At 39.6% G+C, this 72,089-nt stretch overlaps 1 protein-coding gene across 6 annotated transcripts; it reads right to left on the reverse strand.

Moving 5' to 3' along the window:
- Positions 1-2,429: 2,429 nt before the first annotated feature.
- On the reverse strand, positions 2,430-28,548 carry LOC110618227 (protein ENHANCED DISEASE RESISTANCE 2-like). Of its 6 annotated transcripts, none has more exons than XM_021761352.2 (22): positions 28,102-28,548; positions 27,025-27,096; positions 26,760-26,813; positions 26,189-26,254; positions 25,889-25,947; positions 24,788-24,864; positions 22,923-23,048; positions 21,633-21,667; positions 20,187-20,287; positions 18,471-18,566; positions 17,418-17,482; positions 16,571-16,642; positions 15,859-16,029; positions 12,870-13,069; positions 12,573-12,642; positions 11,682-11,857; positions 10,847-10,948; positions 8,860-8,907; positions 4,498-4,641; positions 4,073-4,168; positions 3,433-3,534; positions 2,430-2,814 (listed from the first exon to the last, which is right to left on the reverse strand). In XM_021761352.2, the coding sequence occupies exons 1-22, from the start codon at positions 28,372-28,374 to the stop codon at positions 2,722-2,724; spliced, it is 2,298 nt and encodes a 765-aa protein (XP_021617044.1). In that variant the 5' UTR covers positions 28,375-28,548; the 3' UTR covers positions 2,430-2,721. The 6 variants fall into 6 exon arrangements, with proteins under 6 accessions (XP_021617044.1, XP_021617045.1, XP_021617043.1 ...); XM_021761353.2 differs by having other exon boundaries at positions 12,573-12,639; positions 27,025-27,099; XM_021761351.2 differs by having other exon boundaries at positions 27,025-27,099.
- Between the last annotated feature and the right edge of the window lie 43,541 nt (positions 28,549-72,089).

Below are 72,089 nucleotides of genomic sequence, written 5' to 3' on the forward strand. Positions count from 1 at the left end.
ATTAAATTAAAATTTTAAATTAATTCAATTTCATTAATTTTTTCTTAAACTGAATTCGATTTTAACAGGCCACTCTCTCCGTTATACTCAAATTGCTACAAAAAAGTGCAGGTTGCTTAATGGGTTACTGGAGTTAATGCTATGAATTAAAAATTTTAGGGTGGTAAAATCGATTTGATTTAATTATTAAATATATTTAATTATTTACAGAGAATAGCAATTATTAATAACTGACGATATTTATATTAAGTGTTTAATAAAATTTTATATAATTACAGCCATGTAAAAAAATAATAAATTTATAATTTATTTTATTATTAAAGTAAAAATAAATAAAAATTAATGATTAATGCTTTTACCGAATAAGTTTAAAACAAAGAAAATTATATAATACATGGATAATACCATGTGTTACATATTTTCTATTAATTAAATTTGACATATAAATAAAAATAATTTAATGAGTTAGTAATTATCTTTATTTATTTAATATATTTTAATAATTAAAATAATAAATATTTTAATTTTATTAAATAAAAATATGACGTGATTTTTTAAAAATACTGAATAACTACTTTTGAAATAACTAACTATTAGTATAAAAAATTAATTGGCTAGCGTAAACCTCTAATCCAAAGTTCTACTAAATCGCTGCATTACTAGTTGATGCTTTTCTCTAGGATCTAACGGATAGTAGGGATCAGATTTCAGATTTGAATTGGAAAGTGTTCCATTTCATCTTTTATATATTGTAAACTCCGATACTCTGCATGCTTATTTTCGAGATTAATGAAGTACATTGTTCTTTTTTGCTAAAAAAAAATTGATTATGTTACAATAAAACGTGAAAATAAAATATTTATTTGATAAAAATTATAAAAAATAAAATAAATTTATTTATTTATAGCGTAAATTCATATTCACAGACGAGAAAAAAAAATCAATTAATAATAAAAAATATATAAAATAAAAGAGAACAATCACTCCAACCTTTACTTTAAATATATGCAATGTGCTTGTAAGACTCACTGTATATTACCCCATCACAAAATGCTTATTTATATGATACATGAAAGAGAAAGAAAAGAATTTTTTTTCAAAAACTTCAATGTAATTATTTTTTTGAAATGGGAATGGGAAACTTCAATGTAATTAAACAGTAAAAATTTATCAAACAAGTTAATTAAAATTTAACGGATAAATTGCATTTAATGAAACTTTAAATCTATCAAGCAACTTATATTTAATAAAGTTTAATGAAAAAGTTTTATATAGAATTATTTCATATGAATGTATTATAAAAATTCAAGTCACAACAATAAATTCTTTTAAGATTTTTTTTTGAAGAATAAAATTCTTTTAAGAATAAAATTTTATTTTAATAAATATAAAATTCTAGTATAAAAAATATAATAACTTATTTAAATAAATATAAACTGTAAGTTATTTGACATTTGTTGCAATTAAATGGGCTACTTTCCTTTTTTTTTTTTTTCATACATAATTGTCATTCTTGGCTTTGATAGTCTGTTACTATTTATACGAAAACTTATTAATTAATTTTTTTATTTTAAAAAGTATATTAAAGTATTTTAAATATTTTAAAAAGTTTATTAATTAGCCTATTAATTAATTTTAATTATTAAATATTATAAAAAAAATTAAAAATACTTTTTATAAAAAAATTAATTAATAAATTTTTATAAAATTAAAAAATTAACTAATTAAAATTTTTAAATTATAATGTCTATTTTAAATAGTAAAATATTTAATGTTTAAAATTAATAAAAAAATTCAATAAAATTTTAAAATATTAGAAATATTTTTATATATTTTTTTAAAATAAAAAACCAACCACTAAATTTTTGAATAAAATAAAAATAATATAATAATTTTTTCTTAGTTGTGAACTAGTCCATATAGAGATAACCCAACTAACGGAACAGGGAGAAAGTCCACCCCACCGTATCACAACCACCTCAGATAAAACAAATATGACAATTTCCACCCAAATAGTCACCCATTGATTATAAAACAAGCATAATGGAGCTGGAAACAACTTCAAAAATTAATTTATATTAATTTTTGACAGTTGATTTTCTTTTTTTTTTTCAAAAAAAGGTAAACTTACATAATCGTGCAAAGTGTCGCTTTAGGATAACAATAAAATTACTTTCATTTGTGATGTGAAGTCATGAATTCGAGCTAACTAACTTTTACATATAATAACGTTGTTTACAAAAATAGGAGAAAATTAATTAATTCTTCTATTTGGAAAGACAAACAACCAATACTCTGTCTGGCCTGGCATAGTCCAGTGTCTCGCAGAGCTAGATTTGTGTCCTCTGTTCTCATATTCCTTACCAAAAACGAAAAAAAGAAGAAAAAAAAAAGAACAATGCTCTAATCCAAGCATAGAATAAGAAAAGTAGACAACAAATGTAAACTTTTTAAGTTTATTCCTAATTTCACAAGTGAACCAATCATCCAACCCGCAGTAAGGGAGGCTGTTTATACATCTTTTTATTGGGGGGTGGTAGATACAATAATACTTTTCTGTACATATATCACTATTGTGAAAGCCAAAAATCCTTGTAGTTACATCTAATAATCCATGACTAAATTGGTTAAATGTGAAAAGATATGATATGCCTCCATTAAACAACAACATTAATAAAGGAGAATTAATATGATGAATAAGAATATTGACAAACGATAATCCTAAGCCTCCAAGTGTTCTGCAGTCTCAACTCTCACACGATTTAGTCGAACAGTACCAAGTATATATTCAGGCAACTCTGCTTCTTCTTTTGCCTGCAATGCAAACACAGCAGCACATAATGTTTATTATTATTGTTATTATTATTTTGACAAGCAATATCTAATTTTCTATGCATGCATTCATGTAATGTGGATCCACAATTGCCAATATGGAAGTGGGACATATGAACAGAATTCATGCAAGATTTCAACTTTTTCTAAAGTGAAAATTATTTAAGTTAAAAAGAATTGAATTTTTTCATTCCAAATAAGAAAATTGTTAGAAAATAAATTAATTGAACTAAATTTTTAAAAAGTTCCTAATTCCAAACAGAGGGTTCAAGATTCGAAGCATTTGAAACAAGCCATTTTAGTGGTAAATATAATTTAACTTGCAGCCTATGCTATTATGCACATTAGAAAGAATAAGCTATTCAAAAAATCTAAAATAAGCTTTATTACATCCTCAAAAAACCACCATCAATTTCAAGAGCATACCAGTGAAAAAAAAACACATGTATCACTTCATTTGTTTATGGAACATATTTTATGGATGGGGAAAACTTGCATGATAAGTCATGGTTCATATGCATTTGCAGTATAAAAGTTCACACAAGTAAATATAGAAGGAAACTTCTTTAAGACAATAATAAATGCCACAAAAGGACAAACCTCTATCAAAATTGCAAGATCAACAACTAAACTTGTGACATATCCAAGAACAAGCCCTATTACACTCCTTGCTACTGCGGATGATCCAATATCTACATCAATCTGCATCATACAGGTTTTGCCATTAATCATGTAAATTAGAAAAGGACAACTAGCAATGCATATGTTGGAATTCCTGCCTGCTGGCAAAAATAATAAAAAGAATCTAAAATTCTGAACCACTGAAACTAATATGAATGGTATAGGTGAATACTGAGTGCTTGCAGTCGTGGTATAGCACATTTTTCCCATTCATTTTTCTACAATTGTTCTCTATAAAAAACACGAAGTAGAGGAACAATTTTAATCCTCCTTATCCATTGGTTTTCCCACTTAGGTTTCTACATATAAATAGAAGGTAGATTCCCACCAAGAGCACTCTCTTGAATCTATAGACGAGGTGATCAATTGGACCTTTAATTAATTAACATCTTGTTTATTTGACCTCCTCCTTTCTTTAATCTGCAGGAGGTCAAATTCAGATTTCTCTTCCATTTTTTCCTTATAAATTTTGACCTATCAAAACAAGAACATTGTGTTTTGGAGACCCATATTGAAACTAAAAAATTATGCAAGCCTATGAACAATGGAAAAATACTACCTCAAGAAAATTATCTTGTCTGTGATACTTGCAGGTTACAGCTTTCCCCAAGAGGCAAGCTTTGGTCCCAACAGCACGCTTGACCATCCAATACCCCTGCCAATATTCAAGATAAATGAGCCGTACCACATCATCAAAAGCACAATAGGAAAAAAGCCAGTAAAGATTTCTATAATCTAATACTACTTCTGTCCCATAATTTTTGTCCATCTTTCCTCTTTTTTATTATCTCAATATTATTGCCCACTTTCCTTTCTCATTATGTTTAACATACAAATTGATTATTATAACCCTATTTAATTTTATATTATTTTTAAAACAACCTCTCATTAATTGTCATTTTTCTAAATGAGTATTCGAAATATCCCTTAGTATTTAATAAAATTTAATGTTTTTAAAATAGGTATAATTGGAAAGTTTGATACCTCAATGATACTTGGAATTAGCTTAAATCTTGAATCGCGGAACATGTCTGTCCCATCAATGAATTTACCCAACAAAGAACTTTCATTTACTGGCCTATCTGCAGCATAGTAGAGCACCATACTGTAGTTTGGTTTTGCTGGAATCTGAAAAAGAAATATGGCAAACATATTCTTCATTATAAGACAGATGAAACTATTAAGTCCAAATAATATCTTAGGATATCAAATTAAAGATGTCCATCAATGCCATTCACTAACAATTAACAACCTAATCAAATCATAGCATAATCATTCACTACAACTATGATGCAAGACCTACTAGGGTTTTAGGTCAATCCATTTTAGGAAGTTTGAGTTAATTTAATATTCCTAATTAACATTGTTTAGCGTTTATTATTTTGGGGTTCCTAAATCCTAATTCTAGTACAAGCAATACTTGTTATTATACTATAAATATCAGTCATCTAGGTATGTTAGAACTTGTTAGAATTCATACAGGCAATTAAGAATTGATAGAAATTTGAGACTTCTATTCCTCCTATTGGTTCTACATCAATTCCATGACATTATGCATGAAGAGTTACCCGGTGAATTACCACCAATGAGAGATATTGACATTCTACCGACTTAGTTCTAGGATTACAGTTGCTAATGTTCCTCATTATAGGATGAATTTCAAGGAGCAAATTGAGTTAAATAGAAGAACTTTTAGTGAACGGATTTTTGAGATATAGCCTTAGTCCATGTGTTGCACTTGCAATCTTGACACCCAAGAAAGATGATTCTTTAATGATGAGTATAGATAGTAGAGCCATTAACAAGATCGATATAAAGTACAGGTTGACTTGAGCACATGTTAGACTTATTGGCAGGTTCTTGTTGGTTCTCTGTTTTGAAACGCTTGCTTTGAGTCATCCTAATTTTTAGGTCTTTGAAATTGCTTGTGATGCATTATGTGTTAACATATGAGTTGTCTTCAATCAGAAAGATCATCACCTTATAGCATCCTTTAGTAAAAATTTCGATGAGGCTAAATGGAAACATTCTACTTGTGATATGGAATTTTATGCTATAGTCCAGTCCCCTTGTCACTTGCCATTATTATCTATTGCCACAAGATATTGTTGTATCTTTTTGATGATCAAACATTGAGATATTTGATTCTCAAAAGAAATTAAATTCTACACATGCTGGTTAGGTTGAGTTTCTCAATAAACACTCTTTTATTCTTAAATATTATTCTAGTCTTGAAAATAAAGCACTTGGCATACTTAGTTGTATATCTACTATTCTTCATGTGACGAGTGTAAGATTTTTGGTTTGATAGAACAAGTAGCACATATTCTACTTGTCCTAATTTTGGTCTAATCTAGAAGTATAAGTAATCATGGTAACTTTCTTGACTTGTGATGATCATTTGTTTAGAGCAACTAAATTGTGCATTCCTTGTATTCACTTTAAGAGTTTCTAGTATGGGAATTGCATATAAGTGGGTTAGTCGAATATTTTGAAGAAGATAATACCATTGCTCTTATTAAGGACATGTTCTATTAACCTTCATTGAAAAGAGATGCTGCTAAATTGTATCACATTATCACTTTGTCATTTAGCTAAGGTTAAGAAATAAACATTGGTTTGCAGTTGCACACTACTCTTCCTATTCCATATGCCCTTGGAGAGATATGAATATGGATTTTGTTCTTGCTCTGCTGAAAACAACTTGATAATATGACCCCATTTTAGTAACAATGGATAGGTTTTCTAAGAGACGCATTTTATTCCATGTAATAAGATCATTGATCTTTTACATGTAGTTGCATTGTTCTTTTGGTAAGTTATCAAACATGGTTAACCTTCTTTTATTACGTCTTATAAGGATGTTAAGTTTGTTAGTTATTTTTGGAAGACGATATGGAAATTGTTTGGCACTATGTTGAAGACTACTTCAACTTTTCATCTACAAACAGATAGTCAAACTTGAAGTTATTAATCATAGTTAAGTGATTTGCTTCAGTGTGTTGTAGGGAGAAACAAAAGGTAATTAGGATTGGGTTTTATCTAAATAAGAGCTTGCCTATGATTATTTTGTCAATTGTTCAAAAAGTAGAAGTATATTTGGGATAGTTCATGGCTATTCTCCTTAGATCTCAACGACCTTTTTCCTCTTCCTCTTGATGTTCGCATTTACAACCTGATGAAACTTTTGCTCAATACTCATGATTTGCATGCTATTGATTAGGTGAAAGACTGCATTAAGTAATGAAAATAACTAACTTGTTGCTGATTTGCATGTAGGAATAAAGAGGTCAAGGTTGGTGATTGTGTCACGGTTTGTGTTCGCTCAGAAAGATAATACTAACAATTCCTTTAAGAATTTCAAACACAAGTTGCTGGCCTATTCTCCATTTTGAAAAAAACATTGATCCAGTGCATATTTATTTAACTTGCCTATATCCATATGAATATTAGCACTGTACAGTGCAGGATTTCTCACCTTATCAAGGAAATTTTAAACCTCCTACATTGCCTTCTAATGTTTTGTATGTAAAAATGTGCCAAATTAGCCATCTCTTCTGTGAGAAAAAGATGTCATTAGAGTCTTGTTAGACGACAAGTTTGTTACTTCCTCTCAAGGTGATTTTCACATGTTTCTTGTGAAGTGGCATGGTGGTTTTGATTCTGATGCTACATGGATTAATGGAGATGAATTTCAAACTTTGAGTCCTTCTCTACTGGACTCTTATTGGCAGTTCAACTCTCAGGAGTTGAGTTCTTCTCAATCAAAGGGGAAATGATACAAGACCTTTTAATAGGGGTTTTAGTCTTTTACATGTATCTATTGTTGCAAGTTATTTAGGAAATTTATTAAGTAGTATTATTTTGTTTGTTAGAAAGTTTGAATTGGTTTATTATTCTTAATTATTTTTGGTTAATATTTCTATTTTGATTTTCCTAATCTTAGCACTGGTAGGACTAGTTACTATACTATATATACCTAAGCCAATTGGGTATCTTTGTAGAGCTTAGCATTATCCACATTGATATCTAAAATAAACTTGAGAGTTTCCCTTGTATTCTTTGTTCTATTCGTTTTGCAACAACTAAAGGCAACTTTGTTTAGGGTATTCAGGGAGTAATTCAATATTTTTCTACATCTTAACATATGTAGAATCAGACAAAATGAAAGCAGCAGTTTGTTGTTGCTATCGTGTATTTCTGTCCTTGTCCTCTATAACAGAGAATAGAGATGATGGCATGATGTAGATGTGCTCCCCAAGTGTTTCAATAAAAAATGCTGTTCATAGGAACAAAAGAAAGTGATTCATGCAACTGAACAACTAAACTAGGGAATAAAGTAAAGTTCAGTTGAATGTAAATAGAGAATTATGTCAAAGTTACATGGGGCATCCTAGTCTTCCAATTATCAATAAGATATAATAGGCCTTCAATTTGTGTTTGCATGATGCCAAGATCTAAAATTCAAATAAAGTTCCCTTCTTTCCTCAAATAAATGTTGGTTTTAGTGGAAGTTCTTGTCACACTCCTTGTTATTCACCCAATTACCCCATACCGCAAGTAGCCAGAACTAATTCACTTTATCCCCAGTAATGATAAGTTTCATTATTTTTGGAATTCCACTTATATACCAATTATCATTTTCATCCATGGCTTGTTTAAACAAGTTCATCATATCTCTCAAATGAGATCATCCAATTGGAAATCAAATCTCTATTCCGTGGCTATTGAATGTTAAATGAAAATGAATCTCACGTAAAACAGATGGACCAATAAAAATTGGTGAACAGTAATTCATACTTAATGCTTGAAAGTTCATGTATGAAAAAGCAAACGACAGAAAACATTACTCACTTTATGTTAAACTTACCAATGGGGTCCATGAATTTCAGAAATTAAACAATTGCAGCTAATGCCCAAATTTTTTCACCAACACATATACCCTATTGAATTCTTGCCAATGTGGTTTAGTTTACTAGCTCTTAATGTTGATTAGAATGAGAACAAGATGATAGGGAAGTTCGTACTAAATTATTTTCTTCTGTGTACAAAAAAAAAAAAGTACTTTCTCTCATTTTCGAGCTAGATCTCATTCTATTCATCTAAAAAGATTATTGAAGTAAGCAATGTAAGGCAGGCACCACATCAACAGTGCACATACTGTAGCAAGAGAAACTAGAGGTTGCAATAATTGCTCCAAATTTTATGGACAATATTGATAATTCTACAAGAGGTGATCACAATTGGAAAAAAAAAATGCTTAAAGTTTTAGGTTTTCTTGATCATTTACCCTTTGATGAAAACATGTCAAATTGAGGGATATACACAAATGCATTAACTACATACCTGAAGATTAATGACAAGGATAAACGGGATCTTCTTCCCTGCCTCTGTCTGAAATTGAGAAGGTATAATTAATATAACTTCCCAAAATATGCAAAACTAGTAGTTTGATCAAATAGCACTAAATGTGACTTTTCAAAGGTAAAGCAGATGTCATGTGAATCTAATTCACTAAACAATTCAACAGAAAACAAAGGACACATATATATAAGGATTGCAGTAATTACAAGGGGGAGGAAGAGGATAAGTATGACTCCCCACTCTCCAGTATCTTTAAATGGGTGCAAGGGATGCCCTTAATTCCCCAAACAACAACCTATCATCGGTTAATATTCTCACACAAAAAAAAAAATCAATACAGGTAAACCTTATACCCAAGTCCACGCAAGCTTCTTCAGCCAAATATCTCAATGTTATAAGTGCTTTAGCAAACTGTAAACATCTCTTAGCATTGTTTTCCATACAATAATTGCTAAATTCATAGGCAACAAAACTCCCTAGGTGCTTGGAAATCCTAATGCCTATAAAGAAAACCAAACAAACAATCTCAAATCAAATAAGAAATAAGACAGCTTACTGGAGTTAAGACAGTGTACAGGAGCTAAACAGGTAATCCTAATCGCTCTCTTTAGCGCAATATAGGAGTGATGTTGTTAGTCCAATAACTTGCAACAAGTCATTGGTGTTTACCTTATGGAGGTCACATGCCACATAGAAACCTCTAGTTTGGAATGAAATCTTAGTCTTCAAAATGATACTTGCTAATAGAAACGGACAAATATCAGATTAGAAAACATGAACAAAGACTACCATGAAATATTTTAGAATCTTCTAGAGTTCAAAGTCTCTAACTTAATATGGAGCAAGAAAACAAATTCAAACTTATTGTGCACTAATATAATGTCTGTCATCTCCCTATCCAATAGATTTATTAAAGAATGAAAATGAAATTAGTCTCTGTTTATATTTAAATAAGCAAGAAAAAATATACTTGAACATGAACCTGCATGAGTAGGCATGGGTGATATTAACTACTGTTCCAGTATCCTACCATTTTAATAACAAGTATTGGTTAGCTTGGAGTAGCATAAATTATTTACTGATGCTTCTCTGAATCTTTTGAAATAAAAAATTAATGAAATCCATATTTGAACATGCATTATTTAATATAGATAAGCTAATACTCTGAAGTTTGAACATCCAAATAATTATGGTTCTACGGTATTAGTCCATCATTACTATTGTGAGACTATTACACAAAAAAAAAATAAAAAAATTCTGAACTAATATTGTAAAGCATAAGTTTCCATATGAATGGGTAGGTGAAATATAGTCTAAATAAGGACTTCAAAATAGGGTCGGATTTAAAAGCACTCTCTTATACAAGTTGGAGGGTTTCAAAATGATTTTTTTTAAATTTTCAATGACAGATCAATTACTGCTAGCGGCCATCAGTTACAATTTAACCTTTTTCTGCAATTTTATGATTCATTTATGTATATTAAAAGCAAATAGAAAAATATAGACCTCAGACCAGATTTTCTTGCGGTCTCCTACTCTCCTTGAAAGGAAATTAATTTGTCAACTGTCCTCTGAAGACCATAAATTAATCTCCCATATCAATGTGAAAACCACACAACATAAAATGCATCACCCGTGAAGTGTATAATACAGATTTTTTACAAACTAATCTTCGGTGAAACTGGTGAAGCCACATAGCACAACATAGAGGACTATGGTTCTATCTACTGTTACAATTTAGAAAAGTTCCATGCTCCAAATTGAAACACATATTATCAAGAATCAAGCTATTCCATGTATCACATATACCATGGTTTTTGGAATGATTTCTAGAATTGCTGAACGAGAGCTAATTTTGCATAGCTACAAATACATTGTGAAATAGAAAGGTCACTCACACACACACACACTTCGATTTTTTCCCACATTTTGAAATAGATTACAACTCAGACTTAAAACTCTGATTTACCTGTACTAGACACTTGGGATGCAATGCAACTTTATCCATAGCACTATCAACTTTGAACCAATCAACAGCTAAGAGCTTGAGAAGGGGCTCCCCACCCATTACCTGAAGGACGTCAATAATAAAGTACCCATCAATAAGGAAAAAGGGCAGCCTTATCATGCATCAAAAACTTAAAGACTACTGAGTTTCTATTTATTTAGTTCAATGAAAAAATTCTATCCATAAAAATTTTACTTGTAAACGAACACCGCTTATTCACATTTTAGAATCTTAAATAAATCAAAGCGTCATTTTGTGTTTGACCATATGTCACAATTGTAAACCTACCAAATAATAAAATATGAAGAATGGAGCTTGGAGGCAAATCATGCAATGCAATCAAGCAACCTATGAACTTTGAACTAATCTGCCACCCTCCTATGAAATGTATCCACAATTCATAAGACCACCATCTAAGAAGGATAATTAAATTTGAACTTTTTGATAATATGTAATATACAAAATGCGAAAGGAAATTATAATAAATCAGCATAGGAAAATATACAGAATATAAGGGGTAGAAATACAAGATACTATCTACCTATTTATTTCATCTCCTTGTGAAATTACAAAGTATTTGAGGAAAGAAAAATTAGTAAACTTGGAATAAAAGAGCAAAGGTTAATCAGTGCAATTGCAGTATATTTTTTGGTGGACCATAACAAAATAGGTGCAAGATATTTTTATTTGATATTGCCATAAGATATGCATTGTACCATAAACAAATGTTTTTGAGAGAAATATAACTTAGAGCTACGTGATACAGAAACAATCATATTTTAGGAAGTAAACAAACCTTAGAATTATCCTTTAGATAATTCTTTCCCCTGATCATAAATCCCATTCCACCTGGAGAAGTCCAACAATTTGAGTCCTTCTCATCCTTCCCTTCGGGTAAGGAGCCCTGGAATTGGCTTAGATCAATATCAATTGCAGCTTCACTAGGATCTAATTCCTTATTTGCATCCATAACTGCATCAACAATAATTTAGTGGAGAAACTAGAAAGTGGAAAAGGAAACAAAAATATTTTAGTGTTTAATAAGGGCTAACAAGCAATAAACATACAACTAAACATGTTCTCTCTCTAGGACACAGGGTTTCCAATCAATCTACTGCTAGAAAGTATTAATCTTTAGTTAATCTTATGCACAAAAGAGAAAATGACAAATCACTATAATAGGTTCAATTACTGAACTTCATGATCACTATTTATAATGTTTAAAGATATGTTGGACATAATTGAAAATATATCAGTAATTTTGGATGTTATCAGTCACTAGCCGTATTATAAAGGCCCATACAAATAAATTCTTTTGTTTCCTGAACTGCATTGATTCTTGAAGCATCTCAGCAAAGAAAAAGCAGAGCATCTGACCAAATACATATGTGCAATTTTATTCCTTAAAAAATGTGTCTTCTTTATATTTTACTAACACAAATCATCTACTGAAAAGGTGTCCTAGTGTGCAAGAGTTTCCACATCACAGGATAAGAAGAGGGTTCAACATATGCAGTCATCCCCTACCTGCAATGAGGTTGTTTCTGTTGCCTAAACACAGAATATCATTGGAAGTTGAAAGACGAGAAAACCAATGTACAATAAATAGTAGAATAAGATCATTAAGGATATTGACATGCCATTACATAAATAATGATTAAAGTACGTGTATAAGAAGAGAAAAGACCTGAAGTTCGCTTCAAAGCTAAGCTTGTGATTGCCCATGCAACATTCTTCAATTTCACCTTCTTGTCCTGCTACAAAATGCAACAATTTTCAATTGACATTCTTCTATATTTTAATTTCCATAAAATAAATGTGATGAAACAAATTCATTCAGAAACACAAACAAAGTATGATGGTTCAGACACCAATACTGTATACTTTTATACAAGACTATGAGGTGGATAGAGGTTTACCAATCTAATAGTACTCATTTTGAAATGCCAACAAGGCAAAAAAGATTTAGATAAAAACAAACAACCTCATTTGTTGGTTCATCTTCATCATCACTCTCTTCTGATGATAATGAATCGGCCGAAATTGCATCATAGAACTCATCATTTATTTCTGCATCCTCATATTCACTAATACGGATGGAATCATCACAAGCTTTTGAATGGACAACCGTAGTGGCGAATATAGATTTCACAGCTGGATTTGCCCCAATGTATTCCTTCAAACCTGATTGACAATGAACCAAGAATAAACAACTGCCTACCTGAACAACAGAACAGCTCAAAAAAGATAAGGATAAACAATGGGCATAAAAGCCATTACAGAACCTTCTTTCTTTTTTTTCCCCTTTAAATAATGGTGTCACAGTAATAAGAGGGCAAAAAACCTATAAATAATGGCTGTTATGTTATGTAACAACTATTATTTAAAACCATTGGTGCAAATGAAAATGTAAATTTCTTTAACTTGACAACTATTTTGTACAATATATAACCTAAACCAAGTGATAAATTGCAAACACGCTGCAAAGATCATATTAGATAGATGTTGTTGTCCCAAGGCCTAGAAAACTAATAAACTCATCAAAGAGTGTTCAAAACATGGATTTAAATAGGGCTGAGCAATATTTGGTTTTAAACCGTAATAACTGACTAAACCGATTTCATTCGGTAATTCGGTTCAGTTTATTTAGTAAAACGGTTCGATTTTATTTTTTGAAATTTTCGGATTAAAATCGGTTCAGTTCAGTTTTGAAAATTAAACTTTCCGTAAAACCAAATAGTATAACTATATTTGAAGCTGAGTAAAACATAACTTCCCCTCGTGTCTTATTGGTAAATTGATTTAAAATTGAAGGAGGTCAAGGCTTCGAATCTCCAGATCCACATTTTGTAACCTTAGCCTCTTTTTTTTCTCAACTCTAAATCTTAACCATCCATTTTTATTAAATTTGAGCCGGCAATTCCATGTATATAACCTTAGCCCTTTTTTTTTCTCTCAACTCCTAAATCTTAACCATCCATTTTTATTAAATTTGAGCTGGCAATTTCATGTATATATACATTATTTTAAGATGAGAAACCTTAGATAGATTCTCCTTATTTTGTCTGCCGCTTCCTCCTCCTCCAATTTCATCCTCTCTCTTCCCAATATTAGCAACCTGTTCTCCATTGTTGAAATCAAATACAAGGATTCAGCATGCAACACCATAGGCCTCCTAGCATCACAGTAGCACAACTCAACCTTTTTTTTTCTCTCAACTCTAAATCATAACTATCACTTTTATTAAATTTGAGCCAGCAATTTCATGTATATATGCATTAGCTATATTCTCTTTATTTTCTCTGCTGCTTCCTCCTCCTCCTCCAATTTCATCCTCTTTCTCTTCCCAATATTAGCAACCTGTTCTCCGTTGTTGAAATCAAATACAAGGATTCAGCATGCAACGCCATAGGTCTCCTAGCATCATAGTAGCACAACTCCAGGAGGCTTCTTGCGTCGCTGATGTCACAGCTACAGGCAGCTTCTTGCATTGCCGATGTCGCAGCTCCAAGCAACCTCCAACATGGCAGCATCATAACTCTAGGCAGCCTACAGCATTGCCAACTCCACATTGCAGCTTCAGCATCGGAGCATCACAGCTTCAATTTGTAGATACTTGTGTGGGTGCATGTTTTTTTGTTAAAGAGTTCCTTGTGCAGTGATATTTGTATTTCTTATATTGTGTTACTTTTTATCCTAGATGGGTTTATAAATATTCTGTTGATTTGTATTTCCTTATGTAAATTTCATTTATCTCCCTTTGGATTGGTATTTGGTGTGAAAATGCAAGAAAAATAAGGGAAAAAAAATAAGTCCATCTTGTTTGGCTAGAGAGAAACCAAAAGAAAACCAGTGAAGTTTCTGAAAAAACGATGGGTAATTTCAGAACTGAAAAAGTGAATCGATTTCGAATTGAAAAATCGATTCGGTTCAGTTCTGTTAATTATTTAAGTTCAATTCGGTTTTTATATTTATTGAAAATCAATTTTTGATTTTTTTGATTCAGTTTAATTTTGAACCAAATTGAGCGATTGCTCACCTCTAGATTTAAATAGGGGTTGGTCATGTTCTAGGCCAGTAATAGTCTATCGCAATTTGTTGAAAAATTGCAAAGTTCATGAAATAAAAAGATATTTAAAAATATAATTAAAACTAAGATATGCAACTAAATACTTAAATAATAAGCATTAATATACCAAATAAAGATATTAAAATCCATAATTCTTTGACATCATTAGCATTAATCAATTTAAAATTAAACAGCTAGGTAGATTTTAAAAACTAACCTTACTGCCACCAAAAAGACATCATCCAACTACTTATTTTACAATGAATTATTTCAACAATAGATAAAGATTAAAAAGAAAATATAATAACCTATATTTGAGCTAACTAGTACTTCATACTATAAAATTCATCTACAACCTAGCTTAAATCATAATTTTCTTCACCGAGTAAAAACACCAGCTACTATTACCCATAGATTTATTGCTCTCTTTCACTTCAAATAAACCTTCACCAATTGATGATTTTAACTCAATATATGAAGATATATAAAACATGGAATATTTAAAATGGAAATTTGACAGAAACAAAAGGGAAAGGGTAAAACCAGAAAGAAAATAAATAAAAAGAACTGTGTCCACATGGGTAATGGCTGTTACCTTTTGTTTACCACTATTACCATTATGTAACCAACGTCATGGCTGTTATCAATACCATTTTTTTTCCATTATTTAATATAGGTAATAGTAGCGCCCCTCAAAACCCATAGTTATTGGCCTTTACATTAACACCATGGTCAAAACTCTAAGAAACTTACAAAAAATTTCTAAAACAAATCGCCAACCTTATTTGGATAGGAAATGCACATTTGATGGTATCAAAGGCAACCAATACTTGAGCTTTCAGATTGTGGAAAAGTTTCACTAATGTGCAAACAAACAAATAAGGTGTAGAAATATTTAACCGACCTGCCACTTGGGACAACAATGCATAAGGAATAGTCTTTTCAAACTTTGAGCAATGATTTGTCTTCCATCTAAACCATCCTGCCTGATTTATCTCTAATGTTTGTGTCACAATACATTTCATGGTATTTGAACCCATGGGTGTGTTTAAATTTCGAATCTCCCAAGTAGAAGCTACATATCACAATGGAAATTAAAAAAAAAGGAAGTTAGTAAAGGCTCATGTATTTAGAGGAGAACCTTCAATATCAAACAGTTAATTGACCTTTAAAGTTTAATAAAACATGCAAAGCTGAAATCCAATATACTAAAATTACATGAGTCGATCTGACCTATCAAAATAAGATTATTTATATATATCCAAATAAATATGCATCAATACAAAATAAACAACCATGCAACAAAATCAAATTATCCACATCGAACATTTGAACAACGAACCCATAATTCCAAAAGAAAATTGAAGGAGAAAACTAGATAGATAGTCAAAATAAGTGATATACAAAAAGCTTTGCAAGTACCATTTTAATTAGGAATGTAGAACCAAATTAAACATTTAGATTCTATTTCCAGCCAGATATGTTATAAAGAATCTCATTATTTGTGTAATTCCTTTGATAACAATATATAAATTGTCCATTGGCAAGCAGTAGAGCATAGAAAGTGCTTCTGATATTCATGAAATTTTTCAAGAATAGAAAATGGATTTTCTTACGGTTAATTTTTGTACGTCGATATCCAGACCTAGGAGGCCGTTGCTTATGTATAGCTGGAAATTGTAAGATTGCTGCAGAAATAAATGATTATCTGTCAGCTAACCACACAAGTTGTAAATTGAATCCTTGAAATGGTACATAGAAAATATTAAAAAAATATAGGCAAAAAATACATAAATAGATGATATAACAGGCTCAAAGAGGATTAAAACACAGGTCACATTATTTTGAACAGTTTATCATTTTTCAAAGAAGCAAGCAAGAGGTACCATATCCAACCCAATGAGTCACAGATTTTGGTTGACCCATTGAGCTACAGCTCATTCCAAAGAGCCAATGGGTATCGAGTAAGAGGCACCATATCACTGTAACTCATTCCTACCTCAACATGATATCGCCCCATTGAACAATATCTGTTGAAACATCTGCTAGCAAATTAAAGTATGCTGATTTTTGGCACACATAAGCGGCCCCTCTCTGACTCTGGGTCTAGAGGGCTAGACCAAGGTTATAGTTCCACTTGTCCAAGATTTCAATACACTTCAATGAAGTATTATAGCAAATTATCTAAGTATATTGCGTCACTGCCATAATACCAGTAATGTCATAGCTGTCTTGCATAAAAAGAAAGTTTGGCACAAACAAGTGAATGTGGCATTTGACATTGACAATATCAGGTCTCATGTATAACAAGCACTCCGACCCCATCGCTAGAAACAAGGGAGAGGAGAGAAGCTTGTCCACCTAGTCTATAAAGGTCCACAATATATTGCATTGCATGTAACTTGATGACAAGAAGTAACCATAATTAAGCATAATATGAGCATAAAAATTATATCTGCTTACTATATGTCCCATCTTGACCCCTAAACCATTGCCTAGAGAAGAGAAAGTCCCTTTTGGATTGCCACCTGAGAACGACATTGTCCAACAAGTGAAAGAAAATCAATGACATAAGAAATGAGTAGTAAAATAAATTTCATTATACCATGGCCTCAATAACTGGTCTCATATGATTTCTAACAAATCTAAAGCACGATTTATATTTCCAAGCTTCAAATGATGATAAAAAACTATAATATGCAAAAGCTAGTAATAGTAGGGGCAACTAAAAGATTCATAATTACATATAGTGAAAAATCATAGGATAGTGATTGTTTTGAAGCAAACCACATACCCAAACAGGCTAGACCATTTGCTCGTTCATTTTGTGTTGGGAACAACAATATGACAATATGAAAAATTACTAGAAGATAACTACTTTGGAAATAAAAACACAAGGCTGAGAAACACTCTAGAAAGTAGGAGTTTCAAGGTTCAAACAAAACTAAGGTTAATTTTTTGCTCTTATCCTTTCACTTATTGACAAGTTACCCAGTTTGCGATCCCTAACCAAAATGAAATAATAAAGGTAAAAAAAATGAATGTGCACAATATTTGATGAAAACATAAAGGACATGTTCAAAGAAGATAAAGGGGAAATATTTTCTTTGTTTTTTTCCAAATATCAAAAGCCTCAATTATTTAGATTGTACATGTTAACTCCTGTTCTAATTTCAAAAATATTAAACTAAAAATACACTTGTTTATTGAAAATTAAAGAAGTTTCATAAGCTAAAAGCATATTTATAACTGCATCTTCTTGTTCATCATACAAACTCAATTAAAAAAGAGTGCATTATAATACATGATCCGGTAAAAACTTACTAGGAGCCATCAAAACAGATTGTGAAAATTAAATAACAAACATATCTACAATATCTAAAAGTAGATAAACTTTAAAGTCCGTCAAATCAGATATAAACTAATGCCAACTTAGACAGCATAGGACAAAACAACTAGAACTAAAAAGCATGCAATAAATGTAAAGAACTAGCCACTCTAGCCTAACAACATTACCGAGTAAGATATTGTGGATCATGTGTTCCATAGACAACATCATAGTGTCCACTATAAGAATCTACCAGCTCCAAGTCACCTGTCAAAGTATCCCATCTGTGGAGATTTTTTTTATTATTATTATTAAACATGTCAGATATAAAGAAACGTTTTCTACAACACATAAAGAGGAAATCTTTCAAAAGACAAAAAAAGTACACTACAATTAAATATTAAAACATTGAGAAAATATGAGTATTTCACATATCATACTACTAAATTAAAATTAATGCCTAATAAAAATTATCTACCACATTTCCATAAAATAATACCAAAAAATATTTTATAACAGATTATTACAAAAGTTTATTGTGAAGGCCTACTGAATAATGATACATGGAAAAAAAAAAGAACACCACGACCTTGCACGAACTACTGATTTTAGTCAATGCTTTTAATTGTATCAATTCTATTTCTACCCTCAAGCTTTAGGAATGCTTTCAATTTTAGCTACCAATTTCATATATTACTCCTTCCATACCTCCCATCTCTCTTTACAAATTTCACTGCTCAAAGAATTGAACTGGTTTTTGGTTTGTGGTGGCTTTCTAGGGTGCATTTTATCTTTTTCATCTTGAACATATGCAATAGAGACCCAAAAGCGGGTGAGAGAAAGTGAGAGGATGAAGGGTCTGAATTTCTAGGCTACATACGTTCTTCTATGTATCTCTATTAATTTCTTTTATTCTTTCCCCTCAAGGACAGTTTTCCATTGAAGAATGATAAGGTGATAGGTATTCTTTGTTCATTGAAATTTAGAAAGTCACAAGAATTAGTTCAATACCAAATTTATAATTTTTTTAGCCAAACAGCCAAAAACAATCACAACATTTAAGATTAGTTTCAGTTTTATCCATCTTGCTAGTAGGTTTCAAGAGGTGGGTGCTTGTTTCATGTGGCAAGGTTACACAGAAGAACTATTATTCTTTTAGAAGAAAGGCCTAATTATCTAAAAAAAAAATCCTTGCAACTTCTCAATTCTGAACAAACCTTTCAACTTTTGGCAACCTTCACAGATTTGGGAAATTGGTTGTCATTTTAACAAACTAGTCAAAATTGGATTAAATAAAATGGAAAAGAATACTAGTTAGACTGAGAAGGGAAAAAGGTTGAAAAGATTGCACTAAAGACAATTGATGCAATTTGATGTACACCTATGTAATTGATTCATTTTTTTTGTTTTCCTTTTCACTGTGAATTATGGAGGACAAACACAATCCCTGTGATGAGATACATACAGTAATAAGTTTTCAATAAGTAAATAAAATTGCCATAACTTAGCATGAATATTTATGGAAAGGGGTAATGTGCTCCTTATATGGGCAATAGGCACTCCTCACCCTTGAGCTAGCTTTTGGGGTGAGTTAGGTCTGACCCAAATTTAAAATGGTATCCGAGCCTCCCATCCGATGTTGGGCTTTCTATAAATATGTCACGCACCAGTAAAATTCTGGGCATGGGCAATGAGCAATGCACAGAAAAAGAAGCTAGTGTTGCTAAAATGTAAGCACAAAGGGTCATGTTGGGCTTTCTATAAATATATCACAGTAAGATTTACATGTTCTCAAGATTAAAAAATCACAAAGGGTCATGAGCAATGCACAGAAAAAGAAGCTAGTGTTGCTAAAATGTAAGCACCATATAAGAGAGCTCTAGAAGACTGATCAAGCAACTTACTCATATCTTTGATGCCGATCAACACTTAAAATTACTTCAAAAACAGTATCAGCAGTTGTATCAATAACGCCAACAGCCTTTACAAGAACACCTTTACCATTCTACATAGAGATGACAAATTTAGTAGAGTAGAACACTAGGCTCTTCATGAAATGCACAAGTCATCCACTTTTAGTTCAATAGAATACAATCATAAAATAGAAGCATCAAAGACTATAATGAAAAAAATAAATAAATTAAAAATTCGCAAACATATAAACACACATATGCAGGCTCATACAAATTTATCCAAAGAATACACCCTTTGTATCTTTCATCTTACAAGCCATTTACCCAACTACTTTAAATCTCACATTACCCAATTTTCAAGAAATTGCATTGAGTGAGTCCATGGCATTAAGTTGACATATTAATTTTCCTTTTACTAATCTAAATAGCATTAAAAATTGCAACAAAACCAACAGCTAAGGATGTAACACAATTTGGTGCAACAAACTTAAATGTTTGAAAATTTACGGATAAAATGGTAATTTTACAATACATAAAATAACTTTTCCCTCTTTATTTCTTCTCAATGTCCAAACATGAGAAGAAAAACTTGTTTTCCTCCCATCATTGTTTTGCACTTTGTTTTCCTCTCTATATTTTCCTTCTCCCAATTCAAACATAGTGTTTGGTCACTATATATGGTATACATTTTTTTAAAAAAAGATTGAATAAACAATAACCTTAAAAGCAGAGTCTTCAGACATGATTTCCCACAATAATAATTCAAGATTAGGCCATGCAATTGTGATATGTAAATGTCTTCAAAGCAATCTCTTTCCTAATATTTAAAATTATATTCCAATCAAAAAGATACTGATAAATTAAATTTAAATTTAGCAATTTAATAAACAAAAATCTCCTAAATATAAGAATTTGAAAAGCATGACTTTGAAATTTCAATGGATGTATGCCACAGAATTTTAACTTAAAATTTGTATAAGAGAGGACAAATATTTTAGCCAAGTGATGACAAGAAAACATTTCATGCAGGCTTCATTCTCACTAGTGCTGACTGCTGATTGGAAAGAAGAACCTACCTCTTCTAAAAATATGAAATTCACTGTTTTGCCCATCCCTTTGGGAGGGCGGCGGTACAACCACACAAGTGACATCTGGTCAGTAGGGAAATTTTTATGCACGTCTACACAAACAGAGGGTCCTCTAATCAAGTTTGCTTTTCTTTTTTTCCTTCTGGGTTTTTTTGAACGATTGAATCATTTCTAAAATAAAGTTATAGAAGAAAAAAACTACAGCCACCATTCTACCAAGGAATATAAGGATATTGATGATGCAAAATATGATTCATTTGAGCCCCTCAATGAGATATCATCCAAAAAAGCGGTTCAACAAACAACTAAAATAAGCTATCTCTTAAACATATATTTGTCGGACTCAAACCTTGAAATCAGACACATCCTCAAAGAATCGAACACCTGAAACCAAAAAGGAAGAGAAATTTAAAAGTGAAATTCTTTTCTTTCCCTTAACCCTAATATTGATATTATGAAAGGGATGAGGGATCATAGCAACTTGTCTCATCATGTTATCATGCTATATAGCAACATTGGCAGTAAAGTATATAGGTAACAAGTAACACACGTATATTTCATGCTCTAGCAGGCCCAATAACCATCAACAAGAAAGAGAATGCCAGTTGTGAGCAAAGGATCAAGAACTGTTACGCTACCGCCCAAAGCATAAAGTAGTTTAATCCTCTTTCCCAATTCATTGCCCTACCATCTAAGTAGCATTATCATTAAACTTGTGATACACGCATACATTTTTGTGAGTTCTAGCTGATGAAATGCCAAAATCCTAGCCCCAGCCTGATCTTTTATGACTCAAATGCTATCTTTTCATATAAACTTTATCTAGAAACAAAATTAGACACAGTTAGTTTTTCTTCCAAACTCAATAAAAAAATGAATTAAATAATACATACTTTATGGTAAAAGAACAGATAATCACTAAAAGTGATTTAAATTTTTCCCAATGTGCAATCATATTGTGTACTTTAGTTATGAGGAAAGTTTACAGCCAAGATAATGAATCTATATTCATGCATAATTTGAAAGCAATTTTTGCTTCTGATATAGCCATTGTAGAAAAAAGCACACGTCAAAAAGCTATCAATAGTCAGCCACTAAATCTATAATTATATTTTCCTCATTTTTTCCATTTGCATGTTAATTTTAAACGTAAAAGTCCTCGCCATAACACAATAGTTAAAAATATAGGCTAAAATTGTGCATACCCAACTTATGGGATGTGATGCTAATTAAAAAAGAAGAAAAAGAAAAAGAAAAGATAAGGATCTTTTGGACGAATAACCCCCAAAACGTCATTCTTCTTGAAAGTAAGCAAAGTTTTTTGGACACCACATGATAATAGCATATGAGAACCAAAGGACATTCAATTGTTAAACTAGATATTTGTCAAAACCAAGATCAGCAACAATAGAAACTCAGTTCTTTTGAGCTTTAGCCCTAAACTAGTTAGGTTCAATTATAGTGATCTATCTCCTCCATTTCAGCACTCAATTTAGGCATCTTCAAAAGCAACAATTTAAACTGTGGTGCTTAAGTAAAGCATAAGTGAAAGTGAAAGAAAGAGCTTTGAATAGCACAATTATGAGAAATGAAAAATATTAGGCTACAATAAGATCTAAATCAGCTATCAAAAAAGTACCATTTATTGTACGAACACATTTCCATTCATGTGCTTCAACTGCATCTCCAATCTCCCCCTCAAAATATCTGTCCGACCTCATAGCAGCTTGCAAATCTGATGATTGACGCAACAACATCTCCGGACCTATAATAGATACAAAAGTAGGAAGTTAGCAACATAAACATATAAATGAGTTGAAAAAATATTCAAATCAAGAGCATTGAACAATCAAGACATACAACATTACATGCTAATAAATAACAATCCACATCATCTACACTATATATAAGTACAGTGAAGGGGGAGGGGGTTAACATTTGAATGGAGAAAAATGCACAACATAATATTATAATATGGAATATGAACACAATAGTCTATATTCTTATATATATTCTCTAACCAAGGAGGCTAGGTGAAATTTTTAATCTATATATATCTCGACATCCACAATCTTGTATTTATATAGAAGTACCATGAGGAGGAAAGTTTTTTGAATTGACAAAAAATTACACTAAAATATTAACAAAAAAAAACTCATTATTATATTACTGGGTCAGCCTTATGAAATTATTTACACTTTACAAATACATAATTTAATAGTTTAAAAAAATTGGCATCACATATGCAACCCTAGCTGTAAGAAAGGGGGGTTGAGCCTACTATTAATAACAAAGGTAAGAACAATGAAGTATACAATTTAATTAGCCTTCAGTGAGGGGGTTTAACACATTAAGTATGAACAGAGTTGTTGTTGGATTTGATCCTTTTTATAGTTTTTTAAAGTGAATATTCCATGTAAGTGCTAGCTACACAAAAAACTTGATTTATCATTTCATCCATTACTTGATTACCTTTATGGAAAATATGATTGAATATATACTTGCCTTCCTATACTAGTTGCAATTAACTCGTTGAATACTTAAACTAAAATTGTAACCTATTAAACAGTTGAACTTATAAAAATCATAACAATTAAATATATATTAGTCATGTTATTGATGATTTGTTGGAAAAAAATAAAATTTGATCACATATATTGCTAATTGCAATCAAAATTTTGCTGATGTTGCACAAATTTTTATAAATTAATAAAGTTAAACAAGAGTAATTTTACAATTTTGTGAAAATATAAAACACAATTAGTAAAATTTAGAGTACAATTAACAAGTAAAAAAAGGAAATTACTTTTTTTGATAAGTCATTAATAGCATGGTTAATTTGTGCTTGTTATGATTTTTGTAAGTTCAGATATTTAATAGTTACAATTTTAGTTTAGATATTTAATAGATTAATCTCAAATAGTATAAAGGTGTAAATATGTAATTGGCAAAAATATATTTGATCATGTATGAACACACAAACATACACATGCAAACTCTTTGGTTGATCACCAATATTATTATGATTTTGATACTGTAAGAAAATTATTCGAGTACAAAAATAACTTTTACAATATTAAAAATATTTATATTACTTTATAACACAAAATTACTCATTAAAAAACCATTAAATACCACAGTAAATGCAAATATAAATGCTTAGTATATAAATATAGCTCAATGTTCAACTTTTTTCAAGCATAGAATCCATAAAAATAAAATCTTTAAAATACACCTAATACTTATAGATTAAGACATTTTAATTAACAAATCGTAAATACTATATCATTTCATATATATACACCAAAGTGTTTATAAAAGCTTTCACTTCTCACAGAACACTATACTTTTATGGCTTCTTAATTTCTAAATTTTTTATTCTATAATATATTAGTTTGATATCCATTTCTAATGCAAATATACCAAATAGTATAGAACAAGTTCGGTAAGCTTTTATTATCATACAAGCATACCAAAAAAATAGACATGAGCATACCACCTCACCTTGCCCTATTTTTATAAGCTTTTTTAATTCATGTGCATAACGCCTCATTCTAGGCCGATGTCCTTCCAAATTGATCCTTTCAAGATATAATGAGATAGGAAACAATTATTAGTCCATCACAATTTCACACGTCAAACCACAAATTAAAAAGAAATAAACTACATATTAGACAAATAATAATGCACTCCACTCCCTAACAATATGTGATTTTCACAATTTAGAGTAAAGCTAATTAATGCACGATTAATCATAAGCAACTATTGATTGTCCATAAATTATACAATACACTTGCCTGCACCTAATTTATAATTTTTAAAACTTAGGTAGGAGAAAATAGAAGAAGGGTTTACAAGGTTCAACTATTGAGATCCTACACCCATGGACACAAACCACTATAGGTTCACTTGTTCACTTGTGCATAAGCATAAGAGAGTCCACAATTATAATGGAAGGTAAAAGATATATAAGGCATCCCATAAGTCACTCCTTAATACAAGGATGTTGGGTTCACTTAGTCGCTTGTATATAAGCATAATAAATATGTAATTTTGCTAATAAATCATATGACTTTCTCATAATAATACCCTCTGAATTAAGGGATCATCATTTCCAACAGTTACCTCTTCTTCTAGTTTAAGTAAATAAATTCAGAGTTACCAAGGACTCAAACCCATGTTCTTAAATAGAAAATGGAACAACTAACCATATTTTGGTTCCTGAACCCATCGACCATTACATTTATATGCCAATTAAAAGAATCACAAAACAAATGGCAAAATAAGACAAATAATAAAATTAATAACAACAATTCTCTTAGTAAAATAAGAATATTTTTTTATTGCATAGAGTTATTACAAGAAATTTCATTTTATATCAAGGAGATCATATTTTGTTAAATAATTGATAACCTTTTCCAACAACCTAAAGTTATTTTGCAAATTTTATATTTTGTTTTATTTTTAACAGAATAAAATCTATTCAGTTTTCATAGATAGCTACTGCTAAATCCTAATGGTTCAATGCATTTTTTCAAGCAAAAGGGTTTTGAGCAAAAGAAAATAAATTAAATATATGAGATAATCCACATGTATGGCACATACTCAGTCTCCATGTTCAACTTGTTTCTGGTACTACCTCCTCTTAAGAGCTCATCTTCAGCCTGTCAGGACAAGAATGTTAATGAATTTCCATTAATGCTACATTTAAAACATACAATTGAAGTTCCGTTTTCAACACAAAGGATTGCTACTATTAGTGAAAATAGAAAATCATGCAAGAGCAATGGAGTATTAGGTGTTAGGATTGAAGAAATAATAAAACAGAGTATATCAAATGATGCATTTCTATATAAATTCAACATGAGAACATTTTATTCACAGTGTTCAACTGATTTCTCTTACACATTGCTTTGCATGGTCAAATGCTTCCATCCACTTCCGAGCTTCTCCAGCTGAAGCACAAGCAATCTTAAAGAAGAAACAAGGAATTAGTTGTAAGTTGTTTAGGCATATAAGAAAAAAGCAAAGTTCTTATGCTTAATTATGCCAAGATAATCAAGGTCTGATTTGTCTTTTCTCGTTAAATGCTTTTTTTTCATGCAATTTATGATCTCATCCTAGTGTATGTCCAACCAATGTTTTTATTAGCTTACAAGTCCAGACTTCAGAAAGCCTTCAAAAATTCAACTCCCTTGCATGATTGCTACTACCATATGCGTATGTGACTTGATAACACAAGGGGACAGTTGGATACATGGTAAAAAAATTGAATTGCATTACCACACTTTCTCAAACAAAACAAGTATGACTTGTATCATAAATAAGCAAGCCAACAATGTTTATTACTTCATTTTGAATGGGATATCCATTACATTGGAACATGATATTGATGACCTATAATGAGTGATAGTATTTCTTAGATGACAGAGCCTGTATAAAATTTACAACTGAATTGCAATGATCTACAACTTACTTCTCCTTTTTTTGTCTCGTCCAATCGATTGTAAAACTTTAGAACATAAAGATCCTACAAAAGGTAAAATTCAAAGAGAAAAAATATAAGAATGAAGCCTATAAAAATCATGAGAGGAGATTACAATTGGGATCAAATTGAAGAGGAAAGAAAAATACTAATAGTAATAGAAGAAACATAAAAAATCTAACATCTAAAAGCACAAAAACCCCAAACAAGGATATTAATTGGAAATAGATAACATGTATACTAAGAAGAGCCTTACCCCATTATTCACCTCTCGACGCCCTAGATCCTCCACGATAAATGTAGGCCCTACGACACCCCTCCTAATGGGCTGCTATAAAACAAATTTTCAGCAAAAAAAAAAAAAATTAAGCACTTAAATGTTGATGGAAATCATAAAGTAAACAAAATATTGGTTTTAGAACTCGGGTATATGCTCAAGAAGGTCATACATTCAAAAGGTATTCATTTTATTTTATAATAAATTACTTGTACCTCAAGAAATTCTCAGCAAATAAATGACTTGCATCCCTCTTTTATTTTATTATAAATTATTTATACTTCTTATCTAAAGCTATTAGTAGACAGGACCTTAAAACGAAACAACTGAAAGACCTCCTTCACTAAGAAAACTTAAACTCCCATCATCAATCTCTGACTGAACTAGTTACACAGCTTCATTGTCGGTCACCAAGATAAGGAAAATTGAAATCCAACCAGAAATATATGCTTTGATTAGCACTTTATCAGACATTTGGCACAATATTCCTCGCAATGATTGTGCAACAGCCCCTTTCAATGTATCAAGCTAATGATGCATGTAGTAACTGCTCCAATATGTTCCAAATTTTCATGGAAAAACACAGTTCGCAATATCTAGTACAACACCGGTATTATTAAAAGTTTCCGAGTGGTCAAAGACTCGAATATCTCACTATAACACACAGACTGCAAAACCTGGAATAATTATCAAAAGCTCTGGAAGATTATAAACACCTAATAGGAAAAACTTCCCATCTTGCTTAGCATTACAACCCATTTCTGCATATAACATTAAAAAATGCAGATAATTCAATATCCAACAATGGAATTGTTTTTATTATCTCTTCTTATAATTGAATCGGCCTAAAAATGCCGATAATTCAATATCAAACAATGAAATTATTTTTCTTATCTCTTCTTACAATTGAATCGGCTTTAAAACAATCAGAAAACAATTGAAGCTTGAACTAAACAATTTAATACCTCAAAAACAATTTTTTCAGGAGGTTTGTGCATATGAAAGAATCAATGCAATAAAGAAGAGAGAAAGAAAGTGGAAGGTGAAGTTGCTTACAATGTCAGGATTTTCATGAGGATCACGATTGTACATCTCAACATATTTGCCTCTTATAAACAGAAATCTAAGGTGACAATACTCATGGCCAATAGAATTGGTACCTAAATGATAAACCCAACCAAAATACTCGCTACTCCCTTTCTCCTTGTCCTCTAGAACAGAACCACCACTGCCACTGCTATCGGACCCATCCTTCTCCGATCCCTCGCCTTCTGGAGTCTTCCTGACGGTGACCTCCGTGGTGGTGGTAGAATCAATAAATTTTTCCATTTTAATTTCAGAGTCAGTTAGGATTTCCACAGGAATCGAATCAAAATCCGCAAGTGTAGAGAAAGAGAGAGAGGCAAATAGAGAGGAAGGGATTGAGAGAGAAGAGTATAGCGTTTGTGGTCCTGCACTGTAATATCGTACCGCATTTTTCTCTTATTGCTCGGTTTGGTTGCCTGAAATTACGAAGCGTAGGAGTTAAATGCCTATCGTTATGTCTCAATCCTTTTTCTGGGGTCCACAGGATACGGGGTCAATTTTTTAATCTGCTGTCCTCACTCAGTCAACGTCAGTGGATATAAAATTTTACAAATTTAGTAATATATTAATAACTAGAAATTATACGACTTTTATTTTATTTTTTCATCACCTCTCGAGAATATAATATATTTTTATGGTTTAAAAATATATGGGGATAATTATTAATTTACACTTTTTATTTTTTTGAATATATTAGATTATTAATTTTTTTCAAAAAAATTAATTACACGTCATTTTCTTTGAAGATCACGTCTGCATGTTTTCAATTATAATTCTAAACTTTCCGAAAAAAATATAATTCTAAACTAATAATCATGTGAATATAAATAAAATTTTATGTTTATTAATATTTTATATTTTTTTATTTATGTTAGTCGTAATGTATTTGAGTGAGATTTTTTTTATATTTTTACAATAAATTATTTTACTATTTTATTATATTTACATGCAATTATAAAAATATATTTTACCATACTCACAAATCCGGATTGAAGAGGTCTGGTTTTCCAGCCTTTATACCACGAAAGTAACTAAATTTACCAAACAAATTTCTGATGTGGAAGATCAGCCTGAGCCGCAACCACAGAGCATACTTAAATAACAAAATTTTAATTTCTCTTTGTAAATCCTCTATTCATATTTTTTCTCTTAATTATTTATTTTTCTCTAATATTTTGGTTAAATCATATGTTTGCTTACTTATTTTAGGAATACAGAAAAACCTAAAAAGAAAAATTTAAATTTAATAAAAGCACATTTCATTAGGACAATGGAAATAAATTCAATAATAAAATCTAAAACAGAAGATTTAAAGGACTTAAAAAATAATATACATTTGAACATATTAAGTATTTTACAACAGATGACTATGGCAGCTAATGCATATAAAACTCAGTCTTTTGCTTCAGATAGAGCAATAGCTGAGATTATTATAGCAGGGCCGCAGCTAAAACACCTGAAGAATATAAGTTGATTTGTCAAAAAATGTTCAATCAGCTTTTTGAAGCTGACCTTTTAAATCTTTAACCTCATTTTTTATTATTTTAATTTCTCTTTGTAAATCCTCTATTGATATTTTTTCTCTTGATTGTTTATTTTTCTCTAATATTTTGGTTAAATCAAAAGATATAGGCCCTTCACTTAGGCTTGTTTCAACAGATCCTAGCAAAGAATCCTGGAAATTTATAGTCTGTTGATCAAAATAAATTAACCATGAATGGGTTGTTGTGGGGTTTTAAATACTAAAAATATTAGTCCAAGCATCAACATAATCAAAATAATTATATGAGGTAGAATATCTTTTTAATTTTTTAAATGCAACATGATTCTACTTGTGAAAAGAAAAATTTGAACATTGTTATATCTAGTTCTTTGTCAATATTCACTCTCTTTTTAACGGGATAAAATTTCTCAAAAAATTACAATTAGTAAACATAATCTAGTAAATCTCCATTACACCTAATCTGAGATCTCTTATCCACCCGCCGATGCTAGTTAAATTTTCAAGGAATTTATAATTAACTCATTTTTTTACAGTATAAAAATTAATAAACACAAAAATTAAGGTATGCACTCTTATGTAAGTCATTACACTTGCTCTTTTCTCCGATTCACTTACTTGAGTGTCAGAATAGCTGTCGTAAGCGCCGATCAATTCATATTCTTTTTCTTGTAAATTAATCAATTATAACTCAGTTCTATTTCAACCATATTACATATTGCTATATATTTTAGTTTGACTATTTTGTAATAATCACATGCAGTATAAATATATTCAAATAAAAATTCATATTTTTGAATAAAATATAATTCATTCCCTTTATATTAATCTGTATAGTTTTTAAAAACCAATTATTAGTTCAATATAATTTAAACAACTAACAAATTAATCCTAAAATGCTATTCCTTTGTTACATTCACAATTTAATTTCTATAATTTTTATACATTACAATAATTTTTAAATATATGCCTCAAGTTAATATTTACAAATAATAAAATAATAACGATTTAACTTGTTATGGTATAAATTAACTTTTTTAATTTTTTAAATTATAAAAATTAAATAGTTAATTTTTTAAAAAATACATAAATTTCACTAAATTATATGAACTAAATTGTAGTTTATCTTCTGTTTTATTACATATGAAACTATAATCTCTTATTAATCAATTTTTTAAATTATTTATCCATTATTAATTTATAATTTTATAGTAATAACATACTATTAAAACACATTGACATAAGACAAATAAAATTAAAAATAAAATAGAATAGAATTTAAACTATTTTAACCCTTAAATATTGTTGATATTTTTTTATTTATATGTATTAGTTTATATTGTTTATTAAATTCTTAATAGAATAACTGATATTATATTTTATTATATCATACTAATGTTGTTGAAACTAAAATAATGATGTGGCCGGAATTAAACTATACTATGATTGACTAATCCTGCAAGGTATAGAAAGTGAGGTGGTGGGTGCTTACGACAGCCATTCCGATACTCAAGTCAGTATATTGGAGAAAATGGTGAATAAGAAACTTGAGAGTATTTGTGCAAGAAAATTACATACTTTTATCTCTGTGATCGTTCTCTTTTTATACTATAAGAAGATGAAGATAAATATAGCATTTCTTGATAATCCGGCGATGATGTGACCGGCTCATTGGTAAGGGATCTTCATCGGTTAATTGGTTAGGAATTCTGTAATCGCAGGTATAAAAGGGATCTGCTGAATTGTAGCTGTTAATGGTAACTTTCTTATAGAGTCTCATCCTGAAGTTGAGAGGGTAAATTTTTCCAACCTAAGGCCGACTTGAAATGCCAAGGTCTTCTTTTCTATGGATGGGATCGCGTATAGATTTATTAGATCCTTACCACGTGGCTCTATCTTATGGTAACAGCTAACTGCCTACTTTAGACGTGTAATACCCGGCTAGAGTCCGGTATCGGAATTCTACTTTCCGATGGAGTTGCGGATGTCGAAAGTCTCTTCTGGCGGCCTTAAGCCGACCTGAATCCTAGCGCCGGTGAGGGTCCATTTTGGGGTCGTTACAAGACGAGTCTCATGTAGCATCAGAGGTCCCCCTCCCTCACTGATTTTCGATTCTTTAGATTCGAAGGTGACAATTATTTTCATGATCTGGGGCATGTGACTTGTTTGTTCGGGTTGAGCACATGATGTCCTTGCTTTCTTCTTACTTGTCCTATCGACCACTCTAGTCCAAGATCTTGTTTGGCAAAAGTCAATTCAAGTGATGTAGTAATGCTTTGATGAGCTTACGGGCATTTTCTAACTCTGATGTGCTTTCGGGTTTTCGGGCATTCTCTAGCCTTGACCGTGCTTCCGGGCCTTCTCCAGCATTGACGAGCTTTCGGGCATTTTTCAGCCCTTGCGAGCTCCCTGGCCTTTTACAGCTCTGACGGACTTCTTTGTATTTTTTCAGTCCTGACGAGCTTCCAGACATTTTCGAGCTCCTGGCTTTTCACAGCTCTAACGGCCTTCCTGGCCTTTTACAGCCCTGACATGAGCTTCCAAGCATCCTCTAGCCCTTGCGAGCTCCTGGCCTATCCTAGCCTTGACAAGCTCCTTGGCCTGGGCATGAAATGCCTTAGAAACTTTTGGTCTGGCATATACCCACCTTGACATCTGACATCAAATGTAACGACCCGGAAATCCGGACCGCTACCGGCGCTAGGATCCAGGTCGGCATAAGGCCGCCGGGACCCGTAGTAAGCCTAACATTCATCCTGTAAACCTGTTTAATCCCATACATGATCAACAACATACATAAAAATTTGAACTTTTCTTTCCATTCATTCATTCTTTCATTCTTTCACCAAACTCAACCTGTGCATGCACTAGACATAACCATAATCATTAACCCCACTTTGGAGTCCTCATCAATGCTCCAAAGGGGTAACATCACATACATTGAGTTTAGTTACATAAGCATCATTAAAATCATGTACTCAGAGGGATTAACAACATACTAGGGTCAAGCACGACTATGAACCTCAATAGACCTCATTACATTACATTTTTATACTATACATTTACATAACTGTACTCAACATAACATATCATCAATAATCATGTCCACACTAGCTATTACATGACCATGACTTCATTACTCTTGCTAATCTCCTGGTCTACCCTGTACCTGCAAATCTGGGGTTAAGGGAGAGGGGTGAGCTACTAGAGCCCAGTGAGCAGAATAATAAAACATAGTATTTAAAACATATGATATCATGGAATGCATCACAGCACAAACATTTCACATCAAGGATGAACTTGTCACCACTTAGCCCTCCATACAGTCTGATCATGCCAGGGGCGTAGTGCAGGCACACCTGGACTTCCATAGCATAACATACATATCCATTCATGCCGGGGGCATAGTGCAGGCTCACCCGGACTTCCATAGTCTATCATGTCTCACCATATAAGGGCTAATGGATCATTCAACATTCATCCACATCAACAACATAAAGTGCAATGCGACATATTCGTGAATTCTAATGCAAGCACCCTAATATATCTCATGGCATTCATGATGCGTGAATCATGCTAAAACGTTCATTATTTACTTTGAAATCATAGAGAGTTATTCCACTCACCTCTGGCTAGCTCTGACAAGACTCGAAAGCAGCTATCTCACTGCTGGAGTCCTCGGTTCCTCGGGTCCGAACCTACACAGGTGGACTCAAATGAGAGACTTAACAAACATGAACATGACTCTAAAATACTCCCCAAAAACCCCTAAAACACCTTAAAACAATCATCGAAATCATACAAAGGAGGGCTGAACAGGGCACTTTCGGCGGCAGGTTCGGCGGCCGAAAGGCCCTCCAGAGCCGAAAGTCATGCACCTTCGGCGGCACTTTCGGCGGCCGAAGGCTCCCTCCAGAGACGAAACTCATGCATGTTCGGCGGCCGAAACTCCCTTCCAGAGCCGAAAGTCCACTTTCGGGGGCAGGGTTCGGCAGCCGATATATGCTACCACAGGCAGGTTCGGCGGCCGAAGGAGCCTTCGGCTGCCGAACCTGGTTTCTCCCAAAGGGCAGAAACTCGGTTCCAACATGCACAAACGCCTCCCAACTCATTCAAACATGCATTTTCCTATTCTACAACATGCATACTCAAGCATACAAGCTCCTAGGGGCTTCAAACTACCTTAAACTCCATCTACAACATACCAAACATACATTGTTCAAAAATGCACAGTAAACCCATAAACTTCACATAAACCTACACATGCATTTCTACCCCATAAAACCTCATAAAACTTACTTAAAATACGCAAGGAACTATGGATCTACTCTTACCTCTTGTAGAACGAGAGGAGAGACCATCCAACTCGGAGATGGGAGAGATCCGCTCTTTGGTCTCCAAGTTTCCAAAACTTGCTCTTTTTGCTCAAATCTCTTCAAATCAACATAAAGCTTGTTAAAACATGAAAGATCGGAGGAAAAACATCAAAAACGAACTATAGGAGAGCATGAACTCACCGTGGCCGAAAATGGGGAGAAAACTCGCCCGTTTCGGCCATGGAGCTCTTATATAGGGCTGGCAGACTACCTTTCAGCAGCCGACCGTACCCCTACATCTCATGCAAGTTCGGCGGCCGAACATGAGGTTCGGCGGCCGAACCTTTGAGACTTGCGGAAGCCTAACTTGCCCCCCTAAACCATCCAATGTTCGGCGGCCGAACCTGGAAATGCCTCCTTGGTCCTTTTTCATTCAAAACTCAGTTCCTTTCTTACTTAAAATCATTAAATACATTAAAAAATTTTATGAAAATATGGTTTTACCCTTCTAGAGGTTTTCGACATCCGAGATTCCACCGGACGGTAGGAATTCCGATACCGGAGTCTAGCCGGGTATTACATTCTCCCCCCCCCTTAAGAACATTCGTCCCCGAATGTTCACCAAACAACACAGCATGGCATAAAACATGATCATACAAAGCATAAACATAAAAATTCATACAAAGCACATAAAAACTCACCTTAAAAGAGATGAGGATATTGCTGGAGCATAGACTCCCGTGTCTCCCAGGTACACTCTTCGATGTTATGGTGATTCCAAAGGACTTTCACCATCGGGATTTCCTTGTTTCTTAGCTTTCTGATCTGGGTGTCTAGGATCCGCACTGGCTGCTCAACATAGGTGAGATCCTCTTGGATCTCCACATCAGGCTCACTAAGAACCTTGCCCGGATCCGACATGAACTTTCTCAACATAGAAACATGGAAAACCGGATGGATTCTCTCCATCGAAGCAGGCAAGTACAGTTTGTACGATACATTCCCAATCTTTTGCAAGACCTCAAAGGGTCCGATGTACCGTGGGGCTAGCTTACCCTTCTTCCTAAACCGAATCACCCCTTTCATCGGAGACACTCTGAGCAATACCAAATCCCCCTCCTGAAACTCTACTTGCCTTTTGCGGATGTCTGCATAACTCTTCTGCCTGCTTGCAGCAGTCTTGATTCTTTCTCTGATTATAGGCACCACTCTGCTGGTGATCTCTACTAGTTCAGGCCCTGCCAAGGCCTTTTCTCCTACTTCTTCCCAACAGACAGGCTACCTGCACTTCCTTCCATACAAAGCTTCATATAAGGCCATCCCTATGCTGGCATGATGGCTGTTATTGTAGGCAAACTCCACCAAGGGTAAATGCTGCCTCCAAAAACCGCCAAAATCCAGCACACACATTCTGAGCATATCCTCTATTGTCTGGATGGTCCTCTCTGACTGTCCGTCCGTCTGTGGATGGAAAGCAGTGCTAAAATCCAACCTGGTACCCATAGCGTTCTGCAGACTCCACCAAAACCTGAAGGTGAACTGGGGCCCTCTATCAGACACTATTGAAACAGGAACCCCATGCAGCCTGACAACCTCATCAACATACACCTGCACTAACTTGTCCACAGAATAGCCACTCCTGACAGGGATGAAGTGAGCAGATTTGGTGAGTCTGTCCACAATCACCCATATGGAGTCCAATCTGTTGGACGCCGCCGGTAGCCCCACCACGAAGTCCATAGCTATATTCTCCCATTTCCACTCTGGAATAGGTAGTGGGTTAAGCATTCCAGCCGGCTTCTGATGTTCCAGCTTCACCCTCTGACATACTTCGCAGGCTGACACAAACTGTGCCACTTCTCTCTTCATAGCTAGCCACCAATAAACCTTCTTCAGATCTTGATACATCTTGGTGGCTCCAGGGTGAACGTTGTATCTGGCATTATGAGCCTCCCTCATAATGTCTCCCTTCAGCCCTACGTCATCTGGTACACACAATCTGTTTCCATAGCGGAGGATCCCCTTACTGTCAAATCTGAACTCACTATCTTTGCCTGACTGAACAGTCCTGGCAATCTTCACTAACTCTGGGTCCTCATGTTGTTTCTGAGCCACCTGCTCCAGAAACACGGATGCCACTCTCATTTGGGCTATCAAAGCACCTGTACCAGACAACTACAACTGTAGACCTTCATTGATGAGCTCGAAGAACTCCCTCACTACTGGCCTCCTCTCTGCTGAAATATGGGACAAACTGCCAAGTGATTTCCGGCTTAAGGCGTCTGCCACAACATTCGCCTTACCCGGATGGTACTGAATCTTGCAATCATAGTCACTGAGCAGTTCTACCCATCTTCTCTGCCTCATATTCAGCTCTCTCTGACTCAGGATGTACTGTAGGCTCTTATGATCTGTAAAGATCTCACATTTTACCCCATAAAGGTAATGCCTCCACATCTTGAGTGCAAAGATTACCGCTGCCATCTCAAGGTCATGTGTAGAGTAATTCAACTCGTGCTTCTTCAGCTGCCTAGAAGCATAAGCAATCACCCTTTCATTCTGCATTAGCACACAACCCAGTCCCACACGGGACGCATCACAATAGACTGAGAAGTCTTCATTACTAGTTGGTAGAGCTAACACTGGTGCTGAAGTCAACCTCTTCTTGAGCTCCTCAAAGCTTTCTTCGCACTGGTCGGTCCACACAAACCTCTGGTTCTTCTTAGTTAATCTGGTCATGGGAGCTGCAATCTTAGAGAAGTCCTGAACGAACCTCCTGTAGTAACCTGCTAGACCCAAGAAGCTCTTGATCTCTGTTACTGTGGTGGGTCTAGGCCAGTTAGCTACAGCTTCCACTTTCTTGGGGTCTACCTCGATTCCATTTTCTGACACCACATGCCCCAAGAAAGAGATGCTCCTCAGCCAGAATTCACACTTGGAGAACTTGGCTTACAAGCCATGTTCCCTCAAGGTCTGCAGAACTAACCTCAGATGATGGGCATGCTCCTCTGCATTCCTGGAATACACTGAGTTATCATCTATGAAGGCAATAACAAAGTGATCCAGGTATTGGCTAAATACTCTGTTCATGAGATCCATGAATGCTGCAGGGGCATTGGTTAACCCGAACAGCATCACAAGGAACTCATAATGCTCATATCTGGTCTTGAAGGCTGTCTTCGGCACATCCTCTTCTCTTATCCTTAGCTGATGGTACCCCGATCTCAGATCTATTTTGGAGAAACAACCTACTCCGGCTAGCTGGTCAAATAGATCGTCGATCCTTGGCAACGGGTACTTATTCTTGGTAGTGACCTTGTCCAACTGCCTGTAGTCGATACAAAGTCTAAGGGATCCATCCTTCTTTTTCACAAATAGCACTGGAGCACCCCAAGGTGAGGTACTCGGTCGGATGAAACCCCTATCTACCAGCTCTTGCAACTGTTCTTTAACTCTTTCAATTCTGCTGGTGCCATCCTGTAGGGAGGGATAGAGATCGGTCTAGTTCCAGGCATCAACTCAATTTCGAACTCTATCTCCCTAGCAGGTGGTAAACCTGGCAGCTCGTCTGGGAATACATCTAAGAACTCACTGACCACGGGCACTGAGGCGGGCTCTCTAACATGATTATCCAGCTCTCTCACATGAGCTAGAAAACCCTGACAACCCCTCCTGAGTAGCCTACGAGCCTGAAGGGCTGATATCAAACCTCTAGGTGTACTCCCCCTGTCTCCTCTGAAGACAACCTCTGACCCATCCTGGCATCTGAACCTGACTACCTTGTCTCTGCAGTCTAAGGTAGCATCATGGGTAGATAGCCAATCCATCCCTAGAATGACGTCAAAATCTGTCAAATCTAGAACCACAAGGTCGGCGGATAGGCATCTTCCCTCCACAAAAACTGGACTACACTGACAGACTGACTCTGCCACTGACGGGTCACACTTGGGTCTACTGACCCATAGGGGACACTCTAACCCAGAGACCATCAATCCCAACCTCTCGACGGCCCTCGGAGCAATGAAAGAATGAGATGCACCAGGGTCCAATAATGCATACACATCAGAACAACCAATGATGAGATTACCTGACACCACGGTGTTGGATGCGTTTGCCTCCTGCTGAGTCATGGTGAAGATCCGTGCTGGAGCTGACGGACCCTCACCCCTGAAACCCGCTGAAGAAGAGGCTGCCCCTCTTCCTCTGCCTCTGCCACTAGCCTGAGTCACGGCTGGAGTTGCTGGCTGAGCCACACTACCAGAAGCTGTCTGCTGAGACTGTACCATAGAAGCTACTCTAGGACACTCCCGTGCCATATGTCCCTCCTGCCCACATCTGAAGCAGGCTGTCATCCTAACCAGACATACTCCCTTGTGCGGCTTCCCACACTTCATACATGCTGTAATACCTGCACCCGAGCTTGAGTCACTTCCTAATCCCAGACCTGACTTGATCTTGCTCCAGAACTTGTTCTTCTTGGACTTCCGGGAGCCTCTGTCCCACTTCTTACTGCCTGAACTCAGAGAAGAAGGGTCTAACCTTCCCCCTCCTGGGGTCTTGGAACCAGAAGGCTGTGCCACTGACTGCTTGACTTTCCCTTCGATGATAGCACTAGCCTCCATTCTCCGAGCCATGTCCACTATGGCATGGAAACTCTCCCTCTCTGCTGATTGAATCAAGGAGGAATACCTGGAATGGAGCCTCATGATATACCTCCTTGACTTCCTCTGATCTGTGTCCAGATTCTGCCCAGCATACGGCAACAGCTTCAAGAATCTGTCTGTATACTCATCCACGCTCATCTCATCTGTCTGCCTCAACTGCTCAAATTCAATCATTTTCAGCTCCCTGGAACTGTAAGGGAAAGCCCATCCTGCAAACTCATTGGCAAACTCCTCCCAGGATAGACTATCCAACCTCGGGTTCACATAATTCTTAAACCACTCTCGGGCCTTTTTGCATTTTAATGTGAACCCAGCCATCTGAATGGCTCTACTGTCATCAGCTCCTATCTCATCTGTAATTGTCTTGACCCTCTCTAGGTACACAAATGGGTCATCACCGGTTTCAAACTGGGGAGCACCCAGCTTCATGTAATCGGTCATTTTAACCTTGCTCCCCCCATAAGAGTTAGCTTTAGGCATTTGGGTTTCTGGGACAGTAGGTGCTGCAGGTGGTGGAGGAGGTGCAGTATCCCCTGGGGTAGGGTTTGCTGTACCTGGATAGAAAGATGGGGGTGGGTACACGGGATACTGTGGGTACGGTGGGTAGAAAGGTGGGTATGGCATCTGAGAGTGATAAGGGTTAAAACTGGGGTAATCCGATGTACCTCCCATCGAATACCCGGGATTATGTGAAAAGGGCGGGTAGTAAGGTGGCTGAACAAATCCCGAGGCCTGAGTGCCTCCTTGGGACTCTCCCATTCCCTCTTCCGACATACTCACTCTGAGACTGCCATCCCTCCTTTGATCCACATCCATCTGATCCCCCACATCCTCTGACATATCCCCTTGCACTGTTCCCCTCACTGATCTGCTTCTACCCAGATCCAAAGACCTTCTAGGGTCTCTTACCGCTCTTTCTCTGCTGGACCTGCTTGACATTGCCCTAGGCAATGCAGGAGGACGGGCATTAGTGCCCTCGTCCTGGGGTGGTACTCCAATCAATCGTGCAGATCGATGAGTTCCTCTCATCCTGTTTTCTGAAAAAACAGTACACATCACATAGAACATTAGCATCAAATGGTTCATGTGCAAACACATGAACCCGCATCACATACATCACATATCATAGCATAACATTCACATACATCACATATCATAGCATAACATTAATGCACATGCATATAATTATGGCATCTCACATCATCATTCAAGACAGGACTCTTTATCCTATCCTAGTGGACATGATCTTCCTATTGTGCTTGACCTTCAATAACATCTATGAGCCCGACACTCTAGGTCCGACTATATGAACCTGGCTCTGAAACCATTCTGTAACGATCCAGAAATCCGGACCACTACCGGCGCTAGGATCCAGGTCGGCATAAGGCCGTCGGGACCCGTAGTAAGCCTAACATTCATCCTGTAAACCTGTTTAATCCCATACATGATCAACAACATACATAAAAATTTGAACTTTTCTTTCCATTCATTCATTCTTTCATTCTTTCAACAAACTCAACCTGTGCATGCGCTAGACATAACCATAATCATTAACCCCACTTTGGAGTCCTCATCAATGCTCCAAAGGGGTAACATCACATACATTGAGTTTAGTTACATAAGCATCATTAAAATCATGTACTCAGAGGGATTAACAACATACTAGGGTCAAGCACGACTATGAACCTCAATAGACCTCATTACTTTACATTTTTATACTATACATTTACATAACTGTACTCAACATAACATATCATCAATAATCATGTCCACACTAGCTATTACATGACCATGACTTCATTACTCTTGCTAATCTCCTGGTCTATCCTGTACCTGCAAGCCTGGGGTTAAGAGAGAGGGGTGAGCTACTAGAGCCCAGTGAGTAGAATAATAAAACAGAGTATTTAAAACATATGATATCATGGAATGCATCACAGCACAAACATTTCACATCACGGATGAACTTGTCACCATTTAGCCCTCCATACAGTCTGATCATGCCAAGGGCGTAGTGCAGGCACACCTGGACTTCCATAGCATAACATACATATCCATTCATGCCGGGGGCGTAGTGCAGGCTCACCCGGACTTCCATAGTCTATCATGTCTCACCATATAAGGGCTAATGGATCATTCAACATTCATCCACATCAACAACATAAAGTGCAATGCGACATATTCGTGAATTCTAATGTAAGTATCCTAATATATCTCATGGCATTCATGATGCGTGAATCATGCTAAAACGTTCATTATTTACTTTGAAATCATAGAGAGTTATTCCACTCACCTCTGGCTAGCTCTGACAAGACTCGAAAGCAGCTATCTCACTGCTGGGGTCCTCGGTTCCTCGGGTCCGAACCTACACAGGTGGACTCAAATGAGGGACCTAACAAACATGAACATGACTCTAAAATACTCCCCAAAGACCCCCTAAAACACCTTAAAACAATCATGAAAATCATACAAAGGAGGGCTGAACAGGGCACTTTCGGCGGCAGGTTCGGCGGCCGAAAGTCCCTCCAGAGCCGAAAGTCATGCACCTTTGGCGGCCGAAGGTTCCCTCCAGAGAAGAAACTCATGCATGTTTGGCGGCACCTTCGGCGGCCGAAACTCCCTTCCAGAGCCGAAAGTTCACTTTTGGGGGTAGGGTTCGGCAGCCGATATATGCTACCACAGGCAGGTTCGGCGGCCGAAGGAGCCTTCGGCTGCCGAACCTGGTTTCTCCCAAAGGGCAGAAACTCAGTTCCAACATGCACAAACGCCTCCCAACTCATTCAAACATGCATTTTCCTATTCTACAACATGCATACTCAATCATACAAGCTCCTAGGGGCTTCAAACTACCTTAAACTCCATCTACAACATACCAAACATACATTGTTCAAAAATGCACAGTAAACCCATAAACTTCACATAAACCTACACATGCATTTCTACCCCATAAAACCTCATAAAACTTATTTAAAACATGCAAGGAACTATGGATCTACTCTTACCTCTTGTAGAACGAGAGGAGAGACGATGCAACTCGGAGATGGGAGAGATCCACTCTTTGGTCTCCAAGTTTCCAAAACTTGCTCTTTTTGCTCAAATCTCTTCAAATCAACATAAAGCTTGGTAAAACATAAAAGATCGGAGGAAAAACATCAAAAACGAATCATAGGAGAGCATGAACTCACCGTGGCCGAAAATAGGGAGAAAACTCGCCCGTTTCGGCCATGGAGCTCTTATATAGGGCTGGCAGACCACCTTTCGGCAGCCGAACGTACCCCCACATCTCATGCAAGTTCGACGGCCGAACATGAGGTTCGGCGGCCGAACCTTTGAGACTTGCGGAAGCCTAACTTGCCCCCCTAAACCATCCAATGTTCGGCGGCCGAACCTGGAAATGCCTCCTTGGTCCTTTTTCATTCAAAACTCAGTTCCTTTCTTACTTAAAATCATTAAATACATTAAAACATTTTATGAAAACATGGTTTTACCCTTCTAGAGGTTTTCGACATCCGAGATTCCACCGGACGGTAGGAATTCTGATACCGGAGTCTAGCCGGGTATTACATCAAATGCCTTAGAAACTTCCTGTGAAACGAGAATAATATTTGAAAGGTCGGTCTAGCATATACCCGTCTTGAGGCCTGACATCAAATGCCTTAAAAACTTCTTGTAAAGCAAAACTAACACCTAGCAGGTTGGCCTGACTTATACCCACCTTGAGGCATAGCATTAAATACCTTAGAAACTTCTCGAGACTAACACTTAGTAGGTTAGCCTGGCATATATCCTCCTTGCGGCTTGGCATCAGATGCCTTGTTATGCGGGATCTACGCCTGGATGCTCTTGTGGCCATTTATAGATGCCTTGTTATGCGGGATCTATGCCTGGATACTCTTGTGGCCATTTATGAATTTGTTTGTTTCAATGGTCCAATGTCCGGATTATATGCGGGACCCATGTCCAGATGACCTTGTGGCCTTTTATGAATTTATTTATTTCCACGACCCAACGCCCAGATTATATATGGGACCTATGCTCAAATGGCCTTGTGGCCTTTTATGAATTTATTTGTTTTCACAGTCCAATGCCTGAATTATGGCGTGGCGACTATCTTATGGCCTTTGTTTATTTGGTCCACAGTCCAACGCTCGGATTATATCGGGGCTAAAGTGTAACGACCCGAAATCGGACCGCTACCGGCGCTAGGATCCGGGTCGACTTAAGGCCGCCGGGACCCGTAGCAAGCCTGACATAAAACCTGTGAACCTGTATAATCCCATATATGATCAATAACATGCATAAAAATCAAAACTTTCATAAACATCAACCAAACTCAACCTGTGCATAAATATAAACATAACTTTGATCCCTCAGTGGAATCTCATCTGTGCCCTCAAAGGGTAACACAACCTGTGTTGAGCTGGTTTACACAAATATCAACAAAATCTCTAGGATCATGTATAAAAAGGGATACAACATTCTATGGTCAAGCACACACTAACATCCATAAAACTCATTACATAACTATGCTGTACTTTTACATTACAATTTGATCATGTCCATTGCTAGCTATTACATAAACATGACTTCTTTACACTATCCTGACTCCTGCTATATCCTGTACCTGCAAGCCTGGGGGTAAAGGGAGAGGGGTGAGCTAAAAGCCCAGTGAGTAGAGCTAGTAAAACACATTAACACTATGCTCAAATGGAATGCATCATAACACAGACAATTCACATAAGGGTTGGGTGAACTTGTCACCAAATAGTCCAAGTTAACTCTGTGCCAGGCCGTAGCATGGGGTCCTGGTCTTCCTGTCATACATACATTACTTACCCTTTTCCTAGGGCCTCCTCTGGGCTCTTGGTCTTCGAGTCCCATAACCGTACCTTACTCTGTGCCAGGCCTGTAGAATGGGGCCTGGTCTTTCTTACTCTGTGCCAGGCCGTAGCATGGGGTCCTGGTCTTCCTGTCTTGGACTAATTGGGTCATCCGACATTCACCCACATCAACAACAATTTATGCAATGCGGCATATTCGTGAAAAACTAATGCAATCATCCTATTGCATAATCATGATGCATGAAACATGATAAAACATTTAATTTAAAGATTGAGTTAGTTCCACTCACCTCTGGCTGACTCTGACAACACCGCAGCTGAACTCACTGCTGGGGTCCTCGGTTCCTCGGGTCCGAACCTACACAGGTGGACTCAAATGAGGGACCAAACATACTTGAACACAACTCTAAACTACTCCCCAAAAACCCCCCTAAAACATCCTGAAAATATCACATAGAGATATGCATGGAGTGGCTGAACAGGGCACTTTCGGCGGCACCTTCGGCGGCCGAAAGTCCTGGACAGAGACGAAACTCAGGCAGGTTCGGCGGCACCTTCGGCGGCCGAAAGTCCCAGACAGAGACAAAAGTCTCTTTTCGGGGGCGACTTCGGCAGCCGAAAGGCCTGCCTCCCCAGCCATGTTCGGCGGCCGAAAGTACCTTCGACTGCCGAACCTGGTTTCTGCCAAAGGGCAGAAACTTGGCTCCCTTAACACATTTCGCCTCCAAACCTTCCAAACATGCATATTTTTCAACCAAAGCATGCATACAAGTTCCTAGGGGCCTCAAACATCCATATACCCCATCTACAACACTTCAATCACACACAAACAAGCTACATTGTTCAAAACATCAATATATATCCATAACTCAACATATACCCTAACATGCATTTCTACCCATAGATCTTGCATAAAACTTATTTAGAACACATAAGGAGCTTAAGATCGGCTCTTACCTCTTGAAGATCGAGAGGGAGACGACCTAAACTTGGAGATCCACGAAAATGAGCTCCTGAGTTCCCAAAGCTCCAAAACTTGTTTCAAAAGCTTAAATCTTCAAAACCAAGTGAAAACAAGTGAAAATATTGAAAGATTTAGAGGAAGAACATTGAAAATGGGTGAGGGACGGCGGAAAGCTCACCTTGGCCGAAAATGGGGAAAAAGCTCGCCCGTTTTCGGCTAAGGGACCCTTTTATAGTGGCTAGCCAGACCACGTTCGGGGGCCGAATGTGCCTCCGCATCCATGCAAGTGTTCGGCGGCCGAACATGAGGTTCGGCGGCCGAACCTGGACTTCCCCCCACTCATGCTTTCGGGGGCCTAACGTGCCTCCAAAACGCATGCATGTTCGGCGGCCGAACTTGACTTTCGGCGGCCGAACCTGGGTTTTCCTCCAAAGACTTTTTCATGCAAAACTTATTCAATTTCGTACTCAAAACCATTAAAATTCATGAAAACATTTTATAAAACATGTTTTTACCCTTCTAGAGGTTCCCGACATCCGAAATTCCACCGGACGGTAGGAATTCCGATACCGGAGTCTAGCCGGGTATTACATTCTCCCCCCCTTAAGAACATTCGTCCCCGAATGTTCCTCAACTAGTACATGCATACCAAACAACATAACATACACACATAAACGCATAGAGACTAACCTTAAAAGAGATGAGGATATTGCCGGAGCATGGACTCCCGTGTCTCCCAAGTGCATTCCTCCAGATTGTGATGGTTCCAAAGGACTTTCACCATCGGGATTTCCTTGTTTCTCAGCTTCCTGATCTGGGTGTCTAAGATCCGTACTGGCTGCTCAACATAAGTGAGATCCTCTTGGATCTCCACATCAGGCTCACTAAGAACCTTGCCCGGATCTGACACGAACTTTCTCAACATAGAAACATGAAAAACCGGATGGATTCTCTCCATTGAAGCAGGTAAATCCAGCTTGTACGATACATTCCCAATCTTTTGCAAGACTTCGAAGGGTCCGATGTACCGCGGAGCCAGCTTACCTTTCTTCCCGAACCGAACCACTCCTTTCATAGGAGACACCTTGAGCAATACCAGATCCCCCTCTTGAAACTCTACCAGTCTTCTGCGGATGTCTGCATAACTCTTCTGTCTGCTTGCAGCTGTCTTGATTCTTTCTCTGATCATGGGCACCACCTTGCTGGTGATCTCTACTAGTTCAGGCCCTGCCAAGGCCTTTTCTCCAACTTCTTCCCAGCAAACAGGTGACCTGCACTTCCTTCCATATAAAGCTTCATATGGAGCCATCCCGATGCTAGCATGATGGCTGTTATTGTAGGCAAACTCCACCAAAGGTAGATGCTGCCGCCAAGAACCGCCAAAGTCCAGCACACACATCCTGAGCATATCCTCGATAGTCTGGATGGTCCTTTCTGACTGTCCATCAGTCTGGGGGTGGAAGGCAGTACTGAAATCCAACCTAGTACCCATGGCGTTCTGCAGACTCCGCCAAAACCTGGAGGTGAACTGGGGCCCTCTATCTGACACTATAGAAACAGGGACCCCATGCAGTCTGACTATCTCATCAACGTACACCTGCGCCAACTTGTCCACAGAATAGCCACTCCTGACAGGGATGAAGTGAGCAGATTTGGTGAGTCTGTCCACAATCACCCATATGGAGTCCAATCTGTTGGACGTCGCCGGTAACCCCACTACGAAGTCCATAGTTATATTTTCCCATTTCCACTCTGGAATAGGTAGCGGGTTAAGCATCCCAGCCGGCTTCTGATGTTCCAGCTTCACCCTCTGACATACTTCGCAGGCTGACACGAACTGTGCCACTTCTCTCTTCATAGCTGGCCACCAATAAACCTTCTTCAGATCTTGATACATCTTGGTGGCTCCGGGGTGAATGCTGTATCTTGCATTATGAGCCTCTCTCATAATGTCTCCTTTCAGCCCTATGTCATCTGGTACACACAATCGACTCCCGTAGCGGAGGATCCCCTTATTGTCAAATCAGAACTCACTGTCCTTGCCTGACTGAACAGTCCTGGCAATCTTCACTAACTCTGGGTCCTCATGCTGTTTCTGGGCCACCTGCTCCAGAAACACGGGTGTCACTCTCATCTGAGCGACCAAGGCACCTGTACCAGATAACTCCATCTGTAGACCTTCCTCAATGAGCTTGTAAAACTCCTTCACCACCGGTCTCCTTTCTGCCGTGATGTGGGATAGACTGCCTAGTGACTTCCGGCTTAGGGCGTCTGCCACGACATTCGCCTTACCCGGATGATACTGAATCTTGCAATCATAGTCACTCAGCAACTCTACCCATCTCCTCTGTCTCAAATTTAAGTCTCTTTGACTCAGGATGTATTGCAGGCTCTTATGATCTGTAAAGATCTCACATTTAACCCCATAGAGGTAGTGCCTCCACATCTTGAGTGCAAAGATTACTGCTGCCATCTCAAGGTCATGTGTGGGGTAATTCAACTCATGCTTCTTTAGCTGCCTAGAAGCATAAGCAATTACCCTCTCATTTTGCATCAGTACACAACCCAGTCCCACACGGGACGCATCACAAAAGACTGTGAAGTCCTCTCCACTAGATGGCAGAGCTAAAACTGGTGCTGAAGTCAACCTCTTCTTAAGCTCTTCGAAGCTCTCCTCGCACTGGTCGGTCCACAGAAATTTCTGATTCTTCCTGGTTAGTCTGGTCAGAGGAGCTGCTATCTTTGAGAAGTCCTGAACGAACCTCCTGTAGTAACCTGCCAAACCCAAGAAACTTCTGATCTCTGTCACTGAAGTGGGTCTAGGCCAGTTAGCCACAGTTTTTGTCTTCTTGGGGTCCACCTCAATCCCATTCTCTGACACTACATGCCCCAAGAATGAAATACTCCTCAGCCAGAACTCACATTTAGAGAACTTGGCATACAAGCCATGTTCCCTCAAGGTCTGCAAAACCAACCGCAGATGATGGGCATGCTCCTCTGCATTCCTGGAATACACTAAGATATCATCTATGAAGACAATAACAAAGTGATCCAGGTACTGGCTAAACACTCTGTTCATGAGATCCATGAATGCTGCAGGGGCGTTAGTTAACCCGAACGGCATTACAAGGAACTCAAAATGCCCATATCTGGTCCTGAAAGCTGTCTTTGGTACATCCTCTTCCCTGATCCTCAACTGATGGTACCCCGATCTCAGATCTATTTTGGAGAAACAACCCGCTCCTGCTAGCTGGTCGAATAGATCGTCGATCCTTGGCAATGGGTACTTGTTCTTGGTAGTGACTTTGTTCAACTGCCTGTAGTCGATACAAAGTCTAAGGGATCCATCCTTCTTTCTCACAAACAAGACTGGAGCACCCCAAGGTGAGGTACTCGGTCGGATGAAGCCCTTGTCTACCAGCTCCTGCAATTGCTCCTTCAACTCTTTCAATTCTGCTGGCGCCATCCTGTAGGGAGGGATAGAGATCGGTCGAGTTCCAGGCATCAGTTCTATTTCGAACTCTATCTCCCTAGCAGGTGGTAAACCTGGCAGCTCGTCTGGGAACACATCTAAGAACTCTCTAACCACTGGCACTGAGGCGGGCTCTCTGACCTGACTACTAAGCTCTCTCACATGAGCCAAATACCCCTGACATCCCCTCCTAAGCAACCTACGAGCCTGAAGAGCCGAGATCATACCTCTAGGTGTACCCCTCCTGTCTCCTCTGAAGACAACCTCTGATCCATCCTGACCTCTGAACCTGACTACCTTGTCCCTGCAGTCCAAGGTAGCACCATGGGTAGATAACCAGTCCATCCCTAGAATGACGTCAAAATCTGTCAAATCTAGAACCACAAGGTTGGCGGACATGCATCTCCCCTCAACAAACACAGGACTACATTGACAGACTGACTCTGCCACTGATGGATCACACTTGGGTCCACTGACCCAGAGAGGACACTCTAACCCAGAGATCATCAATCCCAACCTCGCTACGGCCCTCGGAGCAATAAAAGAATGAGATGCACCAGGGTCCATCAAAGCATATACATCCGAACATCCAATGACGAGATTACCTGCCACCACGGTGTTGGATGCGTCTGCCTCCTGCTGTGTCATTGTGAAGATCCGTGCTGGGGCTGATGGACCTTCACCTCTGTATCCTGCTGATGAAGAGGCTGCTCCTCTCCCTCTGCCTCTGCCACTGGCCTGAGTCATGGCTGGAGCTGCTGGCTGCGCTACACTGCCTGAAGCTGTCTGCTGGGACTGAGCCATCGGGGCCGCTCTTGGACAATCTCGAGCTATATGCCCCTCCTGACCACATCTGAAGCAAGTGTTTGTCCCAAACCGACATACTCCCTTGTGTGGCCTACCACACCTCGCACATACTGCATTATCCGCACCAGAGCTTGAGCCACTCCCAAATCCCAGACTAGATTTGACCTTGTTCCAGAACTTATTCTTCTTACCCTTGGGTTTACTCCATCTCTTACTGCCTGAAGCTGCTGCACTCAAGGTAGAGGGATCTACCCTTCCCCCTCCCGGAGTTTTAGAACCAGAAGCTTGTGCCACTGTCTGCTTAACTGTCCCCTGAATGATGGCACTAGCCTCCATTCTCCTAGCCATGTCTATTATGGCATGAAAACTCTCTCTATCTGCTGACTGTACCAAGGAGGAATACCTGGGATGGAGCTTCATGATATACCTCCTCGACTTCTTCTGGTCTGTGCTAAGGTCTTGCCCTGCAAATGGCAGCAACTCCATAAACCTGTCGGTATATTCGTCTACACTCATGTCATCAGTTTGCCTCAACTGCTCGAATTCTATCATCTTCAATTCCCTTGAACTATCAGGAAAAGCCCATCCTGCAAACTCGTTTGCAAACTCTTCCCAAGTCATGCTGTCCACTCTCGGGTTCACATAATTCTTGAACCACTCTCGTGCCTTCTTGCACTTTAGTGTGAACCCAGCCATTTGAATGGCTCTACTGTCATCCGCCCCTATCTCGTCTGTAATTGCCTTGACCCGCTCCAAGTACACGAACGGATCATTACCGGTTTCAAACTGGGGAGCACCCAGCTTCATATAGTCTGTCATCTTAACCTTGCTCCCACTGGCTGAGCTAGGTCTAGGTGGCTGAACAACTGGGGCTGCTGGTTCTGCAGGTGGTGGAGATGGTGCAACATTTTCTGAGGTAGGGTTTGCTGGATTTGGATAATAGGGTGGAGGTGGATATATTGGGTACTGAGAGTACGGTGGGTAGTATGGTGGGTATGGCATCTGTGTGGGATAAGGGGTGAAACTAGGGTAATCCGATGTACCTCCCATCGAATACCCGGGATGTTGTGAGAAGTGTGGGTAGTGAGGTGGCTGTACAAATCCCGAGGCCTGAGTGCCTCCTTGGGACTCTCCCATTCCTTCTTCCGACATACTGACTCCCAAACTGCCATCCCTCCTCTGTTCTACGTCCATATCATCCCCCATATCCTCTGACGCTCCTCCCTGAACTGTTCCTCTGACTGATCTGCTTCTACCCAGATCCAAAGACCTTCTAGGGTCTCTTGCTACTCTGTCCCTGTTGGACCTGCTTGACATTGCCCTAGGCAATGTAGGAGGACGGGCGCTCATGCCCTCATCCTCAGGTGGTACTCCAGTCAATCTTGCTGATCGACGAGTTCCTCTCATCCTGTTTTCTGAAAAACAGTACACAGCACACGCAACATTAGCATCATATGGTTCATGTGGGCACACATGAACCCGCATCACAAACATCACATATCATAGTATATCATTAATGCACATGCATAAGGTCATGGCATTTCACATCATCATGCAAGACAGGACTCCACATCCTATCCTAGTGGACATGATCTTTTCCTATTGTGCTTGACCACCTCTATGAGCCCGACACTCTAGGTCCGACCATATGAACCTAGGGCTCTGATACCATTCTGTAACGACCCGAAATCGGACCGCTACCGGCGCTAGGATCCGGGTCGACTTAAGGCCGCCGAGACCCGTAGCAAGCCTGACATAAAACCTGTGAACCTGTATAATCCCATATATGATCAATAACATGCATAAAAATCAAAACTTTCATAAACATCAACCAAACTCAACCTGTGCATAAATATAAACATAACTTTGATCCCTCAGTGGAATCTCATCTGTGCCCTCAAAGGGTAACACAACCTGTGTTGAGCTGGTTTACACAAACATCAACAAAATCTCTAAGATCATGTATAAAAAGGGATACAACATTCTATGGTCAAGCACACACTAACATCCATAAAACTCATTACATAACTATGCTGTACTTTTACATTACAATTTGATCATGTCCATTGCTAGCTATTACATAAACATGACTTCTTTACACTATCCTGACTCCTGCTATATCCTGTACCTGCAAGCCTGGGGGTAAAGGGAGAGGGGTGAGCTAAAAGCCCAGTGAGTAGAGCTAGTAAAACACATTAACACTATGCTCAAATGGAATGCATCATAACACAGACAATTCACATAAGGGTTGGGTGAACTTGTCACCAAATAGTCCAAGTTAACTCTGTGCCAGGCCGTAGCATGGGGTCCTGGTCTTCCTGTCATACATACATTACTTACCCTTTTCCCAGGGCCTCCTCTGGGCTCCTGGTCTTCGAGTCCCATAACCGTACCTTACTCTGTGCCAGGCCTGTAGAATGGGGCCTGGTCTTTCTTACTCTGTGCCAGGCCGTAGCATGGGGTCCTGGTCTTCCTGTCTTGGACTAATTGGGTCATCCGACATTCACCCACATCAACAACAATTTATGCAATGCGGCATATTCGTGAAAAACTAATGCAATCATCCTATTGCATAATCATGATGCATGAAACATGATAAAACATTTAATTTAAAGATTGAGTTAGTTCCACTCACCTCTGGCTGACTCTGACAACACCGCAGCTGAACTCACTGCTGGGGTCCTCGGTTCCTCGGGTCCGAACCTACACAGGTGGACTCAAATGAGGGACCAAACATACTTGAACACAACTCTAAACTACTCCCCAAAAACCCCCCTAAAACATCCTGAAAATATCACATAGAGATATGCATGGAGTGGCTGAACAGGGCACTTTCGGCGGCACCTTCGGCGGCCGAAAGTCCTGGACAGAGACGAAACTCAGGCAGGTTCGGCGGCACCTTCGGCGGCCGAAAGTCCCAGACAGAGACAAAAGTCTCTTTTCGGGGGCGACTTCGGCAGCCGAAAGGCCTGCCTCCCCAGCCATGTTCGGCGGCCGAAAGTACCTTCGACTGCCGAACCTGGTTTCTGCCAAAGGGCAGAAACTTGGCTCCCTTAACACATTTCGCCTCCAAACCTTCCAAACATGCATATTTTTCAACCAAAGCATGCATACAAGTTCCTAGGGGCCTCAAACATCCATATACCCCATCTACAACACTTCAATCACACACAAACAAGCTACATTGTTCAAAACATCAATATATATCCATAACTCAACATATACCCTAACATGCATTTCTACCCATAGATCTTGCATAAAACTTATTTAGAACACATAAGGAGCTTAAGATCGGCTCTTACCTCTTGAAGATCGAGAGGGAGACGACCTAAACTTGGAGATCCACGAAAATGAGCTCCTGAGTTCCCAAAGCTCCAAAACTTGTTTCAAAAGCTTAAATCTTCAAAACCAAGTGAAAACAAGTGAAAATATTGAAAGATTTAGAGGAAGAACATTGAAAATGGGTGAGGGACGGCGGAAAGCTCACCTTGGCCGAAAATGGGGAAAAAGCTCGCCCGTTTTCGGCTAAGGGACCCTTTTATAGTGGCTGGCCAGACCACGTTCGGGGGCCGAATGTGCCTCCGCATCCATGCAAATGTTCGGCGGCCGAACATGAGGTTCGGCGGCCGAACCTGGACTTCCCCCCACTCATGCTTTCGGGGGCCTAACGTGCCTCCAAAACGCATGCATGTTCGGCGGCCGAACTTGACTTTCGGCGGCCGAACCTGGGTTTTCCTCCAAAGACTTTTTCATGCAAAACTTATTCAATTTCGTACTCAAAACCATTAAAATTCATGAAAACATTTTATAAAACATGTTTTTACCCTTCTAGAGGTTCCCGACATCCGAAATTCCACCGGACGGTAGGAATTCCGATACTGGAGTCTAGCCGGGTATTACATAAAGTTACCTTGTAGCCTGGCATGAGATGTCTTGCTATACTGGACCGATGTCCGGATGGCATTGTAGCATTTTATTGGGGCTAACGCCCGGATGGCCTGGCAGATTCTTGTCTTGTGACTTGGCATGAGATGCCTTGCTATGCAACACTGATGCCTGGATAGCCTTGTGAACCTTTATTGGAGCTAACACCCGTGTAACGACCCGAAAATCGGACCGCTACCGGCGCTAGGATCCAGATCGGCTTAAGGCCGCCGAGACCCGTAGCAAGCCAAACATTCATCCTGTGAACCTGTTTAATCCCATACATGATCAACAACATACATAAAAATTTTGAACCTTTCTTTCCATTCAATCACCAAACTCAACCTGTGCATGCACTATTCATAAACATAAACATTAACCCCACCTTGGAGTCCTCATCAATGCTCCAATGGGGTGACATAATATAAATTAAGTTTGGTTTACAATAATCATCATTAAACATTAAGATCATGTACTAGAAAGGGATTAACATAATACTATGGTCAAGCACAACTCTAAACTTCCATAAGCATCAATACATAACATTTCAATACTTTACTTTTACATTACAACATATTCATGTCCACATCTAGCTATTACATAACATAACTCTACTCCTGCTGACCTCCTGGTCTACCCTGTACCTGCAAACCTGGGGGTTAAGGGAGAGGGGTGAGCTATAAAGCCCAGTGAGCAGAATAAATAAACATTCACTTTAAATTTCATGCTTTCATGAAATGCAACACATCATAAACAATTCACATCAAGGATGGTATTGTCACCAATAGTCCTCTACATTCCAAGATGCCGGGATGTAGAATGGATCAACCGGTCTTTCTCTTAAACATAACATATCATAACATTCCAACGTGCCGGGACGTAGAATGGGTCAACCGAACTTCCATACCATACCATACCGTATCATATTACATCGTATCATATTAAGGACTAAGGATCATCCAACATCCATCTACATCATCATCAAATTATGCAATGCAACATATTCGTGAATTCTAATGCAAACATCCTAGAATATCACATGGCATTCGTGATGCATGAACATGCTCAAATCTATATTTATTTGCTGTAAAACATAAGCGTTTATTCCACTCACCTCTGGCTGAAGCTCTAATGACTCTGAAGCGACTGACTCACTGCTGGGGTCCTCGGTTCCTCGAGTCCGAACCTACACAGGTGGACTCAAATGAGGGACCTAACATACATAAACATGACTTTAAAATACTCCCCAAAAATCCCCTAAAACACCTTAAAACAATCACATAAATCATGCAAAGGAGGGCTGAATAGGGCACTTTCGACGGCATTTTCGGCGGCCGAAAGGCCTTCCAGAGCCGAAAGTCATGCACCTTCGGCGGCACTTTCGGCGGCCGAAGGTTCCCTCCAGAGACGAAACTCATGCATGTTCAGCGGCACCTTCAGCAGCCAAAAGTCCCTTCCAGAGCCGAAAGTCCACTTTCGGGGGCAGGGTTCGGCAGCCAAAAGTTGGCCTCCACAGGCAGGTTCGGCGGCCGAAAGAGCCTTCGGCTGCCGAACCTGAGTTTTTCTCAAAGGGCAGAAACTCAGCTCAACATGCATAAACGCCTCCCAACTCATTCAATCATGCATTTTCCTATTCTACAACATGCATACTCAAGCATACAAGCTCCTAGGGGTTTCAAACTATCCTAAACCCCAACTACAACACATCAAACATGCATAACCAATATACATTGCTCATAAACACACAGTAAACCCATAAACTCCACATAAACCTACACATGCATTTTTACCCCAAGAAACTTCATAAAACTTACTTAAAACATTAAAGAAACTATGAATCTGCTCTTACCTCTTGAAGAATGAGAGGAGAGACGATCCAACTTGGAGATGGGAGAGATCTCAACTCTTTGGTCTCCAAGCTTCCAAAACTCACTCTTTTGATCAAATATCTTCAAATCAACATAAAGCTTGTTAAAACATGAAAGATCAAAGGAAAAACATCTAAAATGAACCATGGGAGAGCAAGAACTCACCGTGGCCGAAAATAGGGAGAAAACTCGCCCGTTTCGGCCATGGAGCTCTTATATAGGGGCTGGCAGACCACCTTTCGGCAGCCTAAAGTGCCTCCAAAACTCATGCAAGTTCGGCGGCCGAATATTTGAAACTTTCGAAAGCCTAACTTGCCCCCCTAAACCATCCCACGTTCGGCGGCCGAACTTGAGATTCGGCGGCCGAACTTGAGATTCGGCGGCCGAACCTGAAAATGTCTCCTTGGTCTTTTTCTTTTAAAACTCAATTTCCTTTTTGCTTAAAACCATCAAATACATTAAAACATTTTAAAAAAACATGATTTTACCCTTCTAGAAGTTTTCGACCTCCGAGATTCCACCGGACGGTAGGAATTCTGATACCGGAGTCTAACCGGGTATTACATTCTTCCCCCCTTAAGAACATTCATCCCCGAATGTTCACCAAACAAACACATGGCAAGGATAAAACACAAACATTCATACAAAGTACATAAAAACTCACCTTATAAGAGATGAGGATATTGTCGGAGCATAGACTCCCGTGTCTCCTAGGTACACTCTTCGATGTTATGGTGATTCCAAAGGACTTTCACCATCGGGATTTCCTTGTTCCTTAGCTTTCTGATCTGGGTGTCTAGGATCCGCACTGGCTGCTCAACATAGGTGAGATCCTCTTGGATCTCCACATCAGGCTCACTAAGAACCTTGCCCGGATCTGACATGAACTTCCTTAACATGGAAACATGGAAAACCGGATGGATTCTTTCCATTGAAGCAGGCAAGTCCAGCTTGTACGATACATTCCCAATCTTTTGCAAGACTTCAAAGGGTCCGATGTACCGTGGAGCTAGCTTACCTTTCTTTCCGAACCGAATCACCCCTTTCATTGGAGACACCTTGAGCAATACCAAGTCCCCCTCCTGAAACTCTACTTGCCTTCTGCGGATATCTGCATAACTCTTTTGCCTGCTTGCAGCAGTCTTGATTCTTTCTCTGATTATGGGCACCACTCTGCTGGTGATCTCTACTAGCTCAGGCCCTGCCAAGGCCTTTTCTCCTACTTCTTCCCAACAGACAGACTACCTGCACTTCCTTCCATACAAAGCTTCATATAGGGCCATCCCTATGCTGGCATGATGGCTGTTATTGTAGGCAAACTCCACCAAGGGTAAATGCTGCCTCCAAAAACCGCCAAAATCCAGCACACACATTCTGAGCATATCCTCTATTGTCTGGATGGTCCTCTCTGACTGTCCGTCCGTCTGTGGATGGAAAGCAGTGCTAAAATCCAACCTGGTACCCATAGCGTTCTGCAGACTCCACCAAAACCTGAAGGTGAACTGGGGCCCTCTATCAGACACTATTGAAACAGGAACCCCATGCAGCCTGACAACCTCATCAACATACACCTGCACTAACTTGTCCACAGAATAGCCACTCTTGACAGGGATGAAGTGAGCAGATTTGGTCAGTCTGTCCACAATCACCCATATGGAGTCTAATCTGTTGGACGTCGCCGGTAACCCCACCACGAAGTCCATAGCTATATTCTCCCATTTTCACTCTGGAATAGGTAGTGGGTTAAGCATTCCAGCCGGCTTCTGATGTTCCAGCTTCACCCTCTGACATATTTCGCAGGCTGACACGAACTGTGCCACTTCTCTCTTCATCGCTGGCCACCAATACACTTTCTTCAGATCTTGATACATTTTGGTGGCTCCAGGGTGAACACTGTATCTGGCATTATGAGCCTCTCTCACAATGTCTCCCTTCAGTCCTACGTCATCTGGTACACACAACCTGTTTCCATAGCAGAGGATCCCCTTGCTGTCGAATCTGAACTCACTATCTTTGCCTGACTGAACAGTCCTGGCAATCTTCACTAATTCTGGGTCCTCATGCTGTTTCTAAGCCACCTGCTCCAGAAACACGGGTGCCACTCTCATCTGGGCAATCAAAGCACCTGTACCAGACAACTCCAACTGTAGACCTTCATTGATGAGTTCGAAGAACTCCCTCACTATTGGCCTCCTCTCTGCTGAAATATGGGACAAACTGCCAAGTGATTTCCAGCTTAAGGCGTCTGCCACAACATTCGCCTTACTCGGATGGTACTGGATCTTGCAATCGTAGTCACTTAGCAGTTCTACCCATCTTCTCTGTCTCAAATTCAGCTCTCTCTGACTCAGGATGTACTGTAGGCTCTTATGATTTGTGAAGATCTTACATTTTACCCCATAAAGGTAATGCCTCCACATCTTGAGTGAAGATTACCGCTGCTATCTCTAGGTCATGTGTAGGGTAATTCAACTCGTGCTTCTTCAACTGCCTAGAAGTATAAGCAATCACCCTTTCCTTCTGCATTAGCACACAACCCAGTCCCACACGGGACACATCACAATACACTGAGAAGTCTTCATTACTAGCTGGCAGAGCTAACACTGGTGCTGAAGTCAACCTCTTCTTGAGCTCCTCAAAGCTCTCTTCACACTGGTCGGTCCACACAAACCTCTGGTTCTTCTTAGTCAATCTGGTCATGGGAGCTGCAATCTTAGAGAAGTCCTGAACGAACCTCCTGTAGTAACCTGCCAAGCCCAAGAAGCTTTTGATCTCTGTCACTGTAGTGGGTCTAGGCCAGTTAGCTACAGCTTCCATTTTCTTGGGGTCTACCTCGATTCCATTTTCTGACACCACATACCCCAAGAAGGAGATGCTCCTCAGCCAGAACTCACACTTGGAGAACTTGGCATACAAGCCATGTTCCCTCAATGTAACAGCCCGCTTACCGGACCATTACCGGCACTAGGATCCAGATCGGCTTAAGGCCGCCGGGACCCGTAGTAAGCCTACTGTCAACTCTGTGTACCTGATAAATCCCATACATGATCAAACTTAAGCTTAAAACTGTTACTTACTCTTTTCTCCTTTTTTTCTGTACCACTGAAACTTTTCTCATCAACTAAGCCTGGACTATGCATGCTCTGTCTGTATGCACTCGAAGAGTGATACCTGCTATGGTACCATACAGTAACTACAGAGATAGAGATACTACCATGCACCAAGCCTAGCTCTCATAACAACATTATCTCAAACATATATAACATAAAAGGATCATGTATAAAGGAATAACAAGCACTAGGGCCAAGCACAATTCTATAACTCAGTACATAACGTACTATTACATCATTTCTCTACATTACATAAACTCTGTACTGTACATCATTATCATGTCCACTACTCTATACTATTACATATGCCTTTTACCCTTGCTATCTCTTTCTCTTTCTCTTCTCTGAGGCCCTGTAAAATGGGGTTAGGGAGAGGGATGAGCTGCTAAAGCCCAGTGAGCGGAATCTATAAAAACATCACATTTAAAACATGCTATCATATGATGCATCACTGCACAAACATTTCACATCTCGGATTGGACATGATCTCAAAACTCCCTCTGTCAGTGCCCGGCCCCCAAAGGAGCTCACACAGGTCTTTCACTAACTACTCATGGTGCCCGACCCTATAAGGGCTCACACAGGACTCATCCAAGGTAAATGCCCGGCCCCAAAGGAGCTCACACAGGTCATACAAGAATGACAGACTTATGGGCTATTGAGATCGCCTCGGTCCAATCCACATATACAAGTAATAATGCAATGCATCAACTTGGTGTATACTAATGCAAAACATCCTACATAAACATGGCATTAATGATGCATGAATCATGCTAAAACAGTTCTTAACTTTCAAAATAAAGTTCTGTTCCACTCACCTCTGTCAACTGCTGAGCAGTCTCTGTAACTCTAACTCTGTGGGCCTCCTTGGTCTCTCGGGTCCGTACCTACACAGGTGGACTCAAATGAGGACCAAACTTACTTAAACATAACTCTTACTATCTCCCCAAAACCCCTCTAAAACATCATAGGCATGCATGGAAAAATGGGCAAAAGAAGGCTGGACTGGGCACTTTCGGCGGCTGGTTCAGCGGCCGAAACCTCCCTCCAGAGACGAAACTCATGCATGTTCGGCGGCACCTTCGGCGGCCGAAAGTCTCATCCAGAGACGAAACTCATGCACTTTCGGCGGCCGAACTCCCTCTTTCGGCGGCCGAAAGTCTCTTTCTCACCCAAAAGCCTAGCTTTCGGGGGCAAGGTTTGGCAGCCGAAACTGCCTCCACAAGGGGTTCGGCGGCCGAACCTTGCTTCGGCGGCCGAACCTGGATTCTCTAGAAAGGCAGAATCCGAGCACAACTCATGCTCTCAGCCTCCAAACTCCTAGCAAACACCCATAACATGCATACCAACACTTCTCAACTAACATATAACATAACTCATGCATATAGAGGCCTAAAAACTAGTTCAAGCCCCAAAAACCACAACAAAACGCATATGAGCAACATATGCTCAAACTCATGCTTATACTCCAAAACATGCCATAAACCTCTCCAAAACTTCTAAAACTTGCTTTAAACATAAGGGGAGGTGAGGATCCATGCTTACCTCTTGCAGAACTAGAGGATTGATGATCCAAGCTTGGAGATGGGGAAAAACTCAATCAAACTCTCCAAGTGCTCAACTTTGCTTCTTTTTGCTCAAAACTCTAAAACAAAGCTCAAATCAAGTTAAAACATGCAAGATTTGAGGAAAACATGAGAAATCACACCAAGGAGAGCTTGAACCTACCTTTGACCCAAAAACAGAGTGTTTAACACTCAAGTCTCGGGCAAAAGGGGCTTTTGTAGTGGCCAACCGACCCTTCCTTCGGCGGCCTAACGTGCATGCGAAACCATGCAACTTTCGGCGGCCGAACTTCACCTTCGGCGGCCGAACCTGGCTTTTGTCTCCTTGGCCTTTTCATTTCAAAACTCAATTTTCTTAACTCAAAACATGCAAACATGATAAAAAAAACACTTAAAATACATCTTAAAAACCTTTCTTATACCCTTAGGGCAAGCTCCGACATCCACGAATCCCGACTTCCAACGGAAAATCCGCCGGAACGTAGGAATTCCGATACCGGGGACTAGCCGGGTATTACATTCTCCCCCCCTTAAGAACATTCGTCCCCGAATGTTCCTCTCTAACTCAAACATACTCCAAACATAACATAAGGCACATAAAGAATAAAAGAAACTAGAACTAACCTCAAAAGAGATGGGGGTACTGTCGGAGCATAGACTCCCTTGTCTCCCAGGTGCACTCTTCGATATTATGGTGGTTCCAGAGGACTTTTACCATCGGGATCTCTTTGTTCCTTAGCTTTCTGATCTGGGTGTCAATGATCCGTACTGGCTGCTCTACGTACGTGAGATCACCTAGGATCTCCACATCTGGTTCGCTGAGAACCTTACTCGGATCTGACACAAACTTCCTTAGCATCGAAACATGGAAGACTGGATGGATTCTTTCCATAGACATAGGTAAATCAAGCTTATACGACACATTTCCGACCTTCTGCAAAATCTCAAAAGGTCCAATGTACCGCGGAGCCAGTTTACCTTTCCTCCCAAAACGAACCACCCCTTTCATTGGAGACACCTTCAACAAGACCAGATCCCCCTCCTCAAACTCTATGTACTTTCTGCGAACGTCTGCATAGCTCTTCTGCCGACTAACAGCAGTCTTAAGCCTCTCTCTGATGATGGGCACCACCCTGTTTGTGATCTCTACTACCTCAGGCCCTGCTAGGGACCTTTCTCCAACCTCTTCCCAACAAACTGGTGACCTGCACTTCCTCCCATACAGAGCTTCATATGGGGCCATCCCTATGCTAGCATGATGACTATTGTTGTAGGCAAACTCCACTAAGGGTAGATGCTGCCTCCAAGATCCGCCAAAATCTAGCACACACATTCGAAGCATATCTTCTATGGTCTGGATGGTCCTCTCTGACTGTCCGTCAGTCTGTGGATGGAAAGCAGTGCTGAAGTCTAATCTTGTGCCCATAGCCTCTTGCAGACTTCGCCAAAACCTGGAGGTAAACTGGGGTCCTCTGTCAGACACTATAGAAACAGGAGCCCCATGTAACCTCACAACTTCCTCAACATATACCTGCGCTAGCTTGTCCACAGAGTAGCCACTCCTGACAGGAATGAAGTGAGCAGATTTCGTCAGTCTATCCACAATCACCCATATAGAGTCTAGTCTGTTGGACGTCGCCGGTAACCCCACTACAAAATCCATGGCTATATTCTCCCATTTCCATTCTGGAATCGGCAGTGGGTTAAGCATTCCAGCCGGCTTCTGGTGCTCTAGCTTCACCCTTTGACATATCTCGCAGGCTGACACAAACTGTGCCACTTCTCTCTTCATTGCTGGCCACCAATAAACTTTCTTCAGATCTTGATACATCTTGGTGGCTCCAGGGTGAATGCTATATCTCGCATTATGAGCTTCTCTCATAATGTCTCCTTTCAAACTGATGTCATCTGGTACACATAGTCGATGCCCGTATCGGAGAATCCCTTGGTCGTCGAATCTGAACTCTTCGCTCTTGCCTGACTGAACAGTCCTGGCAATCTTGATCAACGCTGGATCCTCATGTTGTTTCTGAGCCACTTGCTCCAGAAACACGGGTGTAACTTTCATCTGTGCAATCAAAGCACCTGTACCAGTTAACTCTAACTGCAGCCCTTCCTCAACTAACCTGTAGAAGTCCTTCACCACCGGCCTCCTTTCTGCTGTAATGTGAGATAAACTGCCTAGTGATTTCCGGCTTAAGGCATCGGCTACAACATTTGCCTTTCCCGGATGATACTGGATCCTGCAATCATAATCACTAAGCAATTCTACCCACCGTCTCTGCCTCAAGTTTAACTCTCTCTGACTCAGGATGTGCTGTAGGCTCTTATGATCGGTAAAGATCTCACATTTCACCCCATAGAGGTAATGCCTCCACATCTTGAGTGCAAAGATAACAGCTGCCATCTCAAGATCGTGTGTCGGATAGTTCAGCTCGTGCTTCTTCAACTGTCTAGAAGCATAAGCTATTACTCTGTCATTCTGCATTAACACACAACCCAATCCCACTCGGGACGCATCACAAAACACTGTGAAGTCTTCATCACTAGTAGGCAGAGCTAACACCGGTGCTGAAGTTAATCTTCTCTTTAACTCTTCAAAGCTCTCTTCACATTGGTCAGACCATGTGACTCTCTGGTTCTTTCTGGTTAATCTGGTCATAGGAGCCGCTATCTTAGAGAAGTCCTGAACGAACCTCCTGTAGTAGCCTGCCAAACCCAAGAAACTCTTGACCTCTGTCACTGTGGTGGGTCTAGGCCACTTGGCTACAGCTTCTATCTTCTTGGGGTCCACTGCTATACCTTGATCTGACACTACATGCCCCAAGAATGAAATGCTCCTTAGCCAGAACTCACACTTGGAGAACTTGGCATATAAACCATGCTCTCTCAAGGTCTGTAGGACTATCCTCAGATGATGGGCATGCTCCTCTGCATTCCTGGAATACACCAAGATATCATCTATGAAGACAATAACAAAGTGATCCAGGTATTCTCTGAAAACTCGGTTCATGAGATCCATGAATGCTGCAGGGGCGTTAGTCAACCCGAACGGCATCACTAAGAACTCATAATGCCCATATCTGGTCCTGAAAGCTGTCTTAGGTACATCCTCTTCCCTGATTCTCAGCTGATGATAGCCCGATCTCAGATCTATCTTAGAAAAACAACCTGCTCCTGCTAGCTGGTCGAATAGATCATCGATCCTGGGTAGAGGATACTTATTCTTGGTAGTGACTTTGTTCAACTGCCTGTAGTCGATACAAAGTCTAAAGGATCCATCCTTTTTCTTGACAAACAACACTGGAGCACCCCAGGGTGAGGTACTTGGACGGATGAAACCCTTATCTACCAACTCCTGTAGCTGCTCTTTCAACTCCTTAAGCTCTGCTGGTGCCATCCTGTAGGGAGGAATAGAGATCGGTCTGGTACCAGGCACTAACTCGATCTCGAACTCTATTTCCCTATCAGGTGGTAGTCCTGGAAGCTCATCTGGAAACACATCTGGGAACTCTCTGACTACGGGCACTGAACTGGGGTCCCTAACCTGACTGTCTAGCTCTCTCACATGAGCTAGATACCCCTGACATCCCCTCCTGAGCAACCTACGAGCCTGTAGGGCTGATATCAGACCTCTAGGCGTGCCCCTCCTGTCTCCTCTGAAGACAAACTCAGATCCATCCTCATCTCTGAACTTAACTACCTTGTCTCTGCAGTCCAAGGTAGCACCATATGCAGATAGCCAATCCATCCCTAGAATGACGTCAAAATCTGTCAACTCTAGAACCACAAGGTCAGCTGGAAGGCATCTACCATCTATAAATACTGGACTATGTCGACAGACTGTCTCTGCCAACGATGGATCACATTTAGGGCCACTGACCCATAGGGGACACTCTAACCCAGACGTCATCAAACCCACTCTCTCTATGGCTCTGGGAGCAACAAAGGAATGCGAAGCACCAGGGTCTAACAAAACATACACCTCAGAACACCCAATGAGGAGATTACCTGACACCACGGTGTTAGAAGTGTTTGCCTCCTGCTGTGTCATCGTGAAAATCCGCGCCGGGGCTGACGGACCTCCACCTCGGGGACCCGCAGATGAAGAGGCTGACCCTCTCCCTCTGCCTCTGCCCTGCGTCATACCTGAAACTGGTGGCTGTGGCATGCTAGCTGGAGCTGTCTGCTGGGATGGTGCCGTGAAAGATGCCTGAGGGCACTCACGAGCCATGTGTCCCTCCTGGCCACACCTGTAACATCCTGTAATCCCAAAGCGACAAACTCCTCTGTGCGCTTTCCCGCACCTATTACACACTGGAACCTCTGAACCTGAACTCATGCCACTGCCTAATCCCAGACCTGCTTTAATCTTATTCCAGAACTTATTCTTCTTCGACTTCTGCGTGGAACCACTCCACTTCTTACCACTGGAAGTTGCTGCACCCTGTGAAGAGGGATCTGACTTACCCCTACCTGGGGTCTTAGAACCAGAAGACTGTGCCGGCTGCTGTTTCACTGTACCCTGTATAATGGCACTAGCCTCCATTCTTCGTGCTAAATCCACCACGGTGTGGAAACTCTCCCTCTCGGCTGCATGGATCAAAGAGGAATACCTGGAATGCAGTTTCATAGCATACCTCCTGGCCTTTTTCTGTTCCGTATCATAGGCCTGTCCTGCATACCGCAGCAACTCCAGAAACCTGTCAGTAAACTCATCAATACTCATATCCTCTGTCTGCTTGAGCTGCTCAAACTCTATCATCTTTAGCTCTTTCGAACTATCTGGAAATGCCCATCCGGCAAACTCATTAGCAAACTCCTCCCAAGACATGTCATCCAACCTAGGGTCCACATAGACGCCAAACCATTCCTTCGCCTTCTTACATTTTAAAGTGAACCCTGCCATCTGAATGGCTCTGGTATCATCTGCCCCTAGCTCATCTGCTATCATCTTGACTGCTTTAATGTACTCAAACGGATCATCTCCTGATTGATACTTAGGAGCATCTAACTTTAGGTAATCAGTCATCTTTACCTTGCTCCTCACAGATGGGCCAGGTTGAGGTGTTTGGATAACTGGGGCTTCTGGTTGTACCACTGGTGGTGGTGGGGGAGGTGCAGAACTTTCTGGTGTAGAGTATGCTGGACTGGGGTAAAAAGGCGAGGGTGGATACATGGGATATGATGGATATGGGGGGTAATACGGTGGATAAGGCATATATGTGGGATATGGGTGAAAACTCGGATAATCCGATGTACCTCCCATCGAATATCCTGGGCCCTGTGGGTAGGGCTGATAGTGGGGTGGATAACCATACCCCGAGGCCTGACCGCCTCCCTGTGATGATCCCACATCCTCCTCCATAGTGCCAACACCTAACCCTCCATCCCTTCTTGGATCCACATCCATCTCTTCCCTTGTATCACTAGATCTTCTTCTCTGTTCTGTCTCCCTCCTGCTTTCATCAAAAGACCTTCTAGGGTCCCTTGATGATCTTTCTCTGCCTGCCCTTTGGGACATAGCTCTTGGCAAAGCAGGGGGACGCCCTTCCATACCCTCATTCTCGGGCGGAGCTCCAGTCAATCTAGCGGATCGACGGGTGCCTCTCATCTTAGCTTCTGAAAACATAACATAAACTTTAGCATCATAGGATCCATGTAACAACATGAACCCGCAACTCATTAAATCATGGCATAACACATCAAGACAGGACTCAACATCCTATCCTAGTGGACATGATCTTCCTATTGTGCTTGCCCTCTAAAACAACCTCTTTCCGATGGGAGATATCTCTAATCCCTGAGCATCTTAGCTCAGCACACCGTACTCTAGAGGCCCTATGCTCTGATACCAATCTGTAACAGCCCGCTTACCGGACCATTACCGGCACTAGGATCCAGATCGGCTTAAGGCCGCCGGGACCCGTAGTAAGCCTACTGTCAACTCTGTGTACCTGATAAATCCCATACATGATCAAACTTAAGCTTAAAACTGTTACTTACTCTTTTCTCCTTTTTTTCTGTACCACTGAAACTTTTCTCATCAACTAAGCCTGGACTATGCATGCTCTGTCTGTATGCACTCGAAGAGTGATACCTGCTATGGTACCATACAGTAACTACAGAGATAGAGATACTACCATGCACCAAGCCTAGCTCTCATAACAACATTATCTCAAACATATATAACATAAAAGGATCATGTATAAAGGAATAACAAGCACTAGGGCCAAGCACAATTCTATAACTCAGTACATAACGTACTATTACATCATTTCTCTACATTACATAAACTCTGTACTGTACATCATTATCATGTCCACTACTCTATACTATTACATATGCCTTTTACCCTTGCTATCTCTTTCTCTTTCTCTTCTCTGAGGCCCTGTAAAATGGGGTTAGGGAGAGGGATGAGCTGCTAAAGCCCAGTGAGCGGAATCTATAAAAACATCACATTTAAAACATGCTATCATATGATGCATCACTGCACAAACATTTCACATCTCGGATTGGACATGATCTCAAAACTCCCTCTGTCAGTGCCCGGCCCCCAAAGGAGCTCACACAGGTCTTTCACTAACTACTCATGGTGCCCGACCCTATAAGGGCTCACACAGGACTCATCCAAGGTAAATGCCCGGCCCCAAAGGAGCTCACACAGGTCATACAAGAATGACAGACTTATGGGCTATTGAGATCGCCTCGGTCCAATCCACATATACAAGTAATAATGCAATGCATCAACTTGGTGTATACTAATGCAAAACATCCTACATAAACATGGCATTAATGATGCATGAATCATGCTAAAACAGTTCTTAACTTTCAAAATAAAGTTCTGTTCCACTCACCTCTGTCAACTGCTGAGCAGTCTCTGTAACTCTAACTCTGTGGGCCTCCTTGGTCTCTCGGGTCCGTACCTACACAGGTGGACTCAAATGAGGACCAAACTTACTTAAACATAACTCTTACTATCTCCCCAAAATCCCTCTAAAACATCATAGGCATGCATGGAAAAATGGGCAAAAGAAGGCTGGACTGGGCACTTTCGGCGGCTGGTTCGGCGGCCGAAACCTCCCTCCAGAGACGAAACTCATGCATGTTCGGCGGCACCTTCGGCGGCCGAAAGTCTCATCCAGAGACGAAACTCATGCACTTTCGGCGGCCGAACTCCCTCTTTCGGCGGCCGAAAGTCTCTTTCTCACCCAAAAGCCTAGCTTTCGGGGGCAAGGTTTGGCAGCCGAAACTGCCTCCACAAGGGGTTCGGCGGCCGAACCTTGCTTCGGCGGCCGAACCTGGATTCTCCAGAAAGGCAGAATCCGAGCACAACTCATGCTCTCAGCCTCCAAACTCCTAGCAAACACCCATAACATGCATACCAACACTTCTCAACTAACATATAACATAACTCATGCATATAGAGGCCTAAAAACTAGTTCAAGCCCCAAAAACCACAACAAAACGCATATGAGCAACATATGCTCAAACTCATGCTTATACTCCAAAACATGCCATAAACCTCTCCAAAACTTCTAAAACTTGCTTTAAACATAAGGGGAGGTGAGGATCCATGCTTACCTCTTGCAGAACTAGAGGATTGATGATCCAAGCTTGGAGATGGGGAAAAACTCAATCAAACTCTCCAAGTGCTCAACTTTGCTTCTTTTTGCTCAAAACTCTAAAACAAAGCTCAAATCAAGTTAAAACATGCAAGATTTGAGGAAAACATGAGAAATCACACCAAGGAGAGCTTGAACCTACCTTTGACCCAAAAACAGAGTGTTTAACACTCAAGTCTCGGGCAAAAGGGGCTTTTGTAGTGGCCAACCGACCCTTCCTTCGGCGGCCTAACGTGCATGCGAAACCATGCAACTTTCGGCGGCCGAACTTCACCTTCGGCGGCCGAACCTGGCTTTTGTCTCCTTGGCCTTTTCAATTCAAAACTCAATTTTCTTAACTCAAAACATGCAAACATGATAAAAAAACACTTAAAATACATCTTAAAAACCTTTCTTATACCCTTAGGGCAAGCTCCGACATCCACGAATCCCGACTTCCAACGGAAAATCCGCCGGAACGTAGGAATTCCGATACCGGGGACTAGCCGGGCAGTACACTCAAGGTCTATAGAACTAACCTCAGATGATGGGCATGCTCCTCTGTATTCCTGGAATACACTAAGATATCATCTATGATGACAATAACAAAGTGATCCAGGTACTGGCTAAACACTCTGTTCATGAGATCCATGAATGCTGCAGGGGCGTTGGTTAACCCGAACGGCATCACAAGAAACTCATAGTGCCCATATCTGGTCCTGAATGCTGTCTTCGGTACATCCTCTTCTCTTATCCTCAGCTGATGATACCACAATCTCAGATCTATTTTGGAGAAACAACCTGCTCCTGCTAACTGGTCGAATAGATCGTCGATCCTTGGCAATGGGTACTTGTTCTTAGTAGTGACCTTGTTCAACTGCCTGTAGTCAATACAAAGTCTGAGAGATCCATCCTTCTTTCTCACAAATAGCACTGGAGCACCTCAAGGTGAGGTACTCGGTCGGATGAAACCCCAATCTACCAGCTCTTGCAACTGCTCTTTCAACTCTTTCAATTCTGCTGGTGCCATCCTGTAGGGAGGGATAGAGATCGGTCTAGTTCTAGGCATCAATTCAATTTCGAACTCTATTTCCTTGGCAGGTGGTAAACCTGGCAGTTCGTCTGGGAAAACGTCTAAGAACTCTCTGACCACTGGCACTGAGGCGGGCTCTCTGACATGACTATCCAGCTTTCTCACATGAGCTAGAAAATCCTGACAACCCCTCCTGAGGAGCCTACGAGCCTGTAGGGCTGATATCAAACCTCTAGGTATATCCCTCCTGTCTCCTCTGAAGACAACCTCTGACCCATCCTGACATCTGAACCTGACTACCTTGTCTTTGCAATCCAAGGTAGCACCATGGGTAGATAGTCAATCCATCCCTAGAATGACGTCAAAATCTGTCAAATCTAGAACCACAAGGTCGGCGGACAGGCATCTTCCCTCCATAAAAATTGGACTACACTGGCAGACTGACTCTGCCACTGACGGGTCACACTTGGGTCCACTGACCCATAGGGGACACTCTAACCCAGAGACCATCAATCCTAACCTCTCGACGGCCCTCGGAGCAATGAAAGAATGAGATGCACCAGGGTCCATTAATGCATACACATCAAAACAACCAATGATGAGATTACCTAACACCACGGTGTTGGATGTGTTTGCCTCCTGCTGAGTCATGGTGAAGATCCGTGCTGGAGCTGACAGGCCCTCACCCCTGAAACCCGCTGAAGAAAAGGCTGCCCCTCTTCCTCTGCCTCTGCCACTAGCCTGAGTCGCGGCTGGAGCTACTGGTTGAGCCACACTACCAGAGGCTGTCTGCTGAGACTGTGCCACAAAAGCTGCCCTAGGACACTCCCGTGCCATGTGTCCCTCCTGCCCACATCTGAAGCAGGTTGTCGTCCCAACCAGACATACTCCTTTGTGCGGCTTTCCACACTTCTTGCATACTGCATTATCTACACTTGAGCTCGAACCACCTCCTAATCCCAGACCTGACTTGATCTTGCTCCAGAACTTGTTCTTCTTTGGCTTCCTGGTGGTGTTGCCCCACCTCTTACTGCTTGAACTCAAAGAAGAAGGGTCTAACGTTCCCCCACCTGGGGTCTTGGAACCAGAAGGCTGTGCCACTGACTGCTTGACTTTCCCTTCGATGATAGCACTAGCCTCCATCCTCCGAGCCATATCCACTATGGCATGGAAACTCTCCCTCTCTGCTGACTGAATCAAGGAGGAATACCTGGAATGGAGCTCCATGATATACCTCCTTGACTTTTTCTGATCTGTATCCAGATTTTACCCGGCAAACGGCAACAGCTCCAAAAACCTGTCTGTGAACTCATCCACACTCATCTCATCCGTCTGCCTCAGCTGCTCGAACTCAATCATCTTCAATTCTCTTGAACTGTCAGGGAAAGCCCATCCTGCAAACTCATTTGCAAACTCCTCCCATGATAGGCTGCCCAACCTCTGGTTCACATAGTTCTTAAACCACTATCGGGCCTTCTTGCATTTTAGTGTGAACCCAGCCATCTGAATGGCTTTACTGTCATCAGCTCCTATCTCATCTGTAATTGTCTTGACCCTCTCAAGGTACACAAATGGGTCATCACCGGTTTCAAACTGGGGAGCACCCAGCTTCATGTAATCGGTCATCTTGACCTTGCTCCCCCAGATGAGCTAGGTTTAGGCATTTGGGTTTTTGGGACAGTAGGTGCTGCTGGTGGTGGAGGAGGTGCAGCATCCCCTTGGGTAGGGTTTGCTGTACCTGGATGGTAGGGTGGGGGTGGATACATAGGGTACTGTGGGTACGGTGGGTAGAAAGGTGGGTATGGCATCTGAGAGTGATAAGGGTTAAAACTGGGGTAATCCGATGTACCTCCCATCGAATACCCGGGATTATGTGAAAAGGGTGGGTAGTAAGGTGGCTGAACAAATCCCGAGGCCTGAGTACCTCCTTGGGACTCTCCCATTCCCTCTTCCGACATACTTACTCCGAGACTGCCATCCCTCCTCTGATCCACATCCATCTGATCCCCCACATCCTCTGACATATCCCCTTGCACTGTTCACCTCACTGATCTGCTTCTACCCAGATCCAAAGACCTTCTAGGGTCTCTTACTACTCTTTCTCTGCTAGACCTACTTGACATTGCCCTAGGCAATGCAGGAGGACGGGCATCAGTGCCCTCGTCTTGGGGTGGTACTCCAGTCAATCGTGCTGATCGACGAGTTCCTTTCATCCTGTTTTCTAAAAAACAGCATACATCACATAGAACATTAGCATCAAATGGTTCATGTGCAAACACATGAACCCGCATCACATATCAAAGCATAACATTAATGCACATGCATAAAATCATGGCATTTCACATCATCATTCAAGACAGGACTCTCCATCCTATCCTAGTGGACATGATTTTTCCTATTGTGCTTGACCTTCTATAACCTCTATGAGCCTGACACTCTAGGTCCGACCATATGAACCTAGGGCTCTAATACCAATCTATAACGACCCGAAAATCGGACCGCTACCGGCGCTAGGATCCAGATCGGCTTAAGGCCGCCGAGACCCGTAGCAAGCCAAACATTCATCCTGTGAACCTGTTTAATCCCATACATGATCAACAACATACATAAAAATTTTGAACCTTTCTTTCCATTCAATCACCAAACTCAACCTGTGCATGCACTATTCATAAACATAAACATTAACCCCACCTTGGAGTCCTCATCAATGCTCCAATGGGGTGACATAATATAAATTAAGTTTGGTTTACAATAATCATCATTAAACATTAAGATCATGTACTAGAAAGGGATTAACATAATACTATGGTCAAGCACAACTCTAAACTTCCATAAGCATCAATACATAACATTTCAATACTTTACTTTTACATTACAACATATTCATGTCCACATCTAGCTATTACATAACATAACTCTACTCCTGCTGACCTCCTGGTCTACCCTGTACCTGCAAACCTAGGGGTTAAGGGAGAGGGGTGAGCTATAAAGCCCAGTGAGCAGAATAAATAAACATTCACTTTAAATTTCATGCTTTCATGAGATGCAACACATCACAAACAGTTCACATCAAGGATGGTATTGTCACCAATAGTCCTCTACATTCCAAGATGCCGGGACGTAGAATGGGTCAATCGGTCTTTCTCTTAAACATAATATATCATAACATTCCAACGTGCCGGGACGTAGAATGGGTCAACCATTCTTTCTCTTACATAGTGCCGGGACGTAGAATGGGTCAACCGGACTTCCATACCATACCATACCGTATCATATTACATCGTATCATATTGAGGACTAAGGATCATCCAACATCCATCCACATCATCATCAAATTATGCAATGCAACATATTCGTGAATTCTAATACAAACATCCTAGAATATCACATGGCATTCGTGATGCATGAACATGCTCAAATCTATATTTATTTGCTGTAAAACATAAGTGTTTATTCCACTCACCTCTGGCTGAAGCTCTAATGACTCTAAAGCGACTGACTCACTGCTGGGGTCCTCGGTTCCTCGGGTCTGAACCTACATAGGTGGACTCAAATGAGGGACCTAACATACATAAATATGACTTTAAAATACTCCCCAAAAATCCCCTAAAACACCTTAAAACAATCACATAAATCATGCAAAGGAGGGCTGAATAGGGCACTTTCGGCGGCAGGTTCGGCGGCCGAAAGGCCCTCCAGAGCCGAAAGTCATGCACCTTCAGCGGCACTTTCGGCGGCCGAAGGTTCCCTCCAGAGACGAAACTCATGCATGTTCGGCGGCACCTTCGGCAGCCGAAAGTCCCTTCCAGAGCCGAAAGTCCACTTTCGGGGGCAGGGTTCGACAGCCAAAAGTTGGCCTCCACAGGCAGGTTCGGCGGCCGAAAGAGCCTTCGGCTGCCGAACCTGAGTTCTTCCCAAAGGGCAGAAACTCAGCTCAACATGCATAAACGCCTCCCAACTCATTCAATCATGCATTTTCCTATTCTACAACATGCATACTCAAGCATACAAGCTCCTAGGGGTTTCAAACTATCCTAAACCCCTACTACAACACATCAAACATGCATAACCAACATACATTGCTCATAAACACACAGTAAACCCATAAACTCCACATAAACCTACACATGTATTTTTACCCCAAGAAACTTCATAAAACTTACTTAAAACATTAAAGGAACTATGGATCTGCTCTTACCTCTTGAAGAATGAGAGGAGAGACGATCCAACTTGGAGATGGGAGAGATCTCAACTCTTTGGTCTCCAAGCTTCCAAAACTCACTCTTTTGATC

The sequence above is a fragment of the Manihot esculenta genome, chromosome 6 (genome assembly GCF_001659605.2).
Source record: "Manihot esculenta cultivar AM560-2 chromosome 6, M.esculenta_v8, whole genome shotgun sequence".
NCBI classification, from domain to species: Eukaryota; Viridiplantae; Streptophyta; class Magnoliopsida; order Malpighiales; family Euphorbiaceae; genus Manihot; species Manihot esculenta.

Excerpts from the sequence above, each read along its gene's own strand:
- LOC110618227 (XM_021761351.2), bottom strand. The coding sequence starts at position 28,374 with ATGGAAAAATTTATTGATTCTACCACCACCACGGAGGTCACCGTCAGG. Across the intron at positions 20,288-21,632 it reads AGGATGTGTCTGATTTCAAG|AATGGTAAAGGTGTTCTTGT; the intron begins GTTTGAGTCCGA and ends ATCTCTATGTAG. Across the intron at positions 18,567-20,186 it reads GATCGGCATCAAAGATATGA|ATGGGATACTTTGACAGGTG; the intron begins GTAAGTTGCTTG and ends AAATCTCCACAG.